At 41.4% G+C, this 72,089-nt stretch overlaps 1 protein-coding gene across 1 annotated transcript in view; it reads right to left on the bottom strand.

The window, feature by feature from the left end:
• The window catches only part of LOC119316782, a 19,582-nt gene extending 19,309 nt beyond the window's left edge, over positions 1–273 (bottom strand). Inside the window, exon 1 of the mRNA XM_037591161.1 lies at positions 118–273. Within this exon, the coding sequence (XP_037447058.1) occupies positions 118–217 (100 nt within the window). The 5' untranslated portion in view covers positions 218–273. The remainder of the gene's footprint in view (positions 1–117) is intronic.
• Between the last annotated feature and the right edge of the window lie 71,816 nt (positions 274–72,089).

Below are 72,089 nucleotides of genomic sequence, written 5' to 3'. Positions count from 1 at the left end.
CTACGAAGTGAGTAAAGCCCCCCGCAAAGAAAAATGAAGTAAGTAAAGCGGAGCGGAGAAAGCAAGATCGAATCCTGCATTTTGAAGAAATGAGCAATAAATGCTGGATGGATTGACCTGTGGGGGTGGCGAACGCATTCGCGTCGGACTGGAGGACGACGAAGAGGAGGAGCGCGTTGACGAAGAGGGAGAGCACCGGCATGGATCCCAACCTCATGGCGAGAATTTTTGGTGGCCTCTGCCGCTTCTGGTGAACCTCGGGTTATAAAGCAGGGAGAAAGAAAGGGGAAAGCGAAAAGGAGCTTTACTGCTTTAGGCCTCGATAGCAAAGTATTTTCAAAGTATTCTGATAATATCAGACAATTTTCTAGTTACTGTAGTTTTAATTACTGTGACCTATTTGGTCACAAATAAAAACTGAGGTATTAAAATTAGAGTATTTCCAAAACCAAAGTATTTTCTCTGTCTAAAAAAGAACCCTGAACCTCTTTTTTTCAAAACATAGCAGGTGAAAAAACGAGCCCATCACACTTCGATCATTTTATTCTTCGATGACTGTTTGCAACAACTCACGTTGAGCCACCGTATTGCCTTCGAAGATGTCTCCGTCGGTGGATGACAACAGCGAAAACAAAGGGGTCTCCCTCTTCTTCTTCTTCTTCTTCTCCCACCTCTTGCATCGGTCATCGACCTTGACTTCTGCGGCCGCACCGATCCGTACTCTTGCCTGGCCACGGTGGCGGCGGAAGCTATTCTAAGAAGAAGCACATTATGGATTATTGGAAGAAAGTGGCCATGTCGTGAAAGAAGGCCAAGCCGTTCATGCGCAGGTCCACCCATGATGATCAAGACGTCTACATCGTGTTGCTGAGCGTTCTAATAGGAAATCTACAAGCCTTGTGCATGTCGGTTCAGTTTATGCATATGAGCTAATACTAGTGTTTGCATGCGCCCAACTGGCTAGCTAACAGTTTGCATGCGCCCGGCTAGCTAGCTTTAAAAATACTCATGTTTTCAACGGCTAGCCAGCATTTTTTACGTTGTTACTCACGGTGCTAGCCAAACAGATCTTCTGTATTGTTGATACTTTAAAATACTTTGATATATAAAAACTGTAATATCTTGCACCAATAGGTTAATATACTTTAGTTTTCAATACTTGGGGTTGTACGAAACTTTATTATCAAATATAGCCTTAGGATAAGTTTGGCACCCCAGTATTTGTAGAGTTTTTTTTTTCTAAAACCATGTTACGGACTTTGACTTTAAAAATATCCCAAAGCTTTACTCCTCAAATTTCACAATGTTTGGGATAAAAAATCATGGGGTTGACCTAACCAAATGTGACGCCTGCGACCTAACGAATGAGAAAATTTGGCCAGCGAATGGGCTTCGCTATTCGATGCTCGCCCCTACAAATAAAATTCAAAGCTCTCAATTTGATTTCAGCAATAATTTGACCATATGACCCTCTACTTCCCTTCTGGATGTCCCTTGCTACTTGCTTTGAATCTGTGGCAATCATACAGCCATGGAGAAGAAGATTCTTGGTCAAAGATAATTCTACCCTGCAAGCAATTGTTTCGAGAGTAATCACATCTTGAACACCATGGATCACCAGGGCGGATGAGCCTAAATAAGTTTCATTTGAATCCCTGCGAACTGTTGCCGCAAAAACTCGTATACCTAATCTAGCAAGACCCGCATCTATGTGGATTTTGGCAAAACCTGACGGTGGCGCCGCCATACGAGTTGGACCCTGCCGCACCTCTGTCCCGTGATGTCGTTGTTTCGAGACTTTTAGATAAATAACTCCAAACTCCGAAATGAAATTGAAGACGAACAGGTTCATAGATGGTGGGCTTTGAAATGCTCCATGCAGGGCCTTCCTTCTTGCCCACCATGTAGCCTATAGAGTTACAGCTAGTTTAACGAACACTTCATGGGACAGTGAATCCATCATTCCAAAAAACTATTGTTTCACACTTGGTTCATTGGTTGCCATCATATGTTCTGCCAAATCATCGTCCACTAATTCCCAAATGTACCTCAACATCGAACACTCTAACAAAGAGTGACGGCATGAGTCCTCCATCCCACACAGGCCACACGCGGGTGTTGTAGACATATTATAATGACACCATACATCCTCCGTGGGTAAAGAATTCTTGGCCAATCTCCATAAAAATATCCTTATCTTTCCTGGGACTTGTGTTTTCCACAATGATTTCCATGACGCCTCCTCCTATCCCAAGTTAGACGACCCAACTCTCTCCTCAAGCCAAGCTTCTATACGGTATTTAGTGGCAATCATCACTCTATATGCCGACCAAACTGAAAATGCCCCCATTCTTGTCATGATTCCATGCCCAAAAGTCGCTAATATTTCTTGTACACAAAGAAATATTCAATATAACCAGGACATCTATTGGAATAAATACCTCCTCGACCCGTGCTCTGTTCCACGTGGCAGTTGTGGGATCAATCAACTCAGATACATAATGAGGCAAGTCGGCAAGAACACATCCATAGGGCATCATCATCCTAGCTCTAGGTAACCAATTATGGCTCTAGATCTCTGTCATTTCCCCATCGCCTATCCGTCGAATCAATCCCTGGACTAGGATGTCCCTCCCTTCTAGTATAGCTCTCCAAACCTGAGATGGGTGGTTTCCTACTATTGCCTGCAATATAGACAATGAATGAAAATAAACAGACTTCAGAATTCTCGCAGTCAGGGTTTCAGGGTTTTGCAGGATGCGCGAAGCCTGCCTCGCCAGCAAAGCCAAATTAAAGAGCTCAAAATCATTAAAACCAAGGCCCCCACCCTTTCGGCTGTGTCATCCCCTCCCATGATACCCAACTTGGCTTGCCTTGTCCATCTTTACTGCCCCACCAAAATTTCGTGATCAACATATTAAGGTGCTCACATAGCCCCCATGATATCTTAAAACAAGACATCGGATACATCGGAACCGCGTGAGAAACGAATTTAACCAGAACCGCCTTGCGCAGTGAACATGGTTTTCTCAATCCAACCCTGAACTTTACTCCATAAGCATTCATCAAGATACTTGAAAGTGATACATCCTTTTCAGTGACACGGTAACAAAGCGGAAAGTACCCCCACACCTATTTCCCCAAAGGGATGACCTTGGGTTTTCGAACCTGCAAGAGGAAAGCTCCCTTGAAGCGATAGTCTCTAGCAAACTTTTGTCAAAGAAATAATTCCAGCTTTTGACCAGATCAGTCAAGCTAATTGTGATAAAACACTTGTAATAAAATAGATACGCATATGAGGTCTTGCTACCTCTTGAGCTTGCGTTGATTTTTCCCTTGAGGAGGAAAGGGTGATGCAGCAAAGTAGAGTAAGTATTTCCCTCAGCTTTTGAGAACCAAGATATCAGTCTAGTAGGAGACAATGCAACAAGCCACCGAACGCCTGCACAAACAAACACCAACTTGCAGCCAACGCGATAAAGGGGTTGTCAATCCCTTCAGGTTTTTTGCAAAGTGAGATCTGATATAGATGGATAAATGGTAAAGTAATATTGTTGGTATTTTTGGTTTATGGAACGGAAAGTAAATATTGCAAAGAAAATAAATAGGAAACTAGAATTGTAGATTGAAAACTTATATGATGGAAAATAGACCCGGGGCCATAGGTTTCACTAGAGACTTCTCTCAAGATAGAAATTATTATGGTGGGTGAACAAATTACTGCCGAGCAATTATAGAAAAGCGCAAAGTTATGACGATATCTAAGGCAACGATCATGAATATAGGCATCACGTCCGTGTCAAGTAGACCAAAACGATTCTGCATCTACTACTATTACTCCACACATCGACCGCTATCCAGCATGCATCTAGAGTATTAAGTTCATAAAGAACGAAGTAATGCCTTAAGCAAGATGACATGATGTATAGGAATTAACTCAAACAGTATGATGAAAACCCCATCTTTTTATCCTCGATGGCAACAATACAATATGTGTCAGTTCCCCTTCTGTCACTAGGATCGAGCACCGCAAGATTGAACCCAAAGCTAAGCACTTCTCCCATTGCAAGACAAACCAATCTAGTTGGCCAAACCAAATCGATAGTTCAAAGAGACTTGCAAAGATATAAAATCATGCATATAAGAATTCAGAGAAGATTCAAATAATATGCATAGATAAGCTGATCATAAATCCACAATTCATCGGATCTCGGCAAACACACCGCAAAAGAGTATTACATCAAATAGATCTCCAAGAACATCGATGAGAACTTTGTATTGAGAATCAAAGAGAGAGAGAGAAGAAGCCATCTAGCTACTAGCTATGGACCCGTAGGTCTGTGGTAAACTACTCACGCTTCATCGGAGAGGCAATGGTGTTGATGTAGAAGCCCTCTGTGATCGAATCCCCCTCCGACGGGATGCCAGAAAAGGCCCCTAATTGGGATCTCATGGGTACAGAAGGTTGCGGCGGTGGAAAAGTGGTTTCGTGGCTCCCCTCGAAGTTTTTGGGGTATTTGAGAATATATAGGAGGAAGATCTAGGTCAAGGGGTCACCGAGGGGCCCATAGGGTCGGGGGGCGCGTCCTACCCCCTGGGCGCGACCTCCACCCTTATGGCCGCCTCGTGGCTCTTCTGAATTGCACTCCAAGTCTCCTGGGTGTCTTCTGGTCCAAGAAAAATCATCGTGAAAGTTTATTTCATTTGGACTCTGTTTGGTATTCCTTTTCTGCGAGACTCTAAAACAAGGAAAAAACAGGAACTGGCACTGGGCTCTAGGTTAATAGGTCAGTCCCAAAAATCATATAAAATATCATATTAATGCATATGAAACATCCAAAATAGATAATATAATAGCATGGAACAATAAAAAATTATAGATACGTTGGAGACGTATCAGGCATCCCCAAGCTTAATTCCTGCTCGTCCTCGAGTAGGTAAATGATAAAAACAGAATTTTTGATGTGGAATACTACCTAACATATTTACCCATGTAATTATATTTATTGTGGCATGAATGTTCAGATCCGTAACATTCAAAAAAAGTTTAATATTGACATAAAAACAATAATACTTCAAGCATACTAACAAAACAATTATGTCTTCTCAAAATAACATGGCCAAAGAAAGCTTATCCCTACAAAATCATATAGTCTGGCTATGCTTCATCTTCATCACACAAAATGTTCAAATCATGCACAATGCCAATGAGAACCCAAGCAATTGTTTCATACTTTTGATGTTCTCAAACCTTTTCAACTTTCACGCAATACATGAGCGTGAGCCATGGACATAGCACTATAGGTGGAATAGAAGGTGGTTGTGGAGAAGACAAAAAGAAGGAGATAGTCTCACATCAACTAGGTGTATCAACGGGCTATGGAGATGCCCATTAATGAGCTATAAGTTTATGAAAGCTCAAAAAGAAAACTGAGTGGGTGTGCATCCAACTCGCTTGCTCACGAAGACCTAGGGCATTTTGAGGAAGCTCATCACTGGAATATACAAAGCCAAATTCTATAATGAAAATTCTCACTAGTATATGAAAGTGATATCATAGGAGACTCTCTATCATGAAGATCATGGTGCTACTTTGAAGCACAAGTGTGGTAAAAGGATAGCAGCATTGCCTCTTCTCTCTTTTCTCTTATTTTTTTGTTGGGCCTTCTCTCATTTTTTGGCCTCTTTTATTTTTATTGTTATTCATCCGGAGTCTCATACCGACTTGTGGGGGAATCATAATCTCCATCATCCTTTTCTCACATGGGACAATGCTCTAATAATGAAGATCATCACACTTTTATTTACTTACAACTCAAAAATTACAACTCGATACTTAGAACAAAATATGACTCTATGTGAATGCCTCCGGCGGTGTATCGAGATGTGCAATGAATCAAGAGCGACATGTATAAAAAATGATCAATGGTGGTTTTGCCACAAATACGATGTCAACTACATGATCATGCAAAGCAATATGATAATGATGATGCATGTCATAATAAACGGGACGGTGGAGAGTTGCATGGCAATATATCTCGGAATGGCTATGGAAATGCCATAATAGGTAGGTATGGTAGCTGTATTCAGGAAGGTATATGGTGGGTTTATGGTACCGGCGAAAGTTGTGCGGTACTAGAGAGGCTAGCAATGGCGGAAAGGTGAGAGTGTGTATAATCTACAGACTCAACATTAGTCATAAAGAACCACATACTTATTGCAAAAATCTATTAGTCATCGAAACAAAGTACTACGCGCATGCTCCTAGGGGGATAGATTGGTAGGAAAAGACCATCGCTCGTTCCCGACCGCCACTCATAAGGAAGACAATCAATAAATAAATCATGCTCCGACTTCATCACATAACGGTTCACCATACGTGCATGCTATGGAACTCACAAACTTTAACACAAGTATTTCTCAAATTCACAACTACTTACTACCATGACTCTAATATCACCATCTTCATATCTCAAAACAATCATAAGGAATCAAACTTCTCATAGTATTCAATGCACTTTATATGAAAGTTTTTATTATATCCCTCTTGGACGCCTATCATATTAGGACTAATTTTATAACCAAAGCAAATTACCATGTTGTTTTAAAGACTCTAAAAATAATATAAGTGAAGTATGAGAGTTCAACAATTTCTATAAAATAAAACCACCGCCGTGCTCTAAAAAGATATAAGTGAAGCACAAGAGCAAAATTGCCTAGCTCAAAAGATATAAGAAGCACATAGAGCATTCTAATAAATCATGATTCATGCGTGTCTCTCTCAAAAGGTGTGTACAACAAGGATGATTGTGGCAAACTAAAAGGCAAGACTCAAATCATACAAGACGCTCCAAGCAAAATACATATCATGTGGTGAATAAAAATATAGCCTCAAGTAAAGTTACTGACAGACGAAGATGAAAGAGGGGATGCCTTCCCGTGGCATCCCCAAGCTTAGGCTCTTGGTGTCCTTGAATATTACCTTGGGGTGCCTTGGGCATCCCCAAGCTTAGGCTCTTGCCACTCCTTATTTCATAGTCCATCAAATCCTTACCCAAAACTTGAAAACTTCACAACACAAAACTCCAACAGAAAATCTCATAAGATCCGTTAGTATAAGAAAATAAATCAACACTTTTGGTACTGTTGTGAACTCATTCTTTAGTTGTATTGGTGTAATATCTACTATATTCCAACTTTTCCATGGTTCATACCCCCGGATACTAGCCATAGATTCATTAAAATAAGCAAACATGATAGAGGCAAAGGTGTCGCGTCTTTCGATGAGATGGTAGCTATTGTTTTAGAGGAAGTCGACTTTGACGATCCGACTCTGAATGTGTGAGGACGTCGCGCCTTAGCAATCGCTAAACCAACTCCAAGGGGTTATTGACCACGCCGGAGCACGATCAACCTGACCACGAGGGCTTGTTTCCTGCGAGCAAACAAAGAACAAGCAAGAAACTGAGATTGCAATCTGGATATTGCGAATATAAGATGAAAGCTTTATTGATCAAGGTGGGGTTCTGTGACGTCTTGGTCTGGTCGCTGGACACAAACGAAGTGCGCGAAGTTGCAGCTATGGCGAACTTTTAATCTAAACAAAACCCAAAGTCTAAACGACGCCCTAAGAGCTGTATATATGGAGGAAGAGGGGGGGGGGGATTTCGTGGCCCTTGGAGGAGGGGTCCGAAACCAACCCTAACTCTTGTTTCCCCACACATGCGGACTCTAAAAACAGCCTATACTTAAGTATTTCAAAAATAGATGGGCCTCGCCCAATAATAAGGTGACGCGGCACCTATAATAGCCTCTGGACGAAATTTATGAAGTGGCATCTTGTTATTTCGTCCAAGGCTTCATGCACTCCTTATGGTGGCTTCAAAGTCTTGAAATCATCACTTGTAACTCCGTTCTTGATCCCCTTGCGCGTGCCATCATCTCCATGCTTGAACTTGCTCCAAGGTTCATCTTTCTTGTCCAAGCTAGGCCCTTCATTTGTAAGCAAAACAATTGTATCCAATTTAGGCAACATGATATTCTCATGAACATTAGAATCGTTACCAAGAAATGAAAGTACCTGATAATTCAATTGGCGTGCGCGAGCTCTAGTAATTGGTCCAGTATGTATAGCAGCAGGGGCTGTGGGTGCAACAATGGTATTGATGTCTGCATCATCCTCCCCTTCTTGAAATGAAGTCGTCCTCGATGAAAGTTCGTCGTCCTCACCCCAAATAAGGCTTCAAATCTGCAATGTTAAAAGTGAGACTAACCCCAAAATCTGCAGGCGGCTCAAGTTTATATGCATTATCATTTATTTTCTCTAACACCTTAAAAGGACCATTAGCACGTGGCATTAGTTTTGATTTGCGCAAATTAGGAAATCTGTCCTTGCGCAAATGTAACCAAACAAGATCTCCGGGTGCAAACATAACATGTTTTCTACCCTTATCTCTAGCAAGTTTATATTAGCATTCATACGCTCTATGTTTTCCTTAGTTAACTCATGCATTTTTAAAATCAATTCAGCACGTTCTTTAGCATCAAAATTAACCTTCTCCGAAGATGGAAGAGGCAACAAATCAATAGGTGCACGAGGTAGGAAACCATGCACAATTTCAAAAGGGCACATCTTAGTAGTAGAATGCAATGAACGATTATAAGAAAATTCAATATGAGGCAAGCATTCTTCCCACATTTTCTTGTTATTATTCAAAACAACCCTAAGCATAGTAGACAATGTTCTATTGACTACTTCAGAGTTTGGGGGTGACAAGTAGTACTAAAAAGCAGTTTAGTCCCCAACTTAGCCTATAAACATCTCCAAAAGTGGCTAAGAAATTTAGTATCACGATATGAAACAATAGTATTTGGCACACCATGCAAGCGAATAATTTCACGAAAGAACAAATCAGCAACATTAACAGCATCATTGCTTTTATGACATGGTATAAAGTGTGCCATTTTCGAGGACCTATCCACGACAACAAATATGCTATCCCTCCCCTTCTTTGTTCGAGGTAAACCTAAAACAAAGTCCATAGATATATCCTCCCAAGGAACACTAGGTACAGGCAAAGGCATATATAAACCATGAGGATTGAGTCGTGACTTAGCTTTTTGACATGTAGTGCAGCGAGCAACAAAACGCTCAACATCCCGTCTCATCTTTGGCCAAAAGAAATGTGTAGCAAGTATATCCTTCGTCTTCGTGACGCCAAAGTGTCCCATTAATCCTCCTCCATGCGCCTTCTGCAACAACAAAAGACGAACAGAGCTAGCTGGAATGCATAGCTTGTTAGCACGAAACACAAATCCATCGTTAAGAATGAACTTGTTCCAAGTTCTCCCTTCCTTACAATTCTGCAATACATCTTTAAATTCAGCATCATGCACATATTGATCTTTGATGGTCTCCAAACCAAATATTTTAAAGTGAAGTTGTGAAAGCATAGTATAATGACGAGACAATGCATCAGCAATAACATTTTCTTTACCCTTCTTGTGTTTAATGACATAAGGGAAAGTCCCAATGAATTTAACCCATTTAGCATGTCTACGGTTCAGTTTTGCTTGACTTTTAATGTGTTTCAAAGATTCATGATCAGAATATATAACAAATTCCTTGGGCCATAAATAATGTTGCCATGTTTCTAAGGTCCGAACAAGAGCATATAATTCTTTATCATAAGTAGAATAGTTCAGACTAGGCCCACTCAATTTTTCAGAAAAGTATGCAACAGGTTTGCCATCTTGTAATAACACACCTCCTAATCCAATTCCACTAGCATCACATTCAAGCTCAAAAGTCTTATTAAAATCAGGAAGTTGGAGTAAAGGAGCATGTGTCAACTTATCTTTCAATACCATGAAGGCTTCTTCCTGCGCGGTACCCCAAACAAAAGGCACATCCTTCTTTGTAAGCTCGTTGAGAGGTGCTGAAATGGTGCTGAAATCTCTCACAAAACGCCTATAGAATCCAGCGAGGCCAAGGAAACTCCTCACTTGTGTGACCGTTTTGGGCTGCGGCCAACTCTCAATAGCTTCAATCTTGGCTTTATCAACTTCAATTCCCTGTGGAGTAACAACATAGCCAAGAAAAGATACTCGGTCGGTGCAAAAGGTGCACTTTCCAAGGTTAGCAAACAAACGTGCATCACGTAGAGCAATAAAAACAACACGTAAATGTTCCAAAACTTCCTCCAAATATTTGCTATAAATCAATATGTCATCAAAGTAAACTACCACAAATCGTCCAATGAAAGCACGTAAAACTTCGTTCATTAATCTCATGAAAGTACTAGGTGCATTAGTTAAACCAAAAGGCATGACTAACCACTCATATAATCCAAACTTAGTTTTAAATGCTGTTTTCCATTCATCTCCCAATTTCATACGAATTTGATGGTATCCACTACACAAATCAACTTTGGAGAATATTGTAGAGCCACTCAATGCATCAAGCATATCATCTAGCCTAGGAATAGGATGACGATAACGAATAGTAATATTACTAATGCTTCTACAATCAACGCACATACGCGACGTACCATCCTTTTTCGGCACTAAAATGATAGGAACATCACAAGGACTAAGGGATTCGCGTATATAACCTTTGTCGAGCAGTTCTTGTACTTGACGCATAATCTCCTTCGTCTCCTCTGGATTGGTACGGTATGGTGCACGGTTGGGTAATGATGCACCGGGAATTAAGTCAATTTGATGCTCAATCCCTCTAATAGGTGGTAATCCCGGTGGTACGTCTTGTGGAAAGACGTCAGCGAACTCCTGCAAAATGTTAGTGACAACAGGAGGCAAAGAGGAAGGCACGTCCTCGAATGAAAATAATGCCTCTTTGCACACAAAAGCATAGCAAATAGATTTTCTAAAATCTAGATCATCAATATCAGATTTGGTGGCAAGTAAACATGCACTTTTCAATTTAATTTTAGAAACAACACTCGATGGTTTATTATTAGGCTTCATTTTTTGCTCAAATTTTTTTGCCATAATCTGATTTTCACTCTTATTTTTCTCCTGTTTTGCTTTATTAGCTCTATTAATATCATCTTTCAAAATGGAATTAGGAGTCATAGGAAGCAAAGTAATATTTTTATCCTTATGAACAAGAGTATAATGATTGTTTCTACCATGGTGTACAGAATTTTTATCAAATTGCCATGGTCTACCAAGTAATAAGGAACATGCTTGCATAGGTACCACATCACAATCAACATAATCTGCATATGTAGAGATACTAAAATGCACACGAATAGTACGTGTTACCTTAACCTTGCTACTGTTGTTGAACCATTGGATGTAGTAAGGATGTGGATGTGGTCTTGTGGTGAGAGATAGCTTCTCCACCATCTCCATGCTAGCCAAGTTATTGCAGCTCCCTCCATCTATGATGACGCGAACAGAACGTTTCTTCACAACTCCCTTTGTATGGAACAAATTATGCCTCTGATTTTGCTCAGCTTGTGTAACCTGCACACTCAAAATACGTTGAGCAACTAAACATTAATACCTGTCAGCATCTTCAGCAGCCATGTATTGCGTGTCATGATCAGAATCCTCTCCACCATGTTCTTCATGTGTAATAAGAGCCAAAGTCTCCTCATCATAGTCACTAGCGGACTCATACCCACCATCCTCAGTAACAATCATCACACGCTGAGATTTGCATTCTCTCGCAAAATGTCCTCTTCCCTTACAATGATGACAAACAATATCACTTGTGTGCCCTGTTGATGCCATGGAAGAAGAAGAACTCTGCAGACCCAGCAGGTGTGCTCTTGGCAGATAGTGGTGGTTGTGCTTGCTTTCTTGTATCACGGCTGGAGGTGGCACCTGATGGAGGTGCTGGTGCAGTGGAAATAGAGGATGCACGTGGTGTCCATTATGAAGATCGACCTGTAGAAAAGTTAGTTCGCACCAATGCATGTCAATCGTGCACTTCACGTTCAGCTTTACAAGCAAGATGGAATAAACCAGTGATATTAGTATACTCCTTATACTCTAGAATGGTCTGAATCTCTCTATTTAATCCACCCATAAAATGTGCAAGCATAGCTTCATTTTCCTGAACAATACCACATCTAATCATGCCAGTTTGTAATTCCTGATAATATTCTTCTACAGAATTTTTTTCCTTGTCTTAAACGCTGCAATTTTTGAAGTAATTCATGTTGATAATATGGTGGAACCCAACGAGTACGCATAGCAGTTTTCAAAGCAGCCCAAGTAGCTGGAATAGGATATAATCTACAATGTTCAGACCACCAAACACATGCAAAGCTAGTGAAAGCACAAATAGCAGCAAGAACACGTCTCTCCTCAGGATATTGTAAACATGTAAATGTTGTTCAGTTTCTAACTCCCAAGTAAGATATATATCAGGAACATATCTACCCTCAAATGGTGGAATGTTCAATTTCAGTTTAGGGAGATGGTCATGATCACGTACCTGAGGTGGTTGTGCAGCCCTACCATTGCGATGATATGCATGAGGACAACCTGGTGGCGGTGGTGCTGGTGGTTGCACGTAGTTCTGATCTTGATCAACCTCATCCTCATAATGGTCCTCCACCTCCGTAGTAGCAGCAGGAGCTACAGAAGCATCAACAGCGGCACCAGAATTTTGACCAGGCTCAAGGGGAATGTGCAGTGCCCGTCCCACTTGATTTGGAAGGCGATGTTGATGTTGTTGTTGTTGTTGTTGTTGTAGAGGTTCGTTAGGTGCAGCCGGTGGTGGTGGTGGAAGACGCGCGAGCAATTCATTAAACTTGTTATCGAGCTTTGTTTCGAACGTCTTCTCCATGCCATCTATCTTCTCCATGGCCTCTTCAAATCTGTTTAGCACATCTTGCACCTGTCCACTCATCATTTGCTGAAATTTATCATGTAGCTCTTTGTTCGTCATGTTCTCCCAATCTGTCTCATCGGCTTGTGATCCTGCCATGGTTAGCAGCAATAGAAACACACAAGAATATGATCCTACATACCACTAGGAAGTGGTTGTGGTGTATCACAAATCCGCAAGCGAATCTCAAATTCTTACCAGTTCTTACCCAACAGCAGGTGGTGATCGGCAACCGTCGTAGTCAAAATTCTCAAAGATTGGATAGAGCGATTGCCAGGTGGTGTCAAATGCACGATGTAGATGTATGTGGATCTGGTAAGGCTTATGATATGGTAGCAAAAATGTCAGCAATAATCAATTCAGATATGCAAAGTTGAATAAACGCTCAACGACGGTACTGTGTTGGTCCTAGGCTAGACCGTACTAGAGACGCGAGCCTAGAACACGAACAAAATCACGGCGCGACACGTAAACAAGGGAGGAGCACTCTCTGTTTTTTTCCTTTTTTCACTTTTTTTTGCACTTTTTTCCTCTTTTTTTTGCTCCGCAACAATTTTTTTTCGAAAAAGTCTACAAATGGTCTAAAAACTGCCTAGCCAGAATTTTCCAGACTTAGTTTTTTTAGTTTGGAACTATTTTTCTACTGCGGATAGCACGGAAGTTGGGGAGTCCGACTTGGTCACGACTCGAAGTATCGTGTGATCTGGAACTCCAAAACAAAGCAACAAATGCTGGACTCGGACTAGGACTGGTGGCGGAGATGAATCTGGAGGAACTCGGACTGGTGGCTGTATATGGCGATGGTATATCTGGACTCGGATTGGTGGTGGTATATGGCGATGGTATATGTGGACTCGGATTGGTGGTTGTATATGGCAGCGATGATGTATATGGTGGGGTGGTGGTACATGGTAATGATGATGACGATGGTGCGGCGGCGGCGTGACAACCCGTGAACAGAACTCGAAACTCTAAGGGACTAGACGCTAAGACCAGCAACTCGACATGACGATGCAACCGCAAATTCAACAAAGCAAAACTCTAAAAAGACTATGCAAAGGCTCAGATTGGTTCGGATATGATGACCTAACCCTAATTTTTTTTGGCTTTTTCGTGGACTATAGGTATGAAGAACAGACTCAACCTAAACTATGAAAAGCTATAAAATCTCACCGAGCAACCTGGAAATCTGATACCACTTGATAGAGGCAAAGGTGTCCCGTCTTTCGATGAGATGCTGGCTATCGTTTTAGAGAAGTCGACTTTGACGATCCGACTACGAACGTGCGAGGACGTCGCGCCTTAGAAATCGCTAAACCAACTCCGAGGGGTTATTAACCATGCCGGAGCACGATCAACCTGACCACGAGGGCCTGTTTCCTGCGAGCAAACGAAGAACAAGCAAGAAACTGAGATTGCAATCTGGATATTGCGAATATAAGATGAAAGCTTTATTGATCAAGGTGGGGTTCTGTGACGTCTTGGTCTAGTCGCTGGACACAAACGAAGTACGTGAAGTTGCAGCTATGGCGAACTTTTAATCTAAACAAAACCCAAAGTCTAAACGACGCCCTAAGGGCTGTATATATGGAGGAAGAGGGGGGGGGGGATTTCATGGCCCTTGGAGGAGGGGTCCGAAATCAACCCTAACTCTTGTTTCCCCACACATACGGACTCTAAAAACAGCCTATACTTAAGTATTTCTAAAATACATGGGCCTCGCCCAATAATAAGGTGACGCGGCACCTATAATAGCCTCTGGACGAAATTTATGAAGTGGCATCTCGTATATTTCGTCCAAGGCTCGATGCACTCCTTATGGTGGCTTCAAAGTCCTGAAATCATCACTTGTAACTCCGTTCTTGATCCCCTTGCGCATGCCATCATCTCCATACTTGAACTTGCTCCAAGGTTCATCTTTCTTGTCCAAGCTAGGCCCTTCATTTGTAAGCAAAACAAATGTATCCAATTTAGGCAACATCATATTCTCATGAACATTAGAATCGTTACCAAGAAATGAAAGTACCTGATAATTCAATTGGCGTGCGCGAGCTCTAGTAATTGGTCCAGTATGTATAGCAGCAGGGGCTGTGGGTGCAACAATGGTATTGATGTCCTCATCAAAACAACACGTGAAAAACAGAATATGTCAAAAACAAAACAGTCTGTAGCAATTTGAATATTTCGAATACATCTGTAACTCCACAAATCCTGAGAAATTAGGAAGTCCTAGAATTTTTTTCTATTAATCTTCCGCAAAAAGAATCAACTAAAAAGCACTCTCCAGCTAAACATGAGAATAGTTTTCGTGAGCACAAAAGTTTCTGTTTTTCAACAAGATCAAATCAACTATTACCATAGGATATCCCAAAGGTCTTACTTGGCACAAACACTAATTAAAACAAAAAACCACATCTAACCAGAGGCTAGATGAAATATTTATTGCAAAACAGGACCTAAAAAGCAAGAACGAAAATAAAATTGGGTTGCCTCCCAACAAGCGTTAATGTTTAACACCCTTAGCTAGGCATAAAACACGAATAGATCTAAGTGTTATCATCTTTGGCATGCAATCCATAAGTGGCTCTCATAATAGATTCATAAGGCAATTTAATTTTCTTTCTTGGGAAGTGTTCCATGCCTTTCCTTAACAAAAATTGAAATATAATGTTTCCTTCTTTCATATCAATAATTGCACCAATCGTTCTAAGGAAAGGTATACCAAGAATAATAGGACATGTAGGATTGCAATCTATATCATGAACAATGAAATCTACGGGCACACAATTCCTATTTGCAACAATAAGAACATCATTAATCCTTCCCATAGGTTTCTTAATAGTGGAATCCGCAAGATGCAAATTTAAGGAACAATCATCAAATTCACGAAAACCTAACATATCACATAAAGTTTTTGGAATCGTGGAAACACTAGCACCCAAAATCACACAAAGCATAGCATTCATAATCTTTAATCTTAATCTTAATGGTAGGTTCCCACTCATCATAAAGTTTTATAGGGATAGAAACTTCTAATTCAAGCTTTTCTTCAAAAGATTGCATCATAGCATCAACGATATGTTTAGTAAAAGTTTTGTTTTTATTATAAGCATGAGGAGAATTCAACATGGATTGTAATAAGGAAATGCAATATATTAAAGAATAATTATCATAATTATTTTCCTTGAAATCCAAAAGAGTGGGTTCATTGCTATTTAAAGTTTTGACCTCTCCAATCCCACTTTTATCAAGTTTTGCGTCAAGATCTAAAAACTCTGAATCATTGGGACGCCTTCTAACTAAAGTTGACTCTTCTCTAGTCCCATCTTTATGAAGATTTACATTGGAAAACAAAGATTCAATAGGAGTCACATCAATCACTTTAAGATCTTCATCATTATTTTCACGGAAACTAGAATAACACGCTTTTATAAACCAATCTTTTTTAGCACGCATCTTAGCGGTTCTTTCTTTACACTCATCAATGGAAATTCTCATGGCTTTGAGAGACTCATTGATATCATGCTTAGGTGGAATAGATCTAAGTTTCAAAGAATCAACATCAAGAGAAATTCTATCCACGTTCCTAGCCAAATAATCAATCTTAAGCAATTTTTCTTCAATCAAAGCATTGAAATTCTTTTGCAAACTTATAAATTCATTAACACTATTCTCAAATTCAGTGTGACGCTCTCGATTCAATCGTAAACTAATCATACATGCAAATGTGTATGATCAAGATCAAGGACTCACGGGAAGATATCACAACACAACTCTAAAAATAAAAAAAGTCATACAAGCATCATAATACAAGCTAGGGGTCTTGAGGGCTCGAATACAAGTGCTCGATAATAGACAAGTCGGTGGAAGCAACACTATCTGAGTACAGACATAAGTTAAACAAGTTTGCCTTAAGAAGGCTAGCATAAAAGTAGCAATGACCGAAAAGGCAAGGCCTCCTGCCTGGGACCTCCTAACTACTTCTCGAAGCCGGACTCCACATAGAATCATTCTCGGGATCCTTTGGCTCCTGGACCCCATCAAATGATCGCAATAACCGGGAAAGGGGAAAAAGAAGTAGCAAAGACACCGTGAGTACTCATCCAAAGTACTCGCAAGCAAGGATCTACACTACATATGCATTGGTATCAATGAAATGGGTGATACGTCTCCAACATATCTATAATTTTTGATTGTTCCATGTTGTTATATCATTTTTTGGTACTAACCTATTGACATAGTGCCAAGTGCCATTTGCTGTTTTTCCATGTTTTTTACATTGCAGAAAATCAATATCAAACGGAGTCCAAATGCCACGAAACTTTATGGAGGTTTTTTATGGGCCCGAAGGAACACAATGGGCCCTGCCTGTGCATGGGGGTGCCCCAAGGGGAGCACAGCCCACCAGGGCATGCGAGGAGGCCCAGGCGTGCCCTGGTGGGTTGTGCCCACCTCGGGTGCCCCCGGACCGCCTCTATGCTCTATAAATACACCAACATTCCCAAAAACCCTAGGGGAGTCGACGAAATATTGATCTAGCCGCCGCAGAGTACAAAACCACCAGATCCAATCTAGACACCATCTCGGATGGGGTTCATTACCTCCATTGGTGCCTCTCCGATGATGCGTGAGTAGTTCTTTGTAGACCTTCGGGTCCGTAGTTAGTAGCTAGATGGCTTCCTCTCTCTCTCTCTCTCTCGATTCTCAATACAATGGTCTCTTGGAGATCCATATGATTTAACTCTTTTTGCGGTGTGTTTGTTGGGATCCAATGAACTATGAGTTAATGATCAGATCTATCTCTTTTTATATCCATGGAAGTATTTGAGTTTCTTTGATCTCTTTTATGCATGATTGCTTATAGCCTCGTATTTCTTCTCCGATATTCGGGTTTTGTTTGGCCAACTTGATATATTTATCTTGCAATGGGAAGAGGTGCTTTGTAGTGGGTTCGATCTTACGGTGTTTGATCCCAGTGACAGAAGGGGAACCGACACGTATGTATCGTTGCTACTAAGGATAAAACGATGGGGTCTATCTCTACATAGATAGATCTTCCCTACATCATATCAATATTCTTATTGCAATTTTCCGTTTCTCCATGAACTTAATACACTAGATGCATGCTGGATAGCGGTCGATGTGTGGAGTAATAGTAGTAGATGCAGGTAGGAGTCGGTCTACTAATCTTGGACGTGATGCCTATGTAATGATGATTGCCTGGATATCGTCATGAGTATTTGAAGTTCTATCAATTGCCCAACAGTAATTTGTTACCCACAGTTTGCTATTTTTCTCGAGAGAAGCCACTAGTGAAACCTACGACCCCCGGGTCTGTTTCTCATATTATTTGCCTTTGCGATCTACTTTCCTTTGCATTTATTTTTAGATCTACTAAACAACAAACCCAAAAATACTTTGCTGCACTTTATTTTATTTGTGATCTATTTATTCAATCTATTACAACTTTCTCCCATCACGCACCAATTTCTGGCACCGTTACCAGAAAGGGATTGACAACCGCTTTAACACGTTGGGTTGCGAGGATTTGTTATCTATGTGCAGGGGCTGTTTACGTTGTGTTGCTTCATTCTCCTACTAGTTCGATAACCTTGGTTTCATATCTGAGGGAAATACCTACCGCCGTTGTGCTGCATCATCCCTTCCTCTTTTGGGAAATACCGACGTAGCTTCAAGTGACATCAAAAGGAATTTTTGGCACCGTTGCCGGGGAGGATCTTCAACATATACCAGGTTCCTAATCACAAATCTCATATCCTCGTAATTTACATTAATTGCCATTTTCCTCTCGTTTTCCTCTCCCCCACTTCACAAAAATTTGTCGTTTTATTCGCCTTTTTTGTTCGCCATTTTCTTGTCAGATCTCATGTTTGCTTCTGTTGCCATGTGTCTTCTATTTGCTTGCATCTTCGCTTGCTAAAAATCAATTGGTATGGATCCTCATCCACTTGCTAATATTTTAAGGGATCCAATTATGATGAACCAATTGCTAGTGAGTTGAGTGCACTAGATTATCTTTATGAAGTTTTTCTTAAGAATCGTGAATCTGAAAATTGTGATGAAGAAATTTATGAAGTGATTCACGATAGCTCCTTGAATGAAAAGTATGATTGCAATGATTTTACTATAAATTCTATTAATGTAAATTGTGCTAATAATATTCAAAACCTCAAGCTTGGGGATGCTAATTTTTTTATGAACACTATTTGTTGCAATGATCATGATTGGGGTGATTCTTCTTATGATCTTGAAAATTTATTTAAGCCTCATGATGACTATGTTATTTGCAATAATTTTGAAAGTGGGTTTGGAAGAGTGTCAACTTTAGGTAAAAATAATCCCACTTATTTGGAGAGTGTTCAATCTTATGAAATTTTTGATGAAAGTGGGTTTGGAGAGGTCATGACTTTAGTTGATGTTAATCCCACTATCTTGGAAGATCATAAAACTTTTATGCATGTGGATCGTGAAGAGAAAATTTTATATGATGGCTATATTATTGAATTTGATTATGATCCTACATATAACTATTATCAGAGAGGAAAATATAGTTGTAGAAATTTTCATGTTATTAAATTTCCTCTCGTTATGTTGAGATTGTCAATGTTTTATTCATCTTCCTTGCATATGCTAGTTTTTGCTTGTCTTGATAATTTGTTTCCTTATAAAATTCCTATGCATAGGAAGTATGTTAGACTTAAGTGTGTTTTTTCACATGTTTTATGATGCTCTCTTTATGTTTCGATTATTATCTTTCGTGTGAGCATCGTTGAAATCTTATGCCTACCTAAGGGCGTAAAATAATAGCGCTTGTTTGGAGGCAACCCAATGAATAAAATTTATTTTTGCTTTTTGCTTCCTATTTTTGAGTGATAGCACAATCATGCTACTATTATGATTGTGTTTTTTTATGTTTTAATTAGTGTTTGTGCCAAGTAAAGCCTTTAGGATCTTCTTGGGTGATAGTTGTTTGATCTTGCCGAAAAAACAGAAACTTTTGTGCTCACGAAAATAATTCTCATTTTTTACCAGAGAGCGATAAAATATCCATTCTACTTGAAGTAGATCAATATACAAATTGCTCAGGTCATCCTAACTTTTCAGAATTTTTGGACTTACATAAGTATTCGAAATAGTCAGATTGCTACAGACTGTTCTGTTTTGATAGATTCTGTTTTCTTTGTGTTGTGTGCTTATTTTGATGGCTATATGGTTTTCTTTGATGAGTTTTTTGCAATAGAAAATTTGGAATACATTAGATATAATGCAAGAACAAAATATGAATTGGTGTTATACATCACTTGTAGTAGTGATTTATTATCATTTTTATACTAACGGATCTCATGAAGGTTTTGTTGAGTTTTGTGTGATTGAAGTTTTCAAGTTTTGGGTTATCTTATGATGGATGAAGGAATAAGGAGTAGAAGAGCCTAAGCTTGGGGATGCCCCGACATCCCAAGCTATTATCCAAAAATGAGCAACCAACTAAGCTTGGGGATGCCCCCGAGTGGCATTCCCTCTTTCTTCTAACGCCCATCAGTATTTTACACGAAGCTATATTTTTATTCGTCACATACTATGTGTTTTGCTTGGAGTGTCTTGTATGATATGAGTCTATTCTTGATTTATTTTGTGTTTTAAGTCTTGATCCCTTGCTGGACACACCTCTTTAGGAGAGTCAAAATTATGTCATGACTTGTTAGAATTGCTCTCTTTGCTTCATTTAAATCTTTTATGAGCTATGGACTTGCTCTAGTGCTTCACTTATATCTTTTTGAGCACGGTGTGCTTTAATATTTTTGAAGAAATGCTCTCTTGCTTCACTTAGATTTATTTGAGAGTTAGTAAAATTTTCAAGAAATTTTCTCTTGCTTCACTTAAATTAATTTGAGAGAAAGAAATATTATGCTCATGATCTTCACTTATATTTGTTTGAGCTTATGAAAAGCAACACATGAAAATTAGTCCCAAAGTGATAGATATCCAAGAAGGATATAATAAAAAAATTCATGAAGATCATTGGACAAAAAAACTTGATTCTTAGTAATAGTTTTGAGATATGATGATCTAATATGTTAGTCATCATGATGAGTAATTATGCTTTATTAAGAATATTGGTGTTAAGGTTTGTGATTCCCTATGCAAGCACGAAAGTCAATAGTCATGCAATGGAATTATATCCTACTTATGGTGCATTATTTGGTGTTAGTTTTGCTTAATGCTTGCTTATGAGATTATCTGTTTCTTGGTTGGTCGCTTCTCAATCTTTTTCTAGCCTTCATTTTGCACTAAGTATGATCTCTACTTGTTCATCCAAAAATCTTTAAACCAGTTTTGCCGCATGAGTCCACTATATATACCTATATGTGGTATTCTTCTGCCGTTCTAAGCAAATTTGCATGTGCCATCTCTAATTTTCAAAAATAAACTTCTCTTTTGTGTGTCCATTTTGCTCGCGGAGCGGTGAGGGGTGGCTAATATTTTCCATGCTAGATGTGTTATTCTCACGATGACTGTTTATTCACTTGTCATTCCATGAGAGTAAGGCAAAGGTATTAGGGATGCCCAGTCCTAAAATGAAAAAAAGAATTTACTTTATATTGTCAAATAATAAATTCCTTGGAAAGTGTTGGTATGGAGGGCAACCGTGGATACGGCTAGCCATGGAAAGTGAAAGTATGGTGTAAAAAGGAATAAACTTTATTTTCTGTTTGGGAACCGCCTATGATATATCTAAGCATGGAAAGTGTTGGGAACTCTAAGTCATTCTCGTTGGTGGGATGGATACACCTACCAAAATGTTTTTATCTCTAAGTTTTTCGCTTTGAGTTCTAGCACATCTACAAATCCCTACTTCCCTCTGCGAAAGGCCTTTCTTTTACTTTATGCAATTTTTATTTTTGAATTTGAGTCTCCATCTTCTCTTATAAAAGCACTAACTAGGAGGCAATATGATTGTACTTGAGTATTAGGTGTAGCTAATATGCGAGTGCGTTTCATGAATGGATCAATGGTTGAGCATGATGGGTTAGGGATAACTTATTTTAGCGTTGATATTTTGAAAGACATGGTTGCTTGTTGATATGCTTGAATATTTAAATTATCATGTACAAACTAGACTATTGCTTTGAACAATATAAAAGTCCAAATGTCCATGCTATAAAGAAAAGAATATGATATGACATGTTAGGCGGTATTCCACATCAAAAATTCTGTTTTTATCACTTCCCTACTCAAGGACGAGTAGGAGTTAAGCTTGGGGATGCTGATACGTCTCCAACGTATCTACAATTTTTATTGTTCCATGTTGTTATATTATAGATCTTGGATGTTTTATAATCATTTTATAGTCATTTTATATCATTTTTTGGTACTAACCTATTGACACAGTGCCAAGTGCTAGTTGTTGTTTTTTCCATGTTTTTACATTGCAGAAAATTAATATCAAACGGAGTCCAAATGCCACGAAACTTTATGAAGATTTTTTATGGGCTAGAAGGAACACAATGGGCCTTGGTTGTGCCTAGGGGGTGCCCCGACGGGAGCACAACCCACCAGGGCGCGCCAGGAGGCCCAAGCGCGCCCTGGTGGGTTGTGCCCACCTCGGGTGCCCCCCGAACCGCCTCTTTACTCTATAAATACCCCAATATTCCCAAAACCCTAGGGGAGCCGACGGAATATTGATCCAGCAGCCGCAGAGTCCAGAACCACCAGATCCAATCTAGACACCATCTCGGATGGGGTTCACCACCTCCATTGGTGCCTCTCCGATGATGCGTGAGTAGTTCTTTGTAGACCTTCGGGTCCGTATTTAGTAGCTAGATGGCTTCCTCTCTCTCTCTCTTGATTATCAATACAATGGTCTTTGGAAATCCATATGATGTAACTCTTTTTGCAGTGTGTTTGTTGGGATTCGATGAACTTTGAGTTAATGATCAGATCTATCTCTTTTTATATCCATGAAAGTATTTGAGTTTCTTTGATCTCTTTTATGCATGATTGCTTATAGCCTCGTATTTCTTCTCCGATATTTGGGTTTTGTTTGGCCAACTTGATCTATTTATCTTGCAATGGGAAGAGGTGCTTTGTAGTGGGTTCGATCTTACGGTGCTTGATCCCAGTGACAGAAGGGGAACCGACACGTATGTACCATTGCTACTAAGGATAAAATGATGGGGTCTATCTCTACATAGATAGAGCTTGTATACATCATGCCATCGTTCTTATTGCATTACTCCGTTTCTCCATGAACTTAATACACTAGATGCATGCTGGATAGCGGTCGATGTGTGGAGTAATAGTAGTAGATGCAGGTAGGAGTCGGTCTACTAATCTTGGACGTGATGCCTATGTAATGGTCATTGCCTGGATATCGTCATGAGTATTTGAAGTTCTATCAATTTCCCAACAGTAATTTGTTCACCCACCATTTGCTATTTTTCTCGAGAGAAGCCACTAGTGAAACCTACGGCCCCCGGTTCTCTTTCTCATATTATTTGCCTTTGCGATCTATTTTCCTTTGTGTTTATTTTCAGATCTACTAAACCAAAAACCCCAAAATACTTTGCTGCACTTTATTTTATTTGTGATCTATTTATTCAATCTATTACAACTTTCTCCCATCACGCACCAATTTCTGGCACCGTTACCCGAAAGGGATTGACAACCCCTTTAACACGTTGGGTTGCGAGGATTTGTTATCTGTGTGCATGGGCTGTTTACGTTGTGTTGCTTGGTTCTCCTACTAGCTCGATAACCTTGGTTTCATATCTGAGGTAAATACCTATCACTGCTATGCTGCATCATCCCTTCCTCTTTTGGAAATAACGACGTAGCTTCAAGCGACATCAATGGGTAGTATCTGTGGACTGAACTACATAATGCCAGAATAAGAGGGGGATAGCTAGTCCTATCGAAGACTACGCTTCTGGCAGCCTCCATCTTGAAGCATATAGAAGAGAGTAGCTGGTAAGTTCACCAAGTATCATCGTATAGCATAATCCTACCCGACAATCCTCTCCTCGTCGCCCTGTGAGAGGGCGATCACCGGGTTGTATCTAGCACTTGGAAGGGTGTGTTTTATTTAGTATCTGGTTCTAGTTGTCTTGAGGTCGAAGTACAACTTCGGGTCATCCTTTTACCGAGGAACATGACTATTCGAATAGATACACTTCCCTGCAGGGGTGCACCACATTGCCCAACATGCTTGATCCCTCTGGCCGGACACACTTTCCTGGGTCATGCCCGGCCTCGGAAGATCAACACATCGTAGCCCCACCTAGACTCAACAGAGAGGTCAGCACGCTGGTCTAAATCCTAAGCGCATAGGGGCCTGGGCCCATCGCCCATTGCCTGCATGTTGCAAGGGCGGCCGAAAGAAGACCTAGTCCCCTTAATACATGCGTAGGCTTACGGTCCAATCCGGCGCGTGCCACTCCGTCGCTGACATCAAAAGAGCTTCGGCGCATACCACGACGTCGAGTGCCCATAACTGTTCCCGCGTAGTTGGTTAGTGCATATAGGCCAGTGGCCAGACTCAGATCAAATACCAAGATCTCATTAAGTGTGTTAATTGATGTAACCATGGATGCCGACCAGGGCCAGGCCCACCTCTCACTTAGGTGGTCTCAACCTGCCTTGTCGCTCCGCCACAAAGATCCACTCAGAGGGCCGTCGGGAAAGTATGTCCTTTCAGCCCCCAATCCGTGAATCAATCGCGGGTACTCAACGAGCCGACCCGACTTTAATCACCACATGTATCATGTGTAATATGTATAATATGTACCCGTGATCAACACCCGACGTGATCACGACCCGGTAGTATAGCATGGCAGACGGACAAGAATGTAGGGCCACTGATGGAATACTAGCATCCTATACTAAGCATTTAGGATTGCAGGTAAAGGTAACAAAAGTAGTAGCAAAGACATGCTATGCATCAGAATAGGACTAACAGAAAGCAGTAACATGCTACACTACTCTAATGCAAGCAGTAGAGAGAAGGAATAGGCGATATTGGGTTGATCAAGGAGGGGGGGCTTGCCTGGTTGCTCTAGCAAGGAGGGGTCGTGAACACCGTAGTCGTACTGGGTAGTAGCGGCGTGGGTCTCGGTGTCTAACGAGAGAATAGGGGGAAGAAACAATAAATAGCAGAGCAATCAAAGCATCACAAAATATAACATGGAAATACGCGGTGCTAGGGTGACCTAACACAGTAGTAGGTGATACCGGCGAAGGGGAAAAACATCCGGGAAAGTATCCTTGGTGTTTCACGTTTTCGGACAAACGGATCGGAGGGGGACGGTTGCAGGTTCGCTATGCTAGGGACGTGTGGCGTATGAATAGGTTGCGTATTTGGATTCGTCTAGTCGTTCTGAGCAACTTTCGTGTACAAAGTTTTTTCATCCTAGTTACGGATTATATTATATTAATTTTTAAAGATTTAATTAATTTTTAGAATTAACAAAATTAATTTAATTAGAAAATATAATTATGACGTCAGCGTGATGTCAGCAGTCAACCATATGTTGCTGGGTCAATAGACGTGTGGGTCCCGTTCGTCATTGACTAAGACTAACTAATCACGATTAATTAGTTAACTAGGTGATTAGGTTAATTAATCCGAATTAATTAATTAATTAACATTTGTATTATTATTATTTTTAATTCCTTTTTTAACTTCTGGGCATGGGCCCCCCTAGTCATAGGCCCATCAGGGCCTAGCAGATCGTGCGAGTAGCGGCGCGGGGCGCCCAAACGGGCGCGACGGGCGTCTGGAGCGGGCGAACCCCGGTTGGCCCCAGGTGCCGGCCGGGGCAGAGGAGAGTGTCGGCCAGGGCGGAGGAAGCGTCAGCCGTAGCTGGGGGAGGTAGCGGGCGGCAGGGGGAGCGGAGGCAGAGGCTGGGCGGCAGCAACAGGAGGCGGCGACGAGCGGTGGGAAGGCCGCGACGTAGGTTGGTGAGGCAAGGCGCACCGGCGGGGCTCGCGTGCGAGCTGTAGCGAGGGGTGGCGAGGCCACGGGGCAACCGTCGTGGAGTAGGCGATGCGGGCGTCAGCCCGTCTGGGCGCCTGCCAAAGCCACCAGTAGGGGGGGTGCGGCCGGAGCAAGCAGGGGGTCGGGGCACGAGGCGCGGACGCGAACGACACCGGTGGGCGCGGGCAGTGCGTGCTGCATGGGGGAGGCGACAGACGGTCCGAGGCGCGCAGATGTCTCGAGTACGGCCACCACATTCTTGGTCGCGGGTGGAGCAGTAACCGGGCACAGTGACCGCGGAAGAGAGGAAGATGGAGATGGGGATGGCACTCACGTGCATTGTAGATGTTCGAGTCAGCGAGGGTTGATGTCGACGCGCCAGGGAGGAGTCGGGAAGGCGAGGTCGAGGCGGAGGGTGACGGCTCCAGCGAGGGGGCTCCGGCGAGGACAACGAGCGACGACGGTGGGGCGGGCCTGAGCGCCCCGATCCTGATCTGGACCGGGGGTGAGAGGGAGAGAGACATGGGCACGAAGTGGGGCGAGTGGGGATCGACCGGCTAGGGTTTGGTGGGGAGTGGGGCTTATGGGGGATGGGTGGGCCGGCCTAGCTTGTTGGGCCTAGCGGCCGAGTAGATTAGGCTTTCCCCTGTATCTTCTTTTACCTTTATTCTTTTCTGTTTCTTTTATTATTTTTGTTTTGCATTTTTATTTGGTACCAAATTATTTTTGTAATAAGTGACTCTTGACACATTAAATACCTTCCAATATTCTGAGTTGGTCCAAAAAGTCTCAAAGCGTTTGGGAGTGTTTAACTATTTTGGAAAATTAAAAAGGCAAAAATAATTCCTGTTGGTCCACTGTTTTGGTTGCTAGAGTCAAGTTGGAATTTCAAATAATGTTGGTTTTGTTTTTATAATGGCCTTGGAATTCTTGAATATTATGAACACTTTTGTTTTGCCGTTTGGATAATTAATAGTTTAGCTTTATTTTAAATTTGAGGTTGAAGTATTTCTTAATCATTTTTCTTAGGACAAAATAATGATGACTTGGCATCATTAGAGAGGAGTTACTGTAGCATGATTATCCAGGCGCCACATTTAGAGGGCATCTTATTACAATTTCCATAAGAATTTTTGTAGGAATTACCATAATTATTAGAGGAATTACTAGGAAACAACCTAGGATTAAAATTACCTCTATACACGTTACTACCAAAATTATTTCTACCAACAAAATTCACATCCATAGATTCATTATTGTTTTCAATCAAAGTAGATAAAGGCATATCATTAGGATCAATAGGAGCACTCTTTCTAGCAAATAATTTCATAAACTCATCCATCTTTCCACTCAAAAGATTTATTTCTTCAATCACATGCACTTTTTTACTAGTGGAAGATCTTTCGGTATGCCATTGAGAATAGTTAACCATAATATTATCTAGGAGTTCAGTAGCTTCTTCTAAAGTAATTTCCATAAAAGTACCTCCCACGGCTGAAATTAAAAGATTTCTAGAAGCAAAATTCAATCCGGCATAAATTTTTTGTATAATCATCCACAAATTCAAACCATGAGTAGGGAAATTTCTAATCATTAATTTCATCCTCTCCCAAGATTGTCCAACATGTTCATGATCAAGTTGCTTAAAATTTAGAATATCGTTCCTAAGGGAGATGATCTTAACGGGAGGAAAATACTTGGAAATAAAAGCATCTTTACACTTGTTCCATGAATCAATACTATTTTTATGCAAAGATGAAAACCAAGTTTTAGCGCCATCCCTAAGCGAGAACGGAAATAGCTTCAATTTAACGATATCATTATCCACATCTTTTTTCTTTTGCATATCACACAAATCAACGAAATTATTAATATGGGATGCGACATCTTCATTAGGAAGGCCGGAAAATTGATCTTTCATAACGAGATTCAGCAAAGCGGTATTAATTTCACAAGATTCCACATTAGCATCGGGAGCAATCGGAGTACTAATAAAATCATTGTTGTTGGTATTGGAAAAGTCACATAATTTGGTATTATCTTGCGCAATCGTGACAAAGCAAGCAATCCAACACAAGAGCACACAAAAATTAAACGAAGAAGACGAACGGAAGAGGGGCGAAGAAAAGGCGAATCTTTTCAAAAGTCGTTTTAGAAGTAGGGGATAAGAAAACGAGAGGTGAATGGCAAACAATGTAATGCGAAGGATGAGAGTTTATGATGGGTACTTGGTATGTCTCGGCTTGGCATAGATCTCCCCGACAACGGTGCCAGAAATTCTTGCTGCTACCTCTTGAGCATGCGTTGTGTTTTCCCTTGAAGAGGAAAGGGTGATGCAGCAAAGTAGAGTAAGTATTTCCGCCAGATTTTGAGAACCAAGGCATCAATCAAGTAGGAGACAATGCAACAAGCCACCGAATACCTGCACAAACAAACACCAACTTGCAACCAATGCGATAAAGGGGTTGTCAATCCCTTCACGGTTATTTGCAAAGTGAGATCTGATATAGATGGATGAACAGTAAAGTAATACTTTTGGTTTATGGAACGGAAAGTAAAAGATTGCAAAGAAAATAAATAGGAAACTAGAATTTTAGATCTGAAACTTATATGATGGAAAATAGACCCGAGAGCCATAGGTTTCACTAGAGGCTTCTCTCAAGATAGAAATTATTACGGTGGGTGAACAAATTACTATCGAGCAATTGATAGAAAAGAGCAAAGTTATGACGATATCTAAGGCAATGATCATGAATATATGCATCACGTCCATGTCAAGGAGACCAAAACAATTCTGCATCTACTACTATTACTCCACACATCGACCGCTATCCAGCGTGCATCTAGAGTATTAACTTCATAAAGAACGGAGTAACGTCTTAAGCAAGATGACATGATGTAGAGGAATAAACTCAAGTAATATGATGTAAACCCCATCTTTTTATCGTCGATGGCAAAAATACAAGATGTGCCTTGCTGCCCCTACTGTCATTGGGAAAGGACACAAGATTGAACCCAAAGCTAAGCACTTCTCCCATTACAAGAAAAACCAATCTAGTTGGCCAAACCAAGTCGATAGTTCGAAGAGACATGCAAAGATATCAAATCATGCATATAAGAATTCAGAGAAGATTCAAATAATATTCATAGATAAGCCGATCATAAATTCACAATTCATCAGATCTTGGCAAACACACCACAAAGGAGTATTACATCCAATATACCTCCAAGAACATCGAGGAGAACTTTGTATTGAGAATCAAAGAGAGAGAAGAAGCCATCTAGCTACTTGCTATGGACCCGTAGGTCTGTGGTAAACTACTCACGCTTCATCGGAGAGGCAATGGTGTTGATGTAGAAGCCCTCCATGATCGAATCCCCCTCCGACAGGATACCGGAAAGGGCCCCTAGATGGGATCTCATGGGTACAGAAGGTTGCGTCGGTGAGAAAGTGGTTTAGTGGCTCCCCTCGAAGTTTTTGGGGTATTTGAGAATATATAGGATGAAGATCTAGGTAAGGGGGTCACCGAGGGGCCCACAAGGTTGGGGGGGCGCCCTCCACCCTTGTGGCCGCCTCGTGGCTCTTCTGAGTTGCACTCCAAGTCTCTTGGGTGTCTTCTGGCCCAAGAAAAATCATCACGAAAGTTCTATTCTGTTTGGACTCTGTTTGGTATTCCTTTTCTGCGAAACTCTAAAACAAGGAAAAACGGGAACTGGCACTGGGCTCTAGGTTAATAGGTTAGTCCCAAAAAACATATAAAATAGCATATTAATGCATATAAAACATCCAAAACAGATAATATAATAGCATGGAACAATCAAAAATTATAGATACGTTGGAGATGTATCAGGTCTTAACGCTTACAACCATGTATTTGCGCTGGGACCAAATGATATTAATTTATGCGTTGGAAGTCACCCATCGAGATGTGATTGTTACGAATCGAAGTGGGGGATGTGTCCAAATAACATCTTGACCGGCATGAGTCCTGCATCAAGAATCAATTGTCCAACTGAAGGCCGTATCCATCGCACGGGGTTGCCTCGATAATTAAGATCACAAAAATCAGATAAGAGCTTTGGGCGTTTAATGACTACACCTCATGAATCCCCAAGGATTGGATCCGTGTTACCGTCCTAAACCCTTCTGTAACTGGTGTTTAGAATAACACTTCACGTTCCCCTGCCCTTAGCCTCCCCGTTACTCGCTCTCCATGATCTTTGGTACCTACAAGGATGAAGAATGCAGACGAGACAAGAGACATCTGCGGAACAATTTTATTTCACACCTATGGGGCGTTAATTCAAAGTACTTCCATTGACCCCCACAACAAATACATCGGGTTGCAAGGCCTATGCCTCAACCCATACCTTACCAAACTACTCACACATGGAGATCAGATCGATGAAGAACATATTGAAGATCTATTGATTGATAATATGTCTTACAATGATGCGTTGTGTGATGCACGATTACAAGTATGAGCCCGAGGAAGATGAACTATGCTAGTGATGGTGGCTATGGAAATGGAAATGGTGGCGGCTAGGGTTGATGAGAGGGGGTGAAGATGGGTATGTTATGGCTTCGCTGGCGGATGTTATGTTTGGCATTTTGGCGTGGTCATCTTTATAAAAGTTGTTCAGGTGGACAAGGAGCCTCAGAATCCATGCCATATGGTTGCTCATACAAGCGCTCGCGGTCGTATGGAACGTCGTCTTTTGTGCTATTTTCTCCAGTGCGCCTCCTCCTAATTTCTTCTATCTACTTTTCCACTCCTTTCCATGTTCAGACGTGATTTCTTCCCTTTTTAGCCCATTTCATGTGGAAACACATCAAGCAGAGGATTTGTGGAATCCTTTGCGTTCATTAGTCACTAGTAGCAATATTGGGGTGAATATCTTGCTTTTAATGAAATATCTAGATTTAAACAAAGGGTGAATGAGTGTAAAGATATCACTTATCAACTCCCCAAGCTTAAAATTGATTGTTGATGTCCTGCAAGTGCACATGGTTTAGTTGTAACTTTTTCAAAGTAAGAGTATCGACCCCATAAGGAGCACATGAATCAATCTTTTTTCTCTTGAATGGTTCGAGTAGAATGCCTGTTAATTATTAAAGATACAAATCAATGGTAAAGTGATGGAAATGATGTTGCGAGTGTAAACATAAATAATTCAACAAAAGTAAATGATACGTCCATTTTCCATCATGTTTTCTTACTGTTATTTATAATGTTTTTATCCATAATAATGCTGTTTGGAGTAATTCTAATGCCTTTTCTCTCATAATTTGCAAGGAACACACCAAGAGGGAGAATTCCTGCAGCTGGAAATCTGGACCTGGAAAAGCTACGTCAGGCCACCTATTCTGCACAACTCCAAATGAGTTGAAACTTCACAGAGATTTTTTATGGATTATTTAAGAAATACTGGAGCCAATAAACACCAGACGGGGGCCACCAGGTGGGCACAACCCACCTGGGTGCGCCAGGCCCCCCCAGGCGCACCCTGGTGGGTTGTGGCCTCCTCGGCCCACCTCCGGTGCCCATCTTCTGGTATATAAGTCATTTTGACCTAGAAAATATAAGAGGAGGACTTTCGGGATGAAGCACCGCCGCTTCAAGGTGGAACTTGCGTAGGACCACTTTTGCCCTTCGGTGGAGCGATTCCGTCGGGGGAACTTCCCTCCCGGAGGGGGAAATCGTCGTCTTCATCATCACCAACAACTCTCCCATCTTGGGGAGGGCAATCTCCATCAACATCTTCAACAACACCATCTTCTCTCAAACCCTAGTTCATCTCTTGTGTTCAATCTTATTACCAGAACTATAGATTGGTACTTGTGGGTGACTAGTAGTGTTGATTACATCTTGTAGTTGATTACTATATGGCTTATTTGGTGGAAGATTATATGTTCAGATCCATTATGCTATTTAATACTCCTCTGATCATGAACATGTTTATCATTTGTGAGTAGTTACTTTTGTTCTTGAGGTCACGGGAGAAATCATGCTGCAAGTAATCATGTGAACTTGATATGTGTTTGATATTTTGATAGTATGTATGTTGTTATTCCCTTAGTGATGTCATGTGAATGTCAACTACATGACAGTTCACCATATTTGGGCCTAAGGGAATGCATTGTGGAGTAGCAATTATATGGTGGGTTGCGAGAGTGACAGAAGCTTAAACCCCAGTTTATGCGCTATTCCATAAGGGGCCGATTGGATCCAAAAGTTTAATGCTATGGTTAGAATTTATTCTTAATACTTTTCTCGTAGTTGCGGATGCTTGCGGGAGGGTTAATCATAATTAGGAGGTTTGTTCAAGTAAGAACAACACCTAAGCACCGGTCCACCCACATATCAAATTATCAAAGTAGTGAACACAAATCAAACCAACATGATGAAAGTGACTAGATGAAATTCCCATGTACCCTCAAGAACGCTTTGCTTATCATAAGAGACCGTTTTGGCCTATCCTTTGCCTCAAAAGGACTGGGCTACCTTGCTGCACTTTTGTTACTATTATCGTTACTTGTTCGTTACAAATTATCTTGCTATCAAACTACTCGCTACTTACAATTTCAACACTTGCAGACAATACCTTACTGAAAACCACTTGTCATTTTCTTCTGCTCCTCGTTGGGTTCGACACTCTTACTTATCAAAAAGACCTACAATTGATCCCCTATACTTGTGGGTCATCAAGGTTATTTTCTGGCACCATTGTCGGGGAGTGAAGCGCCTTTGATAAGTGGAATTTGTTAAGGAAACATTTATATAGTGTGCTGAAATTTATTGTCACTTATTACCATGGAAAACAATCCTTTGAGGAGTTTTTTCGCGGTATCTTCACCTCGTCCGGAACCACAATTAGCAACCCCTGAACCTACTGCACCTACTGAAAATATTGAATATGAAATTCCTTCGGGTATGATAGAACAACTGCTAGCTAATCCTTATGCAGGAGATGGAACCGAACATCTTGATATGCACTTGATATATGTGGAACAAATTTGTGGATTGTTTAAGCTTGCAGGTTTACCCAGGGATGAAGTTATGAAAAAGATTTTCCCTTTATCTTTGAAGGGAAAAGCATTGGCATGGTATAGGCTATGTGATGATATTGGATCATGGAATTGGAATTGTTTGAAATTGGAGTTCCACCAAAAAATTTATCCTATGCATCTAGTTCATCGTGATCGGAATTTTATATATAATTTTTGGCCTCGTGAAGGAGAAAGTATCGCTCTAGCTTGGGGGAGGCTTAAGTCGATGTTATATTCATGCCCCAATCATGAGCTCTCAAGAGAAGTTATTATCCAGAATTTTTATGCTCGACTTTCTCATAATGATCAAACCATGCTTGATACTTCTTGTGTTGGTTCATTTATGAAGAAGACTATTGAATTCCGGTGGGATCTTTTGGAAAGAATTAAACGCAACACTGAAGATTGGGAACTCAACGAAGGTAAAGAGTCAGGTATTAAACTTAAGTATGATTGTGTTAAATCTTTTATGGATACCGATGCTTTTCAAAAGTTTAGCACTAAATATGGACTTGACTCTGAGATAGTAGCCTCCTTTTGTGAATCATTTGCTACTCATGTTGAACTCTCTAAGGAGAAGTGGTTTAAATATCACCCACCTATTAAAGAAGAAATTAAAGAGCCAATACCAATTAACGAAGAAACTATACTTTATAATGTCGATCCAGTTGTTCCTTCTGCTTATATTGAGAAACCACCTTTCCCTTTTAGGATAAAGGAACATGCTAAAGTTTCAACTGTGGTTAACAAAAGCTATATTAGAACACCTAAACCTAATGAACAAATTAAATTTGAACCTAGTATTGCTATGGTTAAAGATCTCCTGGAAGAAGATATGGATGGGCATGTTATTTACTTCTGTAAAGAAGCTGCTAGAATTGCTAAACCTGATAAAAAAAGATAAACATAGACCTATTGTTGGCATGCCGGTTATTTCAATTGAAATAGGAGATCACTATTATCATGGTTTATGTGACATGGGTGCTAGTGTGAGTGCTATTCCTTACACTTTATATGAAGAAATTATGAAAGACATAACACCTGTTGAGATAGAAGAAATAGATGTTAATATTAAACTTGCTAATAGAGACACTATATCACTAATTGGGATTGTTAAAGATGTTGAAGTCTTGTGTGGGAAAATAAAATACCCTACTGATTTTCTTGTTCTTGGTTCCCACAAGATGACTTTTGTCCCATTATCTTTGGTAGACCTTTCTTGAATACAGTTAATGCTAAGATAGACTGTAAGAAACAAACTGTCGGTGTTAGCTTTGGTGATAAGTCTCATGAGTTTAATTTTTCCAAGTTTAGTAGAAATCATCATGAAAAATAATTGCCTAGTAAGGATGAATTAATTGGTCTTGCTTCTATTGCTGTTCTACCTACTGATCCTTTAGAACAATATTTTCTAGACCATGAAAATGATTTACATATGCATGAAAGAAATGAAATAGATAAGGTTTTCTTTGAACAACGTCCTATGCTTAAACACAATTTGCCTATTGAAACTCTAGCAGGTCCTCCTCCACCTAAAGGTGATCCTATGTTTGAATTAAAACAATTGCCACACACTTTGAAATATGCTTATCTAGATGAAAAGAAGATATATCCTATTATTATTAGTGCTGACCTTTCAGAACATGAAGAAGAAAGATTATTGAAAGTTCTAAGGAAGCACCAGGATGCTATTGGATATACTCTTGATGATTTAAAGGGCATTAGTCCCACTCTATGTCAGCACAAAATTAATATGGAACCTGATGCTGAACCCGTTGTTGATCACCAACGTCGGTTGAATCCAAAAATGAAGGAAGTGGTAAGAACGAAAATCTTAAAACTTCTGGAAGCAGGTATAATCTATCCTATAGCTGATAGTAGATGGGTAAGTCCTGTTCATTGTGTCCCTAAGAAAGGAGGTATTACTGTTGTTCCTAATGATAAGAATGAACTTATTCCACAAAGAATTGTTACAGGCTATAGAATGGTAATTGATTACAGAAAATTAAACAAAGCAACTAGAAAAGATCATTACCCCTTGCCTTTTATTGATCAAATGCTTGAAATATTATCTAAGCACACAGACTTTTGCTTCCTAGATGGATACTCTGGCTTTTAAGAAATACCTGTCTCTCAACCTGATCAAGAAAAGACTACTTTTACTTGTCCCTTTGGAACTTATGCTTATAGACGTATGCCTTTTTGTTTATGTAATGCACCTGCTACCTTTCAAAGATGTATGACTACTATATTCTCTGACTTTTGTGAAAATATTGTTGAGGTTTTCATGGATGACTTTTCTGTTTATCGGAAGTCTTTTGATGATTGTTTAAGCAATCTTGAGCGAGTTTTGCCGAGACGTGAACAAACAAATCTTGTCTTGAATTGGGAGAAGTGCCACTTTATGGTTAATGAAGGCATTGTCTTGGGTCATAAAATTTCTGAAAGAGGTATTGAAGTGGACCAAGCTAAGGTTGATGCAATTGAGAAAATGCCATGTCCTAAGGACATCAAAGGTATTCGTAGTTTCCTAGGTCATGCTGGTTTCTATAGGGGATTTATCAAAGACTTTTCTAAAATTTCTAGGCCTCTTACTAATCTTTTGCAAAAGGATATTCCTTTTGTTTTTGATGATGATTGTTTAGAAGCCTTTGAAACACTCAAGAAAGCCTTAACACCTGCACCTATTGTTCAACCACCTGATTGGAACTTGCCCTTTGAAATTATGTGTGATGCTAGTGATTATGCTGTTGGTGCTGTTCTAGGACAAATAGTTGATAAGAAACTTAATGTTATTCATTATGCTAGTAAAACTGCAGACAGTGCTCAAACAAATTATGCTACTACTGAAAAAGAATTCTTAGCAATGGTGTTTGCTTGTGATAATTTAGATCTTATATTGTTGATTCCGAAGTAACTATTCACACAAGCCATGTTGCTATTAAATATCTTATTATGGAAAATAAAGATGCTAAACCTAGACTTATTCGTTGGGTTCTCTTGTTACAAGAATTTGATTTACATATCATTCGTAGAAAAGGAGCTGAGAACCTCGTAGCTAATAATTTGTCTAGGCTTGAAAATGTGCTTGATGACGCACTGCCTATTGATGATAGTTTTCCTGATGAGCAGTTAGCTGCAATAAATGTTTCTCATAGTACTCCTTGGTATGCTCACTATGCTAATTACATTGTTGCTAAATATTTACCACCTAGCTTTACATACCAGCAAAAGAAAAAAATTCTTCTATGATTTGAGACATTACTTTTGGGATGACCCACATCTTTATAAAGAAGGAGTAGATGGTACTATTAGACGTTGTGTACCTGAGCATGAACAAGGAAAAATCCTACGGAAATGTCACTCACAAGCTTATGGAGGGCATCATGCTGGAGATAGAACTGCTCACAAGGTATTCCAATCTGGATTTTATTGGCCTGCTCTCTTCAAGGATGCCCATAAGTTTGTCTCTTCTTGTGATGAATGTCAAAGAATAGGTAATATCGGTAAGCGTCAAGAAATGCATATGAATTATTCACTTTCTGTTGAACCATTTGATGTCTGGGGATTTGATTACATGGGACCTTTTCCTTCCTCTAATGGGTATACACATATTTTGGTTGCTGTTGATTATGTTACTAAATGGGTAGAAGCTATTCCAACCAGTAGTGCTGATCACAACACCTCTATTAAAATGCTTAAGGAAGTTATTTTCCCAAGGTTTGGAGTCCCTAGATATTTAATGACTGATGGTGGTTCACACTTTATTCATGGTGCTTTCCGTAAGATGCTTGCTAAGTATGATGTTAACCATAGAATTGCATCACCCTATCATCCTCAGTATAGTGGTCAAGTTGAACTTAGCAATAGAGAAATAAAATTAATTTTGCAAAAGACTGTTAATAGATCCAGGTAGAATTGGTCTAAGAAATTAGATGATGCACTTTGGGCTTATGGAACAGCATATAAAAATCCTATGAGTATGTCTCCTTGTAAAATGGTCTATGGAAAAGCTTGTCATTTGCCTCTTGAGTTAGAACACAAAGCTTATTGGGTAGTTAAAGAACTCAACTATGATTTCAAACTTGCTGGTGAAAAGAGGCTATTTGATATAAGCTCCTTAGATGAACGGAGAACCCAAGCTTATGAGAATGTAAAGTTATTCAAAGAAAAAGTTAAAAGATGGCATGACAAAAGAATTCAAAAGCGTGAGTCTAAAGTTGGAGAATATGTTCTTTTGTACAACTCTCGTTTTAGATTTTTTTGCAGGGAAGCTCCTCTTGAAATGGGAAGGCCCATATGTCATCGAGGAGGTTTATCGGTCTGGAGCCATCAAAATAAATAACTTCGAAGGTAATAACCCGAAGGTTGTCAATAGGCAACGAATAAACCATTATATCTCAGGTACGCCTATTAATGTTGAAAGTAATATTATCCAAACTTTGACACCGGAAGAGCACATAAAAGAGTCCTTCCGGAACACTCTAGAATCGTGAAAATAAAGAGGTATGTGATATGGTAAGTAAACGGACTCCAAAGAATCCACATAAATATTTTTTATCAGTTTTGGAATATTTTAAAATTTTAGAAATAAAGAAACTTCCAGGAAGCATCCCCTGGTGGGCACAAGACACCAGGGCGCACCAGGTGGGTTGTGCCCACCTGGGACACCTTCCGTACTCCGTTTTCTTCCATATACTTGTCCTCCAAGATAAAAAATCTATATATACTTCCCGAACCCGTTGATCACCGTATCGTGCAGAAATCCTGTGTTCTCTTTTTCTTTGTTGTTTTCTGATAGATCCCATCTACCATGTCCTCTTCAAGCTCCTCCAAGGACAAGTTCTTCAAGAACATCATCAACCCATATTTGGGGGAAGTGGTGCAACACCCTCAGGTCATCCAGATGCATGAGGGGGTGCTTCACCTCCGCGATGTGTCGTGTCCCAAGGGGACGGGAACCGTGGAGGCCAGGCTTGAAGCTGTGGAGCAAGACGTCTTCTGGTGCAAGGGAATGGTGGAGCGTGGGCTCAATGCCAATCACCTCATGATCATGGACCTTTCCCGTGATCTCAAGGTGGATAGCAAGCCCATGAAGGACATCATCTTCACCCTCAACGAGCAAATCAACTTTCTCCAAAGCCAGATTTATGATCTTCAAAACCAAGTCTTTGAATATGAGGTTAGGTTTAAAGGTACGAGTTTGTCTGGTGGTTGCAGGACTCGTGAGGCTCACTCCTCCTCTTATGATGGTGGGCCATTGCCATGGAAATCTGAGGACAAGATCTCTCCTTCATCACCATCATCTTTTTCACCACCAAAGGAGAACTGAGTATCGGGTATGGGCACTCCCCTTGGCTTCCGCCAAGCTTGGGGGAGGTGCCCCGGTATCATATCATCCCACTATCCTTTTGCTTTTACTTATTTGGGTTCGATCTTTTGCATTAGATGATCCTTTCTTCTTTGAGAGTTTGCTTAGTGATCTATCCTTCTAATCATGTGCAAGTTATATAATAAAGTTAGTTTCAGTTTTTGCTTTCTTTGCTTTCATGTTGCAAATAAAGAAACGGAATAAAAAAGAAAAAGAGAAAGGAAATAAATGAAGAAAGGAAATAAATCAATGAGATTATATACTAATCCTATGGTAGGTGATGGCACCACATAAAGAAAAGTATGAGTAGAAAATTTTATTAGAGATTGACAAACATAGCATTAGTCAATGATGCAACTCACGAAAGAATTAATAAGGGAAGAGAAGATTCACATATAGATATACTATCCTAGAAATCTTTTATGATTGTGAGCCCTCATCAAAATATTATATGCCAAAATTGTTGACATTGGACAAGGAAGAGAACTTAATGATTTATGTTTGTTTATATTCACATAGAAGTCATATTGTCATAGATCCTTTAACATGTGATGCTTGCCCCCTATCTTTGCTAGCCAAAAAATCTGTACAAAGTAGAGATACTACTTGTGCATCCAAAAACCCTTAAACCCAAATCTTTTTCAAGTGTCCACCATACCTACTGTAACATCCCAAAATTTCAATTTGGAATGTTATACATAGGTCATTCATGCATATCATACTTTATTGCATTTCGTTTTGTGATCCTCGAAATCCTAAGCAACTCAAGGACCCTCGGAGAGAGTTGGGGATTTTCCTAGTTCTCATATTTGAACTTTCCTCAAATATCAAAACAAGGATCACTTTGGTTTAAATTATTTTTCTCTCCGAAAATATTTCAAATTAAAATTATATGAGAGGAGATAATATGACTTCTCCAAAATAAATGAAATATCAGAGGAAAAATATTAAAATCAAATAAATAAATTTTATTTGGATTTTACTCCAATTTTATTTGAATTAGGAAAAATACTCGTTTTTCAAAATTACATTAGAGGACGAAACAAATGTTCACCTTGTCCGGCATATTTTTAGAGGATGGGGAAAATTTATTTTCAGATTTTTGGAGTCCGTTTAGTATTTCTTTTCTTCGTTTTTCTGCGTGTCAGAATTTGTTTTTTTAAAACAAACCACCTTACTGTGTCGTGTCCACTTGGGACACTGACCCGGCCGGCTCTCTTAAAAGGCCGAAGGCCTGAGCCGCCAGCCCCACCCCCGATCCGCCCGAAACCCTAGCCGCCCGATCCGCCCGAAACCCTAGCCGCCCGATCCGCCGCCAACCCCGCCGCCCGATCCACCACACCACCTCACGCCGCGTCGCCGCCCCGCCACCACCGCCGTCCCATTCTACGAGGTAGCCACCATTTTAAAAAACGATTGATTTTTCATAAACCTAGATCTCGTTTTTTTAGAAACGATTTTATTTCAGTTTTCGCGGTTTATTTATTTTGTGGATGTTCGTCCGTACGTTCGTTTTAACGAACACCGTTCATCCATTAGCCGCAGACAGTGAACGTTCGTTTGTTAGCCCGTTCGTCAATTTTCCTTTTTCCAAGGTTTTCCGCGATTATTTTCGATCGCGATTTCTGCCCTGATTTTCGTTTTAGTTTATCTTTTCGCTCGTTTGTCGGAATCAGGCGATTCAAGCGCCTAGATCTTCGTCTCGAAGCCCTCTTTCTGTTTAGCCAACTTGAACAAGATTTTGGCACTGTAAAATTTGACTTTAGTCCAGATTAGTAATTGAATCTTGTTTCTTTCGCGGTTTGAGTTTCGTTGCTCCGTTTGATTTGATTCTTTTTGCAAACCGGAGTTCTTTAGTTGAAATTTCTGGTTAGATCTTCTTATTTGAGTTTTACCCGTGCATATTTGCTAGATTGATTATGTATGCTATTGTTTGTTTGCGATAGAACACCCGAAGTGCGAAGCGTGCTACTACGAGTCTCTAGGATTTGCAGATCGTCAGCAAGGCAAGTAACACTTTGATCATACCCCTTTATCACCCAGTTTTTATGCATTAGTTTCAACCCTCACACATTGCATGAGTAGGATCTCTTAACTTGTGTGTCTGGGAAGTAGATGATGAGGTAGAACCTATTACCTGTTTTATTATCAAACCCTGGGAGTTACTTCTATGTTAGGCTTATACTTCCATGCTATGCTCGTAGACGTGGATTGGATTTGAGTGTATCCATGACAGTTGAGAGATTGTTAGTTAATGGTTGAACTTAAGGTGGCAACTTTAATACACATCTAGGTGGATTGCTTGTGGGCACCTGGAGAATCCAGTGTTGTCCTAGGATATCCCGGAGTGCCCGTGTGATCATCCTACGGTCCGCCACCCAGGCTCAAAGGGATCATAAGATTATTTCATGCTAGAAACTTCCGTGTGCAGCCACAAGCTATTATGGGCTCTATCATAGTTGAGTAAGTTGTGGGAAACCTTTCCATGATGGGCTAGCAGATGTAGGGGATTGTAGGTGTACCGGCCTATCTATCGGTTAAGGGGACCTCTTCGGAAAGACTGTGTCTCGGTCATACGTTTCTCAAACACCATGCAGTGCGAGAAATACAACGGAGGATATCGAGTCTTGTGGGGAAAAGTGCGCAAACCTCTGTAGAGTGTACAAACTAATCATGGTTAGGTGTTTCCGGATATGGACATCTTGAGTATCTGGTTCTTGGATTATCATATGGATCTCATCACTCTAAATAAATTTTGTTGGGTTGATAATTATTTTTAATTGGGATTGAGTTGGAGGAACCTTCTCAATGTTGTTCAACTACCATGATAGTTAAATAAAATATATTCCTTTGTTGTAGGAAAAAATTAGCTTTTCGCAAAACATTTTAACCATAGAGCCTCCACCAGCCATATATGCATGTAGTGATAGTTTTTATCTGTTCATTACTCTCCTGTGTTACAATGCCAGCATATTCCATGTGCTGACCCGTTTTCGGGCTGCAACGTATCATGTTGCAGACTTTTCACATGAGGAGTAAGGTGTGATAGGTCATTTGTCATGCACTCAGCTATGTCGTTGGAGTTGATGGACTCACTTTATCTTCCAAGCCTTCCGCTGTTATCGTATTAGATGGCCTTAAGCCATATTTACTGTAATAAGTTCTCTCTTGAGACATTCGATGTAATAAGTGTGTGATTGCCACTCTGTTATAAATCCTTCGAGTACTGTGTGTGTCAGCATTACCGATCCAGGGATGACACTGAAGCACAGAGACTTGACCGTTTGAGGTCAGGTCGCTACAAGATGGTATCAGAGCACATGCTGAATGTAGGACACGACCACTAAGAAAAGACATAGGCCACTCTTCTCTACTCATTTCTGACTCCTCTCCATTTTCTACTCTTTAGGATGTCGGACTCAAGGAATAAGTTTGCACAACCGGATGAAGACACACCTTTTGGAAGACACTTGAAGGAAGTCACTAGGTACCTGAACATTGGAATACCAAGCTTCACTGAGACCTATACCGCCACTTTACCAGAAGAGGAGCGCTGGATGATTCAAGTTCAAGTTCCAGGAAGGACATTCACACCAGTCACTTAACCCATAGAGTTTTCCTTTGATGCACCCACCTGGAGTCTAGGCAAGAGTATGGCCACCCACATTGCTATAAGACGCATCAACGAAGTTTACCACAAGGAGCTTAAGGACACTATCTACCAGATATGTGGATGCCGAGATGAGCAATGGGAGATGATCAGCACCAGGAAGGACATGTCCATTGTAGCATTCATCCAGGAATAAAACCATCACATTCGTCGCCAGGAGAACCAGATGTGCGCAAGCAGGATAGATTTGCAGAAGGCGGTGAACATGATCATAGAGCTAGAAGAAGAGCTTAAGTCTACACACGATGGATATGAGGAGGAAATGATGATACTTGTGGAGAAGAATGACGACATAACAAGGAAGCTAGGAATTTTCATGGGAGACCCCGTGCCAGGAGGAGAAGACGACAAACCTAAGGAGATTCTTTCTGAAGACTACATCATCATCGTCGACACCAACTCCGGCCCTGATAGTAGTGATGATGACTATGAAGACGAAGCTAGAGTGGATATCATGGACTCTTCCACCGATCAAAATTTCTAGTAGACCACCATACTATTAGTAGTACTCCCCATGTAAATATTAGTAGTCTGAGCACTATAACGATAGTTAGACCGATTGTATGCCCTTGCTTGATTGATTGAGTGATATGATATGATTGTGTTTGTCTCATGTGCATATGGGTAGTGTTTTCTCATTAGACCTCATTCTACTTTAATCTCTTCCCTCTAAACCCATCAGATGCCTCCGAGACGTGACCCCGGGTTTGCCTTCCCACCGGAGCTCACTCAGTTGATCCAGCAGCGGAATACATTGATACAGTTGCTAGTTCAGAACCAAGGCAACAACAACAACAAGCCTCCGCCACCACCACCAGTTGACAACTTAGCCCGCTTTCTGAGGTTGCAGCCGCCGGTGTTTTCCAGTAGCACCGAGCCAACAGTTGCTGATGATTGGCTACGTATGATTGGAAGGGAGTTAACCATTGCCGGTTGCACAGATGCTGAGAAGGTGCATTTTGCCACACACCAATTGAATGGACCCGCAGCCGCATGGTAGGAGAATTACACAACCACTTTTCCTATAGCCAATGTCACTTGGGAGCAGTTTCAGCAAGCATTCCACACAGCCCACGTGTCCACTGGAGCTATGAGCATGAAGAAGCATGAGTTTTGCAACTTACACCAAGGGAACCGTACTGTAGGCCAATACGTGGAGGAGTTTAGTAAGTTATCCCGCTATGCTCCAGATGATGTGGCCACAAATGCCGCGAAGCAGAAGAAGTTTATGGAAGGGTTGAATGATGGGATGAGTATGCAGTTAATGGTGGCCACATTTAACAACTACCAGGAGTTGGTAGATAAAGCTCTCATGATCAAAGGGAAGCAACAATAGATAGAGAGCCGCAAGAGGAAATATGGACAAGGGAAGTACAATTCAGGAGCTCAGCAGAAGCCTCGCTTTACCCCGAACTCGGGAGGGCTTACCCATAACCATGGAGGCCACACTCACAATGGAGGAAGTTCTCATAATCATAATGGCCCAAAGAATGGGAATGGGAATGGAGCAAGCAGCAATGAGAACCGCTCCAATCCAGCCACACGTGCCAAGAGGGACCTAAGCCATGTTACTTGTTTCAAGTGCAGGAAGACTGGACACTATGCCACTGAGTGCCCTGAAGCGAAGAACGGAAATGGTAATGGGAGCTCTGGGAAGAAGCCCAATCCATTTAACAAAGGACAAGTGAACCACGTGAACGTGGAGGAGGTTGAAGAGCAACCTAATGCAGTTATCGATAAGTTTTTAGTTAAGTCGTTTACCGCAATCGTTCTTTTTGATATTGGTGCATCACATCATACATATCAAGGGGATTTGTGGATAAGTATAAGTTGCCCACTAAAGTTCTTAAGACACCTATGCTAGTAACCTTACCTGGAGCCGAGTATATGGCAATCAGTGGATGTTTTCAGATGCCATTAACCATAGGTAGTCATGTTTTCCCCTCTGACTTGATAATTCTGGAGTCGTAAGGATTGGATGTGATACTAGGAATGGATTGGCTGTCGATGTATGGAGGAAACATCGATTGCGCCAGTAAGTTAATTCTACTTACCACCCCGGAGGGAAAAAGGATCAAGTATGTATCCAGGCATGTGCCAAGGAGAACCCAAGTAAATTCTCTCACCGGAGTTGTTCAGGAGGAAGTGCCTGTTGTGAAGGATTACCCAGATGTATTTCCAGAGGAATTACCAGGCATGCCGCCAGATCGAGACATAGAGTTTTTGATAGAGCTGTTGCCAGGCACCGGGCCTATATCAAAGAGACCATACCGGATGCCCGCGAATGATTTGGAGGAGATCAAGAAACAGATTAAGGAGTTATTGGAGAAAGGTTACATTCAACGAAGTTCATCACCATGGGGAGCCCCAGTGCTATTGGTTAAGAGGAAGGATAAGTCTCTGAGAATGGTTGTTGATTATCGGGCATTGAATTAACTGACAATCAAGAACAAGTACCCACTGCTGATGATCATGATTTGTTTGACCAGCTGCAAGGAGCTAAAGTGTTTTCGAAGATCGATCTGTGATCAGGATATCACCAGCTGAAGATTCGAGAAAAGGATATACCTAAGACAGCTTTTACCACAAGGTATGGGCTATATGAGTACACAGTTATGTCATTTGGATTGACTAATGCCCCTGCATATTTCATGAGTATGATGAATAAGGTGTTCATGGATAAGTTTGTTGTGGTGTTCATTGATGATATCTTGGTATACTCAAAGGATGAAGAGGAACACAAGGAACATTTGCGTTTGGTTCTGGAGAAGCTCAGGGAACATTAGTTATATGCCAAGTTTAGCAAATGTGACTTCTGGTTGAAGGAAGTTGGATTTCTTGGACATGTTATATCAGGAGAAGGTATAGCAGTGGACCCTACCAAGGTTAAATCAGTCACTGAGTGGTTGGCACCCACCTCAGTTGGAGAGATCCGCGGTTTTCTTGGACTCGCGGGATACTATCGGAGGTTCATTGAAAATTTCTCTAAGATTGTGAAGCCTATGACGAAGTTGTTGAAGAAGGACACTAAGTTCCATTGGACTGAAGAATGTGAAGCAAGTTTCCAGGAGTTGAAGAAACGTTTGAATACGGCCCCAGTGCTGATTCTATCGGATATACGCAAGGATTTCCAGGTGTATTGTGACGCATCTCACTTAGGACTTGGAGGAGTACTTATGCAAGACGGAAGAGTTGTTTCATATGCCTCATGATAACTTCGACCGCATGAGTTGAATTATGCCACGCATGATTTGGAGTTGGTAGCGGTAGTGCATGCGCTAAAAACCTGGAGACATTTTCTTATTGGGAACCATTGTGATGTGTACACGGATCATAAGAGTTTGAAGTACATTTTCACATACAAGGAGTTGAACCTCAGGCAAAGGAGATGGTTGGAGCTTATAAAGGATTACGATATGAAATTACACTATCATCCAGGCAAGGCCAATGTCATAGCGGACGCTTTGAGCTGGAAGAGTTATGCTAATACCTTAGTAACAGGAGGTTTGCCAAGGGAGTTACCAGAAGATTTCAGGGAGCTATGTTTAGAGATTATTCCTAGAGGTTTTACAACCATGGAAGTTCACTCGACATTGTTGGGAAAGATTCGAGAAGCCCAGAAGGAGGATAAAGAAATTGTCGAGATAAAGGAGAAGATGAGTGAAGGCAAAGCCAAAGGTTTTCGTGAGGATGAGCACGACACCTTGTGGTTTGAGGATCGTATATATGTGCCCAATAATGCAGAGATTAGGAAGTTGATACTACAGGAGGCTCATGACTCACCATACTTGATACATCCCGGAAACACCAAGATGCATTTGGATTTGAAGGAGCGTTTCTGGTGGACTGGAATGAAGAAAGATATTGCCGAGTATGTAGCCATATGTGATGTGTGTCAGAGAGTGAAGGCAGAACATCAGAAGCCAGCAGGATTGCTGCAGCCTATGTCGATACCCGAATGGAAGTGGGATAAGCTTGGCATGGATTTTATCACCGGGTTACCCAGGACCCGATCGGGATATGATTCTATCTGGGTAGTAGTGGACTGCTTGACCAAAGTAGCTCACTTTATCCCAGTGAAAACCACATATACAAGTGCGAAGTTGGCCAAGATATACATGACCAGGATCGTATGTCTGCACTGAGTTCCGAGGACCATCGTATCAGATAGAGGAACACAGTTTACTTCAAAGTTTTGGCACCAACTGCACCAGACTTTGGGAACCAGGCTAGAGTTCAGTATAGCTTTTCACCCGCAGACAGATGGACAGACTGAGAGAGTCAATCAGATTCTGGAGGACATGTTGAGAGCTTGTGCGCTAGACTACGGGTCTAGTTGGGATGATAATTTACCCTACGCGGAGTTCTCGTACAACAACAACTACCAGGCTAGTTTGAAGATGGCACCATTTGAAGCCCTATACGGAAGAGGATGCCGAACACCGTTGATGTGGGATGAAGTTGGAGACCACTAGTTGTTTAGACCGGATTTGATTAAGGAGTCCGAAGAGAAGGTTAAGCTGATTCGAGATAGACTGAAGGTAGCTCAGTTCAGACAGAAGAGTTATGCAGACTTGAAACACAAGGAGGTAGTCTATGAAATCAGAGACATAGCATATATGTGAGTGTCACCTCTGCGAGGAGTTAAGCGTTTTGGAGTTAAGGGAAAGTTAGCCCCGAGATTTGTAGGGCCGTACCGAGTTTTGGAACACATGGGAGAGGTTGCCTACATGTTGGAGTTACCCGAAGGACTGTCAGGAGTACATGATGCATTTCACGTTTCCCAGTTGAAGAAGTGTCATGCTGAGATGGCCGATATTCCTCTGAGAGATACAGTGCCCCTAGAAGCAATTCGGTTAGACAGTGATTTGACATATGAGGAGAAACCAGTTAGGATTCTCAAATTTACCAGTCGAGTTACTCGTAGCAAGGTTATCAAGTTTTGCAAAGTTTAGTGAAGCCACCATACCGAGGACAAAGCCACTTGGGAACGAGAGGATGATCTACTCAAAGACCACCCACACCTATTCTCTAGCCAACCCGAATCTCGAGGGCGAGATTCATCTTAAGGGGGGTAGGTTTGTAACATCCCAAATTTTCAATTTGGAATGTTATACATAGGTCATTCATGCATATCATACTTATTTGCATTTCGTTTTGTGATCCTCGAAATCCTAAGCAACTCAAGGACCCTCGGAGAGAGTTGGGGATTTTCCTAGTTCTCATATTTGAACTTTCCTCAAATATCGAAACAAGGATCACTTTGGTTTTAATTATTTTTCTCTCCGAAAATATTTCAATTTAAAATTATATGAGAGGAGATAATATTACTTCTCGAAAATAAATGAAATATCGGAGGAAAAATATTAAAATCAAATAAATAAATTTTATTTGGATTTTACTAAAATTTTATTTGAATTAGGAAAATACACGTTTTTCAAAATTTCATTAGAGGCCCAAATAAATGTTCACCTTATCAGGCATATTTTTAGAGGACGGGGAAAATTTATTTTGGAATTTTTGGAGTCTGTTTAGTATTTCTTTTCTTCGTTTTTCTGCGCGTCAGAATTTTTTTAAAGAAACAAACCGCCTTACCGGCCCGTGTCCGCCTGGGACACCGACCCGACCGGCCCTCTTTAAAGGCCGAAGGCCCGAGCCGCCAGCCCCACGCGCGATCCGCCCGAAACCCCAGCCGCCTGATCCACCGCCAGCCCCGCCGCCCGATCCGCCCCGCCGCCGCCGACACCGGACGCTGCCGCAGCCCCGCTGCCGGCCGCTGCCGCCCGCCGCCGCTGGAGTACGCCGCCGCCGCCGCCGGATTACACCGCCGCCGCCGTCCCGTTCTACGAGGTAGCCGCCGTTTTTTAAAAACCGATTGGTTTTTCGTAAACCTAGATCTCGTTTTTTTAGAATCGGTTTTATTTCGGTTTCGTGGTTTATTTATTTTGCGGACGTTCGTTTGCATGTTTGTTTTAATGAACGTCATTCATCCGTTAGCCGCAGACAACGAATGTTCACTCGTTAGCCTATTCGTCAGTTTTTCTTTTTCTAGGGTTTTCCGTGATTATTTTTGATCGCGATTTCCGTCCCGATTTTCGTTTTAGTTTATCTTTTCGCCTGTTTGTCGGAATCAGGCGATTCAAGCACCTGGATCTTCGTCTCGAAGCCCTCTTTCTGTTTAACGAACTTGAACAAGATTTTGGCACTTTAAAATTTGACTTTAGTCTAGATTAGTAATCGGATCTTGTTTCTTTCGCAGTTTGAGTTTCGTTGCTCCGTTTGATTTGATTCTTTTTGCAAACCGGAGTTCTTCAGTTGAACTTTCTGGTTAGATCTTCTTATTTGAGTTTTACCCATGCATCTTTGCTGGATTGCTTATGTACGCTATTGTTTTTGTGATAGAACACCCGGAGTGTGAAGCATGCTACTACGAGTCTCTAGGATTTGCAGATCGTCAACAAGGCAAGTAACACTTTGATCATACCCCTTTATCACCCAATTTTTATGCATTAGTTTCAACCCTCACACATTGCATGAGTAGGATCTCTTAACTTGTGGGTCTAGGAAGTAGATGATGAGGTAGAACCTATTACCTGCTTTATTATCAAACCCTAGGAGTTACTTCTACGCTATGCTTATACTGCCATGCTATGCTCGTAGACGTGGATTGGGTTTGAGTGTATCCATGAGAGTCGAGAGATTGTTAATTAATGGTTGAACTTAAGGTGGCAACTTTAATACACATCTGGGTGGATTGCTTGTGGGCACCTGGAGAATCCAATGTTGTCCTAGGATATCCCAGAGTACCCGTGTGATCATCCTACGGTCCGCCACCCAGGCTCAAAGGGATCATAAGATTATTTCATGCTAGAAACTTCCGTATGCAGCCAAAAGGGATCATAAGTTGTGGGAAACCTTTACATGATGGTCTAGCAGATGTAGGGGATTGTAGGTGTACCGGCCTATCTATCAGTTAAGGGGACCTCTTCGGAAAGACTATGTCTCGGTCATCCGTTTCTCAAACACCATGCAATGCGAGAAATACAACGGAGGAGATCGAGTCTTGTGGGGAAAAGTGCGCAGACCTCCGCAGAGTGTACAAACTAATCATGGTTAGCCGTGTCCCCGTTTATGGACATCTTGAGTATCTGGTTCTTGGATTATCATATGGATCTCATCGCTCTAAATAAATTTTGTTGGGTTGATAATTATTTTTAATTGGGATTGAGTTGGAGGAACCTTCTCAATGTTGTTCAACTACCATGATAGTTAAATAAAATATATTCCTTTGTTGTAGGGAAAAATTAGCTTTTCCCTAAACATTTTAACCATAGAGCCTCCACCAGCCATATATGCATGTAGTGATAGTTTTTATCTGTTCATTACTCTCCTGTGTTACAATGCCAGCATATTCCATGTGCTGACCCATTTTCGGGCTGCAACATATCATGTTGTAGACTTTTCAGACGAGGAGTAAGGTGCGATAGGTCGTTTGTTATGCACTCAGCTATGCCGTTGGAGTTGATGGACTCACTTTATCTTCCAAGCCTTCCGCTGTTATCGTATTAGATGGCCTTAAGCCATATTTATTGTAATAAGTTCTCTCTTGAGACATTTGATGTAATAAGTGTGTGATTGCCACTCTGTTATAAATCCTTCGAGTACTGTATGTGTCAGCATTACCGATCTAGGGATGACACTAAAGCATAGAGACTTGACCGTTTGAGGTCGGGTCGCTACACCTATCTAGGGATTGAGCAAGATCCCTCAAGTAAGTTGTCATCGGTGCAAAAAGGCAATAAAAATTGCTTCTAGAAGTGTGAGATCATTTGGTGTAAGATAAAATTGAGCGTTTACGAAATTGGATGACAAAGAATAAAAGCGACAGACTGCATAATAAAGGTTGTCATCTTAAGGGGCAATACAACGTGACGTGCTCTTGCACTAAGGGATTGAGCATACAAACAAATAAGCGCATGGCAACCTCTGCTTCCCTCTGCGAAGGGCATATCTTTTACTTTTATGCAAAGAGTCAAAGTTTTTCTCTCTATTCCTTTTATTTTTCTCCTTTGGCAAGCATCATGTGGTGAGGAAAGATCTAGGCACATATGTCGAGTTGAATATAGATGGCATGAGTTATTATTGTTGACATCACTCTCAAGGTGAGTATGTTGGGAGGCGAAACTATAAGCCCCTATCTTTCTATGTGTCTGGTTGAAACGTTTTGCTTAGGGGTACGAGGTGAGTGTTAGCAATCATAGAAGACTATATGATGGTTGAGTATGTGGACTTTACTAAAGGCTCCTACACGTGACCCTTCCTGAAAAGATGATGAATTGTAGTTGCAAAGTTGACTAAGAACATAGTTTGTTGGTTTCTAATAGAGTTGTTGCTTTATACTTCGATTGTGTGATGAACTATTACTTATTCATGAGAAGTATATGATAAAAGTTCTATGATAAAAGTCCTATGTTTAATTTTGTTGTTGTTATAATAGTCAACATGATGCTTCTATGTCCGTATTTTGTTTTTATCGACACCTCTCTCTCAAAGCATGTGGACATGTTTTTGATTTTGGTTTTCGCTTGAGGACAAGCGAGGTTTAAGCCTGGGGGAGTTGATACATCCATTTTGCATCATGTTTTCTTACTACTATTTATAATGTTTTTATCCATAATAATGCTTTTTGGAGTAAATCTAATGCCTTTTCTCTGATTATTTGCAAGGAACACACCAAGAGGGAGAATTCTGGCAGCTGGAAATCTGGACCTGGAAAAGCTACATCAGGCCACCTATTTTGCACAACTCCAAATGAGCTGAAACTTCATGGAGATTTTTTATAGATTATTTAAGAAATACTGGAGCCAATAAACACCAGAGGGGCCCACCAGGTGGGCACAACCCACTGGGTGCGTCAGCCCCCCCAGGCGCGCCCTGGTGGGTTGTGGCCTCCTCGACCCACCTCCGGTGCCCATCTTCTGGTATATAAGTCATTTTGACCTAGAAAAAAAATAAGAGGAGGACTTTTGGGACGAAGCACCACCGCCTCGAGGCGGAACTTGGGCAGGGGCACTTTGGCCCTCCGGCGGAGCGATTCCGCCGGGGGAACTTCCCTCCCAGAGGGGGAAATCATCGTCATCATCATCACCAACAACTCTCCCATCTTGGGGAGGGCAATCTCCATCAACATCTTCAACAACACCATCTCCTCTCAAACCCTACTTCATCTCTTGTGTTCAATCTTGTTACCGGAACTATAGATTGGTACTTGTGGGTGACTAGTAGTGTTGATTACATCTTGTAGTTGATTACTATATGGTTTATTTGGTGGAAGATTATATGTTCAAATCCATTATGCTATTTAATACTCCTCTGATGATGAACATGATTATCATTTGTGAGTAGTTACTTTTGTTCTTGAGGTCACGGGAGAAATCATGTTGCAAGTAATCATGTGAACTTGATATGTGTTTGATATTTTGATAGTATGTATGTTGTTATTCCCTTAGTGGTCTCATGTGAACGTCGACTACATGACACTTCACCATATTTGGGCCTAAGAGAATGCATTTTGGAGTAGCAATTAGATGGTGGATTGCGATAGTGACAAAAGCTTAAATCCCAGTTTATGCGCTATTCCGTAAGGGACCGATTGGATCCAAAAGTTTAACGCTATGGTTAGAATTTATTCTTAATACTTTTCTCGTAGTTGCGGATGCTTGCGGGAGGGTTAATCATAAGTAGGAGGTTTGTTCAAGCAAGAATAGAACCTAAGCACCAGTCCACCCACATATCAAATTATCAAAGTAGTGAACACAAATCAAACCAACATGATGAAAGTGACTAGATGAAATTCCCGTGTACCCTCAAGAACACTTTGCTTATCATAAGATACCATTTTGGCCTATCCTTTGTCTCAAAAGGATTGGGCTACCTTGCTGCACTTTTTTTTTACTATTATCATTACAAATTATCTTGCTATCAAACTACTCGCTACTTACAATTTTAGCACTTGCAGACAATACCTTACTATAAACCACTTGTCATTTGCTTCCGCTCCTCGTTGGGTTCGACACTCTTACTTATCGAAAAGAGCTAAAATTGACCCCCTATACTTGTGGGTCATTAGTAAACCGCTAGAATTGTAAATGATAGACTTGAGATAAGTGGGATTAAAGCGTTCATAGGGAGTCCTGAATCCCCTCTAGTGTGCATCTATAGCGGTGCCTAAACATAATTTTACTTCAGATTTCTAAGCCACTTTACATGTTTCTCTTTGTGGGCAGAGCCGGTACAGATATGTGCATACACGCGACAGCTCCGTGTCACATACGCCACCACCATTCTTCCCCGCTCCAGTTATCAAACAGTAATTAAGGGGAAAGATGTCCCCGTGGACGTAGCCAAAGTGGTCTCCGTTTTACCGCCTGCTACAATGATACGCTACGAAGGGAGATGGGGCCTATCATGTCATCCACCTCTGCAACCACATAGTTCGCCAACAATAATAACCTTCTGTCTAAAGTTGGCATACATAGGATGGTCGACTTCACCCAATGTCAAGAAGATTATTGACATAAACATGAAAAGAGGATGTCAAATCCTAATATCAATCGATCTATTGCACACTAGGGTTTATCCATGTCCCCGAGAACTAAGGGAACTACTCACACATGAGGGAAACAAACATCATACCACCAAAGATGGGAAACATGAACGAATTGCACATGTAATACACAAGTTATTCCTTTAGGGTTCTTGATATTACAATAGGGGAAATATAGATGGTCATGATGATGACAATGGGGATGATGGTGGAGCCTTCTTGATGAAGATGGTGGAGGCGGCCTCCTCCTTGTCGGTTCCTCCCTCCGGATCACTCTGGAGTCTAGGGTTCCTTGTTCTGGATGAGTTTCTGGTGTCTCTGGGCGTCTGACTTATGATCCGTCTTCAAGGGGTGAGTATAGTTGATCCAGCGGTGGCGATGGCACTCCATATGAGCGCTCATAGGGGCGGGTGCAGTCGTATGGAAAGCCGTCTTTTGCTCTGGACATCCTGTCGACTGCTTCTTTGCCCATTTTGCTTCTTTCTCTTATGGTAGGTGATTATCACTTTAATTTTGTGATTCCACTACCATTTCTGAGATTTCTTCCATATAATAATATTTGGTCCAAAAAGCTTTATCTGAGGAAAACGACAAATAGAAGTGCGCGAACATGGTAAAATCCCACTAAGCCTATGGTGTGGGCACAAAAATACTAACAAAATAATCACATAATTTAGACTCATCAATCGTCCTCAAGCAACATAAAGAGAAATCTGAATCATAAGGACTTCATTTGTTTAAACTGAAATAACGAGAATGTTTTGGTTCACTTACGATCGGTATGCTCAGATAGCCCTCCGCTTCTTGACCTGAAAACTTAGTGTAGGTGTAGCGGTGGCATGATTATTGTGCAAGTGTTAGTGAAGCAAAGATAATCAACACAAAGTTTTCGATCTACTAGATAAAACAACTTTGCAACACTCAATTATGTTTTTCCTAGACATCACTTGCTTGCAGGGAATGCACGGAAGAGTTTTTCTTTAATGAAGCCATAAAAACATAAGTTAGGGAGTGAAAGGCATGTAGAAAAACATGACGCTAGAGTGCTCATAAACATACCCACAATTATCTCATTCTCAAGGCTCTCAAGCACTTTATTTCAATCACTTCTTGTTGAAACTTTGGTCGTCACGTGAAGGGATTATGCCAAATAAGTGATCATCCGTAGAGTTTCGATGTGGCTTAATTTTTTGGAACTATGGACCTTTGATGTATGTCTGTTTTGATATCTTTTGATCAGTGCCCTTTATTTACCACATACACAACAATTCAGGAGAAAGTCGAATAATATTCGTTTGTAGTGTGGCAACTACGTACGGTAGCAAACACATAACGAAAATCCGAGCCATAGCTCTGGTGGATTGTTCATTGGTCAGTGGAGACCTCGACATAACATCAATGAATGTCACAAAGTCACATTTACACATGTACATGTGCATATAGTAGCAGGGTCATGGCACCAGCGAGAAGCTGAAGCACCATGTAAGAGATACAACACAACTTTTTGGCATAATCTCGTCCACCCTTCAAGTAAGTTCCTCTACACAATTTAATCCACAAGATCTATCAAGTCTATTAAAATTAACAACAAGGGGTTGAGCATTTCAAACATCATCTTCTCTACAATTTTTCTCAACACCCAAGTCTTTGAATAGTTTCTCTTGTGCATGGTTATTCTTAGTTAAGATCATTTCACTTAAAACAGTCCCACGACAAGTCTTGGTTATCTAGACTAAACAGAACAAAGGCTACAAAATTATTTCAGCTACTAGAACAAAACCTTTGTCTTATACTACTACTACATCTACTCTAAGTATATCAAGTGCAAAAGACGAGAGTTGCTACTTGTGAGTGATACGTCTCCAACGTATCTATAATTTTCGATTGTTCCAGGCTGTTTTATTATCAATCTTGGATGTTTTATAATCATTTTATATCATTTTTTGGTACTAACCTATTGACATAGTGCCAAGTGTCAGTTCCTGTTTTTTCCGTGTTTTTTACATCGCAGAAAATCAATATCAGATGGAGTCCAAATGCCACGAAACTTTATAGATATTTTTTATGGACCAGAAGGAACATGTTGGGCCCTGGTTGCACCTGGGGGGATTCCCGAGGAGGGGACAACCCACCAGGGCGCGCCAGGAGGCCCAGGCGCGCCCTGGAGGGTTGTGCCCACCTCGGGTGCCCCCGGACCACCTCTTTGCTCTATAAATACCCCAAAAATACTAGAACCCTATAAGCATTGACAAAATATTCATCCAGCCGCCGCAGAGTCCAGAACCACCAGATCCAATCTAGACACCATCTCGGATGGGGTTCACCACCTCCATTGGTGCCTCTCCGATGATGCGTGAGTAGTTCTTTGTAGACCTTCGGGTCTGTAGTTAGTAACTAGATGGCTCTCTCTCTCTCTCTCTCTCTCTCGCGCGCTAATTTCTCAATACAATGGTCTCTTGGAGATCCATATGATGTAACTCTTTTTGCGGTGTGTTTGTTGGGATCTGATGAACTTCGAGTTTATGATCAGTCATATCTTTTTATATCCATGAAAGTTATTTGAGTTTCTTTGATCTCTTATATGCATGGTCTCTTATAGCCTCGTATTTCTTCTCCAATATTTGGGTTTTGTTTGGACAACTTGATCTATTTATCTTGCAATGGGAAGAGGTGCCCGGTAGTGGGTTCGATCTTATGGTGCTTGATCCCAGTGATAGAAAGGGAAACAACACGTATTTATCATTGCTACTAAGGATAAAAATATGGGATCTATATCTACGCAATAGATAAACGGATCTTGTCTACATCATGTCATCGTTCTTATTGCATTACTCCGTTTTCCATCAACTTAATACACTAGATGCATGCTGGATAGCGGTCGATGTGTGGAGTAATAGTAGTAGATGCAGGTAGGAGTCGGTCTACTAATCTTAGACGTGATGCCTATGTAATGGTCATTGCCTGGATATCATCATAATTATTTGAGGTTCTATGAATTGCCCAACAATAATTTGTTTACCCACCATTTGCTATCTTTGTCGAGAGAAGCCACTAGTGAAACCTACGGCCCCGGGTCTTCTTTCTCATATATTTGCTTGCGATCTACTTTTCCTTTTGCATTTTTATTCAGGTCTATTAAACCAAAAATACAAAAATACTTTGCTGCACTTTATTTTATTTACGATCCATTATTTCAATCTACTACAAATTTCTGGCATCGTTACCCAAAAGGGATTGACAACCCCTTTAACACGTCGGGTTATGAGGTGTTGTTATTTGTGTGCAGGTGTTGTTTACATTGTGTTGCTTGGTTATCCTACTGGTTCGATAACCTTAGTTTGATCACTGAGGGAAATACCTACCTTCGCTGTGCTACATCATCCCTTCCTCTTTGGGGAAATACCGACGTAGTCCTAGCAGACAGGAGCTTTCTGGCGCTATAGTCAGGGAGCAATCAAAAGGAATTTCTGGCGCCGTTGCCGGGAGGATCTTCAACATATACCAGGTTCCTAATCACAAATCTCATATCCTCGCATTTTTATTTTCCATTTGCCTCTTGTTTTCCTCTCTCCCACTTCACAAAAATTGATGTTTTTATTCGCCCCTCTTTTTCGTTCGTCATTTTCTCGTTAGATCTATCACTTTGGTAGCAATCTTGTTTGCTACCTTTGCCTGTGTTACCATGTGCCTTCTATTTGCTTGCTAAAAATCTATTGATATGGATCCTCATCCACTTGCTAATCTTTTCAAAAGATTTGATTATGTTGAACCAATTGCTAGTGAGTAGAGTGCACTTGATTATCTTTATGAAGTTTTGCTTGAGATTCGTGAATCTGAAAATTGTGATGAAGAAATTTATGAAGTGATTCATGATAGCTCCTTGAATGAAAAGCATGATTGCAATGATTTTACTATAAATTCTATTAATGTCAATTGTGCTAATAATATGGAAAACCCCAAGCTTGGGGATGCTAATTTTTATATGTCCACTACTTATTGCAATGATCATGATTGGGGTGATTTTTCTTATGATCTTGAAAATTTATTTAAGCCTCATGATGAATATTAAAAGTGGGTTTGGAAGAGTGTAAACTCTAGGTAATAATGATCCCACTACCTTCGAGTATGTTCAATATTATGATTTTTCTTGATAAAAGTGGGCTTGGAGAGGTCATGACTTTATTTGATGATAATCCCACTATTTTGGAAGAGTGTCAACTTTGCATGCATGTGGATCATGAAGAGAAAATTTTATATGATAGATATATTGTTGAATTTGAGTATGATCCTACATGTAATTATTATGGGAGAGAAAAATATGGTTGTGGAAATTTTCATGTTACTAAATTACCTCTCGTTATATTGAGATTTTCAACATTTTATTCCTCTCCTTTGCACATGCTAGATATATGTTGTCTTGACAATTTGTTTTCCTATAAAGTTCCCATGGATAGGAAGTATGTTAGACTTAAATGTGTTTGTCACATGTTTCACGATGCTCTCTTTGTGTTTCAATTATTATCTTTCGTGTGAGCATCATTGAAATCTTTATGCCTAGCTAAGGGCGTGAAACAATAGCGCTTGTTGGGAGGCAACCCAATGAATAAATTTTATTTTTGCTTTTTGATTCCAGTTTTTGTGTGAGCAGAATTATGCTACTGTTATGATTGTGTTTTTTATGTTTCAATTAGTGTTTGTGCCAAGTAAAGCTTTTAGGATCTTCCTGGGTGATAGTTGTTTGATCTTGCTGAAAAAACAGAAACTTTTACGCTCACGAAATTAATTTTCCTTTTTTAGAGAGCGATAAAATACCCATTCCACTTGCAGTAGATCAATATACAAATTTCTCAGGTCTTCCTAACTTTTCAGAATTTTTGGAGTTATATAAGTATTCGAAATAGTCAGATTTCTGCAGACTGTTCTGTTTTGACAGATTCTGTTTTCTTTGTGTTGTGTGCTTATTTTGATGGCTCTATGGTCTTCTTTGATGAGTTTTTGCCACAGAAAAGTTGGAATACAGTAGATATAATACAAAAAAATATGAATTGGTTTGATACAGTACTTATAGTAGTGATTTATTATTCTTATACTAACAAATCTCATGAAGGTTTTGTTGAGTTTTGTGTGATTGAAGTTTTCAAGTTTTGGGTTATCTTACGATGGATGAAAGAAGGATAGAAGAGCCTAAGCTTGGGGATGCCCCGGAATCCCAAGCTATTATCCAAGAATGAGCAACCAACTAAGCTTGAGTATGCCCCCGAGTGGCATCCCCTATTTCTTCTAACGACCATCGGTATTTTACTTGAGACTATATTTTTATTCGTCACATGATATGTGTTTTGCTTGGAGAATCTTGTATGATATGAGTCTTTGCTTGTTTTATTATGTGTTTAAGCATCAATCCTTGCTGGACACACCTATTTGAGAGAGCCAAAATTAGTTCATGACTTGTTAGAATTGCTCTCTATGCTTTACTTAAATTTTTATGAGCAATGGGCTTGCTCTAGTGCTTCACTTATATCTTTTTGAGCATGGTGTGCTTAGTATTTTTGAATAAATGTTCTCTTGCTTCATTTAGATTTATTTGAGAGTTAGTAAAATTTTGAAGAAATTCTCTCTTGCTTCACTTAAATTATTTTGAGAGAAAGAAAATTTGTTATGCTCATGATCTTCACTTATATTTGTTTGAGCTTATGAAAAGCAACACATGAAAATTAGTCCCAAAGTGATAGATATCCAAGAAGGATAAAGAAAAAAATTTCATGAAGATCATTGGACAAAATAAACTTGATTCTTAGTAATAGTTTTGAGATATGATGATGTGATATGTGAGTTATGTTGATGACCAATTGTGCTCTAGTAAGAATATTGGTGTTAAGGTTTGTGATTCCCTATGCATGCACGAAAGTCAATAGTCATGCAATGAAAATTATGTCCTAGTTGTGGTGTACTATTCGGTGTTAATTATGCTTAATGCTTGCTTATGAGATTATCCGTTTCTTGGTTGGTCGCTTCCCAATCTTTTGCTAGCCTTCATTTTGCACCAAGTATGATCTCTACTTGTGCACCCAAAATCCTTTAAACCAGTTTTGCCACATGAGTCCACTATATCTACCTATATGAGGCATTCTTTTGCCATTCTAAGCAAATTTGCATGTGCCATCTCTAATTTTGAAAATAAACTTCTCTTTTGTGTGTTTGTTTCGCTCGCGGAACGGTAACGAGTGGCTAATATTTTCCATGCTGGATGTGTTATTTTCAAGATGAGTGTTTATTCACTTGTCATTGTATGAGAGTAAGGCAAAGGTCTTGGGGATGCCTAGTCCCGAAATGCAAAAATGAATTTACTTTATGTTGTCAAATAATAAATTCCTTGGAAAGTGTTGGTATGGAGGGCACCCATGGATACGGTTAGCCATGGAAAGTGAAAGTATGGTGGAAAAGGAATAAATTTTATTTCCTGTTTGGGGACCGCCTATGGCATATCTAGCCTGGAAAGTGTTGGGAACTCTAAGTCATTTTCGTTGGTGGGATGGACACACCTCCCAAAATGTTTTTATCTCTAATTTTTCGCTTTGAGCTCTGGCACCTCTACAAATCCCTACTTCCCTCTGCGAAGGGCCTTTCTTTTACTTTATGCAATTTTTATTTTGAAATTGAGTCTCCATCTTCTCTTATAAAAGCTCCAACTAGGAGGCAATATGATCGTACTTAAGTATTGGGTGTAGCAAATATTCGAGTGTGTTTCATGAATGGATCAATGTTTGAGCATGATGGGCTAGGGATAACTTATTTTAGCATTGATATTTTGAAAGACATGGTTGCTTGTTGATATGCTTGAGTATCTATATTATTATGTCAAAACTAGACTATTTCTTTGAATCACATAAAAAGTCCAAATGTCCATGCTATAAATAAAAGAATATGATATGACATGTTAAACAACACTCCACATAAAAAATTCTGTTTTTATCACTTACCTACTCGAGGACGAGTAGGAGTTAAGCTTGGGGATGCTGATACGTCTCCAATGTATCTATAATTTTTGATTGTTCCATGTTGTTTTATTATCAATCTTGGATGTTTTATAATCATTTTATAGTCATTTTATATCATTTTTTGGTACTAACCTATTGACATAGTGCCAAGTGCCAGTTCCTGTTTTTTCCGTGTTTTTCACATCACAAAAAATCAATATCAGGTGGAGTCCAAATGCCACAAAACTTTACAGAGATTTTTTATGGACCAGAAGGATCATGTTGGGCCCTGGTTGCACCTGGGGGGAGTCCCGGGGAGGGGACAACCCACCAGGGCGTGCCAGGAGGCCCAGGCGCGCCCTGGTGGGTTGTGCCCACCTGGGCGCGCCAGGAGGCCCAGGCGTGCCCTGGTGGGTTGTGCCCACCTGGGATGCCCCACGAACCGCCTCTTTACTCTATAAATACCCCAAAAATACCAAAACTCTAGAAGCGTCGATGACATATTCATCCAGCCGCCGCAGAGTCCAGAACCACCAGATCCAATCTAGACACCATCTCGGATGGGGTTCGACACCTCCATTGGTGCCTCTCCGATGATGCATGAGTAGTTCTTTGTAGACCTTCGGGTCCGTAGTTACTAGCTAGATGGCTTTCTATCTCTCGCTGATTTCTCGATACAATGGTCTCTTGGAGATCCATATGATGTAACTCTTTTTGCGGTGTGTCTGTTGGGATCTGATGAACTTTGAGTTTATGATCATTCATATCTTTTTATATCCACGGAAGTTATTTGAGTTTCTTTGATCTCTTATATGCATGATCTCTTATAGCCTCGTATTTCTTCTCCGATATTTGGGTTTTGTTAGGCCAACTTGATCTATTTATCTTGCAATTGGAAGATGTGCCCGGTAGTGGGTTCGATCTTACGGTGCTTGATCCCAGTGACAGAAAGGGAAACAACACGTATGTATCATTGCTACTAAGGATAAAAAGATGGGATCTATATCTACGCAATAGATAAACAGATCTTGTCTACATCATGTCATCATTCTTATTGCATTATTCCGTTTTTCCATGAACTTAATACACTACTCAATGAAGAAAATTTGTTATGCTCATGAGAGTTATGACGATATCTAAGGCAACGATCATGTATATAGGCATCACATCCGAGACAAGTAGACCGAAACGACTATGCATCTCCTACTATTGCTCCACACATCGCCCGCTATCCAGCTTGCATCTAGTGTACTAAGTTCATGAAAAAACGGAGTAACACCTTAAGCAAGATAACATGACGTAGACAAGATAAACTCACACATGAAATAAATCCCATCTTGTTACCCTTAATAGCACCGATGGATGCGTGTCATGTCTCTTTCTGTCACTGAGATTGAGCACCGCAAGATCGAACCCATCACAAAGCACCCCTTCCCATGGCAAGATAAATCAATCTAGTTGGCCAAACCAAACCAATAATTTGGAGAAGAAATATGAGGCTATAATAATCATGCATAAAAGAGTTCAGAGAAAACTCAAATAATATTCATGGATAGATCTGATCATAAACTCACAATTTATCGGATCCAAATAAACACACCACAAAAACTCATTACATCAAATAGATCTCCAAGAACACCAAGGAGAACATTATATTGAAGGTTAAAAAGAGAGTATAAGCCATATAGCTACTAACTATGGACCCATAGGTCTGTGGTAAACTACTCATGCATCAGAGGAGGGGCAGCAAGGATGATGAAGAACACCTCAGTGATCGTTCCCCCTCTGGCAGAGTGCCGAAAAAGGCCTCTAGATGGGATCTCATGGCTTTGGAACTTGCAGCGGCGGAATAAGTATTTTGTGGACTCCCTGGTAGGTTTTTTTGATTTTAGGGTATTTATAGAGGCAGAGGTAGGTCAAATGGAGGCTTGTGAGCCCCACTGATGTAGGATGGAACCCTATATGGCCGATCTTTCATGAAAGGAGCGGACCCCGTGAAGAACACGAAGAACACGAGGGGGAAAACGAGGGAAATCACGAGGGGAAACACGAGAGAATCCCTCAAATAGACAAGAAACAATCACACATGTGCTAGATCCATGAACACAAAGAGATACATGGTGCAAATCCAACAAAGGATGATACATAGGGTAACCGGTTCTTCTCCATAGAGGAGGTCTTGAATCCATAAGGGAATCTTCCCATAAAGGGGTCTTGAATCCAAGGTGGATCTTCTCCAAAGAGGGGCTGCGGTCTCTCTCAAGGAGTAGATCTGATATGGATGAGCGAAGCTCTATCTCACAAATGAGCTAACACAATGCTAACCCTAACTACAAGGGGGTGGAGGAGTATATATAGGCCTTAGCCACGAAGGGGTAAGGGGGAGAGGATACATGGGCCCTTGGCCCATTCTCTACACACAAGCAGGGGCTGGATGTCTGGGATGGCGGCCGGATGTCCGGGACTTCGGGACGGGCCGGATGTCTGGGGCAAGGAGCCAGATGTCCGAGCTGGCCTGGGTCTTCCAGATGCATTCAGTGATGGAGGGGCCGGATTTCCAAGTGATGGGGGCCGGATGTCCGGGGCTTCGGGAGGAGCCGGATGTTCGAGGTGATGGCCGGATGTCCGGGCTGCGCTGGGCCTTTGTGGTGCTCTCTGGATGGCCGATGCCGGATTTCCAGGGGTCGGGCCGGATGTCCGGCCGCTGTAGTAGCTGGCCCTTCTTCCTTCACTTCCGTGCACGCTTGGCCTTGGTCCTTGGGCTCTCCATGGTCTCCTCGGGTGTACCTGAGTATGCACAAGGTCCGCGCTTGAAGTACCATCCATGTCTTACATGCAGAAAGGGAAGATTCGGAAAGGAGCGAGTTCACCTTAGGTGCAAAGGCGTATGCTTGAGTGTACATGGGGATGATCGTAGGATGATCCGCATCATCTCCCCTCCCTTAGGAAAGATCCGACCTCGGGTCGTGATCCTCATCACCATGGAAACGGTTGTTGTGGACGGACTTATAGTTGGGCGGAGTTGAAAATATTGCGCAATCCAAGTACTCCAAGTTGTCGCCGGAGTGGTATACATGCAAGAAAAGAAAACACAAATGACACTCGAAAATACAATGGTTAGCGCACACAAAGTGTCCATCAAGGAAGTATGAGTCCGTGCGGCAAGAATGTTCGTAACAAAACACATGAAGCTTAGCAAGATGATATGGAATGAGATGTGAATCATTCATGGGAGCAAAAGCATTCATTATGCCTGTGTTGTGAATATGATCAATGCAACCACGATGCAAAATGATGTCATAGTGATACGGTTTATCAATAGCATGAATATGGTAATGGATGCTCAATGTGATGTGATCATGCAATTGATGGTAGGCAATAAGATCATGATGTATGAATATGCCATCAAGGTATATCACAACAAATTTGCTAAGGAAGTGCACAAGCTCATATATCATGGATGACATGGGAATACAAGATGCAACAAGGCAATCATAATGTGAGTCAATCCATGCATAAGATGCAAATTTTTTATGGGTGGTGGTGTACTATAGCTCGATGTCGTGGTAGAAGTGGTGGTCCGGTGGCGAAGTCTGAGCACTCCACAATTTGAAGGTCCATAGAGCCAATCTCCAATGTTTCTCCTCCGTTCGCGAGATGTATCATGTAGACAACAAGAAGTAGACAACAATGAAAGAGTGACCCATCCAATATGCGTATTTGAGGATGGCTCAAAGGGAATGAGTTCACCTTTATTAGAATTTCAAAAATGTTGGTGTCGTGCATCGTGTACGCCTTCATATGACCAAGTTGTCGCGTGATGGCACCACCTTGTGAATCCTTCAAAACGAAAGAACATGACAAACACTCAGAAAAACAAATGAGGTTAGCGGTAGTGCAAAACCTATCATTCGTGTGGTAAGATACCCAACAAGTGTATGCATCATGCTCATCATAAGAAAGGATAAGGGAGCATGTCATAGTATGGAGGCATATGATGCGAGAACAACCAAATACAATAGGCTCAATCAAGCTAGCATGCATCACAAGTAAAGTGTCCAAGTCTCCAAGATCAATAATCATAGATGCAACAATTGGAGGCAAGCAACAATGAACAAAATATATCATGTGAGAGGCATGAACATATACGTCATCAACCCAAGAAAGCAACTAATAATGGAACATGGGTGATGCAACAAAGCAAGCAATCATATGAATCAAGGAAAGCAAGCTAGTAGTGCGAAGATGCAACGTACTAGAAGGAATCATGTCAAGTATGTCATGTGTGCAAATGGTAGTCATGAATAATGCACAAGACACATCACAAGCATGAAGGCAAGATATGAGCAAAATATCATCAATAGCATGAGGCACATGATAAACATGGCAATAGTAACAATGATCTCCACAAAGCATGCAAATACACATAGGAGTAGCATAATGGTGAATCATGGGTAGATGCAAGCAAGGGTCACAATTGCATGGCAAAGACATAGAAACAAGCATAGCATGCAAAGTGAACACGAGAAAATGGGCATAACGTAACAAGTGCTATATAGCACATAGCCGTGTGAGAGACAAGTAGAATAGATGCGCGTAGTCGTTGCACGAAGAGAACGGTGGGAAGGATAGTTCACGGGATCCCAAGTCATCTTTGCTCTCAAGAGCTCATTTCGTCAACTCTTGGGATTGAGAGGTTGACGAGTATACGTGAGTACCTACACAAAACAAAGCCAAAGGGAAAATTGTGTGTGCATGGTATATATGTACACATCATCCATCATGATGCGCACGTGCAAGTGTTGGTTAGCACAAAATAGCCAATGCTCAAATAAATGAGATGCGTGATATAGAAACATGTCATCCATCATGATAGGTTTGTTGTTATGTATAGCATAATGGAGACTCAAATTGTGTAATGCATCATGGGAAATATGTAGAGCATTGTTATTCATGGAATGCATACGGTGAAAGCAATTATGAGAGTCATACAAAGTATGGAATGCATCAAAATATCCTAATATGTTTGAGGAAACTCTGGGGGTCTCCTCATGAGCATTAATGGAAATATCACATGGAGAATATTGACAACATTCAAAACAATGCATATTTGGAACAATGTGATCATGGCATGGTATAGATGAACTGCGCAAATCATGTAAAGGAAGCATGGCAATATCATCATATGAAAAACAAAAGCCAATGACCATCATCTCGTCATCTATGCCATAAGTACAAATGGGATTTATTTTAATGGGGCATGCATAGTTACTATGTTGAGATTGAAATGATGCAACATTGGAGATCTCACTCATAGCATATGACAAGTTTAATGGATTGCCAAACATGATGTGACCAAAAGAATTTTCACATGATATCCTATGGAGCATAACATCACAACTAGGAAACTCGACATGCTCGTCATCATATTCATCATAAATAGGTAAGTCATGACATGAGGAAGTCGCACTAGCATGAAGCATGGGAGTAGGTGTGTCAACATCATGCAAGCAATCATTCGTAAAATAGTCCACTAGTGGGACAAGAGAAGCACCATCACCTATGTTACCTTTAGAGCATTGCTCATGTGTTGTAGGTGAGGTGTCGAAGACCAAGTCGTTGTCATCTTCATCTTGATGGAACCATGTGGGGGTGCATCATCGTCCTCCATGGCCATCATTGTCTCCATTGGAGGTATGGACTCATCGAGGATAGGCGTGTCGTCATGTAGGAGACCTAGCACCAAAGAAGAAAACACACTTGGAGTAGAGGTTAGGTCGTTAGAAATAATAGTGGCCTCACGTGCCATGTCAACTACCTCACTCACTAAGTGTTGTGGCTCACTCACTCCCTCTTCGATTCTCTCACTCGTATGGTGGGTGGAGTCACTCAAATGGCTCTCAACCTCACATAGGATGTGTGGCACGCTCTCATGTGTGGGGCTAGTGGTGGTCACACTCATCCTCTCATAGGAAATGCACTCAATGTCACATATGGTGGTGTCACTTATCTCACTCATGGGGTGGTGTCTCTCCTTACATGGTAATTGGGACATCTCATCATATGTGGGTGTCGGAGAGATGTAGGTGCAAATGTCTCCATGCTCAATCATGTCGTAGTCGTAGCTGTGGATGAAGGCCGAAGATGGCACATCAGCACTCTCCTCTAAGACCGAAGATAAGGTCTCATTTGCGGTCTTGTAGCTTGACTCAGAGAATGAGTCCTTTTGGGGTGTCGTCTTCATGTAGTTTAAGAGGTTCATGCTCGTCGCCGTGGTCGAAGGGGATGGCCCTTGCGAGACCTTCTTGTCACCGTCTTGTTGTTGGAGGCCCATATGATGTGGCACCTCATAGCTCGTCTCCATGACCGATGGGAATTTCCCATGCTCGGCCATCTTCCTTGAGGGGCTTCCGAAGATGGAAGTGTCGCCCACGCTCGTAGGTGGTCACCTCGTTGGTGAAGATGTCGATGTGGGCGAACTCATGGGAAGTAGGCGAAGATGTCGTACGTCGAAAGGCGAAGATGCCTTGATAGCACTTGGCGAAGATGCTGAAGTGGTTGTTGTAGTCGTAGTGCCATCTTGGTTGTGGTTGTCTCGCGGTCTTCTTTTGTGCTCTTGAAGCTTGGCCTTGGCGTGAAGTAGGGCTTATTGGGACTTGTGCATTTGCGCTTTGCGAGCATCTTCATGATGATGGTGTTGTTGTCGTGCTTGAGCTCGATGGCATTCATCGTTGTCGTGCACATGATGCTTGGAGGTGACTTGCCCTTCATAACGATGTGTATCACGAACGTGATGGTGGTCGCCATGGAGATGTGGACGTGGATGACTTGTGCTTGCATCATTTTTGCGCTCCGAAGACTTGTGACTTGAACGTCACCGCCTTGAGGATGACGAAGGGGAAGAACGATTGATTAACAAGGTGCGAATCTCTTCCATACTTGCATCTTGCTCCTCCTTGTGCATGGAAAGATTGTTGTTGATGTAGTCCCTTTTCCTTGCTTCGGAGTGACGAATGTCGATGGAGATGTTCTCAATGCGCTCTCGCAATCTTGATTGTGCGCCTTGCATTTGTCGTTGTAGATCGAGGATTGATGCTTTGGTGATGTAGTTGTTCACGCCGTCATTGTTGTCGAAGACCGGAGATGAAATGCCTTGCCTATCCGTCACAAGACTCGAGAAAATGTGAGTGTAGAAAGGAGAAGAACTATACCAAATGTACCTTGACCAAAGTTGAAGATGGATCAATGATCACTCAATGATGTAACAAGGAAATAGCACAATCGGTACCAATTATTGTCGGTTTCTCACACCTACACAAATAAGGCTTATGGTGGAGCTCGGTGAGGATAGTGGCACACAAATTTGATGCAAAATGTTAGCAAGAGTCAATAATGTTGAAAGATATCCAAAAATTAGCAAGTGAAACAAGTAGACCAATATCAATATGTGGCACATGGAAACACACGCACGGATAGATAAATGGGGTCGTGCAACCAAGGAATGAGCTGAAAATGTGGAATCCACGGAAAATGCTCTTGTTGCACAACTCTAGAGAGACGCTAGCACAATTGCTCAATAGGCGGATACGATGCTTGTGCAAAACCTATAGGAGATAAAAATGCAACGACTTCTATCCCAAGTATGCTATGTATATGATATTCCGGTGGTATGATCCAAGATGATCGGATATGACAATCTTATGCAATGTGGTATGATGCTATGGCACTTGCTTACAAGCTCTTTGTTCACTCTTTTTCTTTGCTTAAAAGCTTATTCTTTTTTGTATGTGGATGGCCACTTTTGCACAATGCACAAACCAAGATAGCAATTGTATATATGCGGGAACTACATAAGGGATGATATGATACCAATATGATATGGTATGTATGCAATGTATGGTGTAGACCACTAATGTGCACACGTAATGTTGCCGGCAATACTCAAATGTCTAGTATCGATAGGCAAGTAACGCAAAATGGGCTAGGGTTAACAATGCAATTGCAAGGGAATATACAATGGAGGGATACCACGATACCAAGATGATATGGAGGTTACCGTCCGTAGTGATGATGAGTGGCGGTGATCTTGATGGAGATACCAAGATGATGGGGACTCGTCCCTAAGTAGCCTAAACACCTTAGGAACATAAAAACCGCGAACTCAAGATCTCAAATGTCAAATGTCAAATGGTGGTAGCGGGAATGCGGTGGTAGTTTTGTGGAAGCTCAATGAAATTGCAGAATGGCAATGATGTGTTGTGGAGTATGCAATGAAGAAATGGATGGTAAGATGGTGGACTATACACGGTTTCTTAGTTGTAAGCACGGTCCCTAAGTATCCGAAACACCTTAGGAGACACAACTCACAACACAAACAAAATTGGGTTAAGTTGCGGTGGCGGAATTGTATGGTGGGTAAGCCTATGCGGAAGTTAGGGTAGTGGTGGTGGTTGATGAAGAAGCAACCGTCCCTAAGTAGCCTAAACACCTTAGGAGACTCAAATCACAACTCAAACAACTACAAATGCTAAGGGGAACAAAATTGGTTAGGTTGCGGAAGTTGGTGGTGGTTATGCGGAGATTGTGGTGGAAGCCCTAGGCAAAGATGCCAAAGTCCCAAAACTTTGATGGAGTCAAATGGTGATGGTAGTATTTTTGTGGGAAGGGGGATGTCAAGAGCTTCTCAACGAGCTAAAGAACGCGAAAATCGGACTCTGGATGAATTAGTTATGGACAAAACGGTGAAATGGAACAGGCTGAGTTGCCAGGGGCCGGATATCCGGGGGTGGGGGCCGGATATCCGGGGGTCAGTGTCCAGAACCGTGCAGATTTGGCGCTCCAGGAGCCGGATGTCTGGCTTGGGGCCCGGATGTCCGGCCCGACGATTCCAGATCTCGTTTGGGGCGGAAAATTTTGAATTGGGGAGGAAATTGATGATTCCAAGGTCAAAATTGGAGAGATTTCGTGGATGGAAAGTGGGAAAACTTGGGGAGATGCTAGATCCACTTGAAACCAAGCAAATCCATGGATCAAAATGAACAAAACATCATCAAACCAACAAATCACAAAAAAAATTGGGGCTATTTTTTGCTGGGGATTTTCAAATTTAGGACGAAATCAACAAAATTAGGCTAGAAAACAAAGAGGGGGGGCTCCGAAATCGTGATCAACATGCCTCATGATATCAAGATGATGTAGGGTAGAACCCTATACGACCGATCTTTCACGAAAGGAGCGGATCCCGCGAAGAACATGAAGAACATGAGGGGGAAAACAAGGGAAATCACGAGGGGAAACATGAGAGAATCCCTCAAATAGACAAGAAACAGTCATACATGTGCTAGATCCATGAACGCAAAGAGATACACGGTCCAAATCCAAGGAAGGACGATACATAGGGTAACCGGTTCTTCTCCATAGATGAGGTCTTGAATCAGCAAGGGGATCTTCCCATGAAGGGGTTTTGAATCCAAGGTGGATCTTCTCCAAAGAGGGGCCGCAGTCTCTCTCAAGGAGTAGATCCGATATGGATGAGCGAAGCTCTATCTCACAAATGAGCTAACACAACGCTAACCCTAACTAGAAGGAGGTGGAGGAGTATATATAGGCCTTAGACACGAAGGGGTAAGGGGGAGAGGATACATGGGCCCTTGGCCCGTTCTCTGCGCACAAGCAGGGGCCGGATGTCCGGGGCTTCGGGACGGGACGGATGTCCGGGGCAAGGGGCCGGATGTCCGAGCTGGCCTGGGTCTTCCAGATGCATTCGCTGATGGAGGGGCCGGATTTCCGATGGATGGGGGCAGGATGTCCGGGGCTTCGGGAGGAGCCGGATGTTCAGGGTGATGGCCGGATGTTCGGGCTGCGCTGGGCCTTTGCGGTTCTCTCTGGATGGCCGATGCCGGATTTTCGGGGGTCGGGCCGGATGTCCGGGTCGGGTCAGATGTCCGTGCTAGGGTCGGATGTCTGGCCGCTGTAGCAGCTGGCCCTTCTTCCTTCTTATTCCTTCACTTTCGTGCACGCTTGGCCTTGGTCCTTGGGCTCTCCATGGTCTCCTCGGGTGTACCTGAGTATGCACAAGGTCCGCGCTTGAAGTAGCATCCATGTCTTACATGCGGAAAGGGAAAATTCGGAAACGAGCGAGTTCACCTTAGGTCCAAAGGCGTATGCTGGAGTGTACATGGGCATGATCGTAGGATGCTCCGCATCACCCACTACCCACCAGGGCGCCAAAGGCATCTGGTGATGTGGTCACCTATTACAGGTAGGGTCAAGGACCCATCATTTGGGACCCACATGGGGCCCATCACCATCATAGGTAGATCCTTGGTACATGCCAACATTCGGATGAATACATCAGGAAGTTCACTCGGACAACTCGACGACACTCGGACGACCACACGTCACTCGGCTGATGGATCACCAAGTAACAATGAACATGCTTGCATGGGTACCACACCACAATGAACATAATCAGCATATGTAGCTATACTAAAATGCACACGAACAATACATGTTGCCTTAACCTTGCTGCTGTTGTTGAACCATTGGATGTAGCAAGGATGCAGATGTGGTTTTGTGGTGAGAGACGGCTTCTCCACCATCTCCATGATGGCCAAGTTGTTGCAACTCCCTCCATCTATGATGACGTGAACAAAATGTTCCTTCACAACTCCCTTTGTATGGAACAAATAGTGCCTCTGCTTTTTCTTAGCTTGTGTGACCTGCACACTCAAAACGTTGAGCAACTAAACTTTCATACATGTCAGCGTCTTCAACAACCATGTATTGCGCTCATGTTCAGAATCATCTCCACCATGTTCTTCAGTTGCACCGTCATTATTGAGCTCCACAAGCGGTACTACCGCCCCTCCCAGTTTCAGCATTCCGAGTTTCACCGTTTCGACCATAACTTTCACATCCGGAGTCTGATTTTCGCGTTCTTTAGCTCGTTGAGTAGCTATTGACATCCCCCATCCATATACATAGGTTTAAACACCATTTGACTCCATCAAAGTTTTGGAACTTTGGCATCTTTGCCTAGGGCTTCCACCACATCCTCCGCTACACCACCACCGACTTCCGCAACCTAACCAATTTTGTTCCCCATCGCATATGTGGTTGCTTGAGTTGTGATTTGAGTCTCCTAAGGTGTTTAGGCTACTTAGGGATGGTTGCTTATTCATCAACCACCACCACCACCATAACTTCCGCATAGGCTTGCCCACCATACACTTCCGCCACCCCCAAATTAACCCAATTTTGTTTGTGTTGTGAGTTGTGTCTCCTAAGGTGTTTCGGCTACTTAGGGACCGTGCTTCCAACTCCGACACCGTGTATAGTCCACCACCTTACTGTCCACTTACGCATTGCGTCTCAAATCCCATAATTGCATTTCCACAATCCCATTGAGCTTCCGCAACCACCACCGCATCCCGCTACCACCATTTGACATTTGAGATTTTGAGTTCGCGGTTTTTCCGTTTCTTAAGGTGTTTTGGCTACTTAGGGACGAGTCTCCATCATCTTGGTATCTCCATCAAGATCACCGCCACTCATCATCGACACGGACGGTAACCTCCATATCATCTTGGTATCGTGGTACCCCTCCATTGTATATTCCCTTGCCATTGCATTGATAACCCTTAGCCCATTTTGCGTTACTTGCCTATCGAGACTAGCCATTTGAGTATTGCCGACAACGTTACTTGTGCACATTAGTGGTCTACACCTTCCATTACATACATACCATATCATATAGGTATCATACCATCCCTTGTGCCTCAAGTTTGTTCCCGCATATACACGATAGCTATCTTGGTTTGTGCATTTCACAAAGTGTCCATACAAAAAGAAAAAGAGAATAAAGCTTTTAAGCAAAAGAAAAAGAGCAAAGAAGCTTGTAAGCAAGTGCCATAGCATATTACCACATTGCATATAAGATCATCTTGGATCATAACACCGGGAGCCATACATACATAGCATACTTGGGATAGAAAATTCATAAATTTTGCATCTTATAGGTTGTGCACAAGTGTCGTATCCGCCCATAGAGCAATCGTGCTAGCGTCTCTCTTGAGTTGTGCAACACGAACATTTTCCGTGGATTCCACATTTTGTTCTCATCCTTGGTTGCACGACCCCATTTATCTATCCGTGTGTGTGTGTTTCCGTGTGCCACATATTGCTATTGGTCTACTTGTTTCACTTGCACATTTGTGAATCTTTTTCAACATTATTGACTCTTGCTAACATTTTACATCAAATTTTTGTGCCACTATCCTCACTGAGCTCCACCATAAGCCTTACTTGTGTAGGTGTGAGAAACCGACAAGAATTGGTACCAATTGTGCTATTTCCTTATCCACATTGGAGTGATCATTGATCCACTTTCAACTTCGGTCAAGGTACATTTGGTATTTGTTCTTCTCTTTCTACCACTAACATTTTTCTCTTGGAGTGATGGATAGGCAAGGCATTTCATCTCCGGTCTTCCACAACAATGACGGCGTGAACAAACACATCACCAAAGCGTCAATATTCGATCTACAACGACAA

The sequence above is a fragment of the Triticum dicoccoides genome, chromosome 6A (genome assembly GCF_002162155.2).
Source record: "Triticum dicoccoides isolate Atlit2015 ecotype Zavitan chromosome 6A, WEW_v2.0, whole genome shotgun sequence".
NCBI lineage: Eukaryota > Viridiplantae > Streptophyta > Magnoliopsida > Poales > Poaceae > Triticum > Triticum dicoccoides.
This window is presented reverse-complemented; position numbering and strand designations above follow the sequence as displayed.